Source organism: Girardinichthys multiradiatus, chromosome Y, assembly GCF_021462225.1.
Source record: "Girardinichthys multiradiatus isolate DD_20200921_A chromosome Y, DD_fGirMul_XY1, whole genome shotgun sequence".
In the NCBI taxonomy this organism is placed as follows: domain Eukaryota; kingdom Metazoa; phylum Chordata; class Actinopteri; order Cyprinodontiformes; family Goodeidae; genus Girardinichthys; species Girardinichthys multiradiatus.
The window spans coordinates 17,618,457-17,679,183 of NC_061818.1; the positions used below are offsets into that span (position 1 = coordinate 17,618,457).

Below are 60,727 nucleotides of genomic sequence, written 5' to 3' on the forward strand. Positions count from 1 at the left end.
GAATATTGTAGGGGTCAAGACATTGTGAACAGGTACAATATTTTCTGTGATTTTTACAAAATTTATGCTGCATTAAATATAAAATTATGTATCATTGTATCATTTTTACATTATAAAGATCTCTACATAATTGTGTAAACTGTTATATACACCATATGGTAAAATATACCAAGATAAATGAGATTCATAACTATAAGAATATTGTACACAACAAAATCAGCGATAAATCCGTTCAAAGAATAGAAAATAACAATCTAACATGAACACTGTAAATTCAGAATTACTGTTGTTGCATGCTGGTTAAAAAAAGATAAAACTTCCTGCAATATGTGGTCAAAAATACTGAGAGGTGGGGAGCTGTCATTATGCAAACAAGGCATTTCCAGATTAAAGACTTGAGCTGATGCTGTCAGCTGCAGAAGAAGAGAAACTCCCATCAGATCATCTTCAACTCCAACATGTTCTCTGTAGCTCTGTTGCTGCTGCTGGCTGCTGGATCCTGTGAGTCTCACTGAGGATGAAGTTACACCATGATCACTCTAAATTGTTTATGTAGTTATCCTAAACTTAACATTTTCCTCCACAGGTGTAAAGTGTGAACAGCTGACACAGCCAGCTGCTGTGAATGTTCAGCCAGGTCAACGTCTGACCATCAGATGTCAGGTCTCTTATTCTGTAAGTGCCTGGACAGCTTGGATTAGACAGGCTGCTGGGAAAGGACTGGAGTGGATTGGGATGAATGATAGTGGTGGAAACCCACGCTACAAAGATTCACTGAAGAATAAATTCAGTATTGATGTAGACTCTTCCAGTAAAACAGTGACTCTGAACAGACAGAACATGCAGCCTGAAGACTCTGCTGTTTATCACTGTGCAAGATACCCTACAGTGACACAAACAATCGACAGAGCTGTACAAAAACCTCTCAGAACCTGAATATGTCTGTTATCACTAAACGACCAGAAGAGGCGCTCTTAGACCACAAATGAATTTCCACTATTCTATAAAGGAAACTCCTACACTTTTCCATCTGTATTAATATTTTGCTAAATTCTGAAAAGCAAATAAACAATATCGACAAAAAACAAAGTAAAACTAACAAGAAGCTAGACTTTGCATTTATTTTATTGCAAATGATTTAACTGCCCACTTACAGCTCTTTATGTAACATTAGAGATTCATCTTGCCACCTACCACGATTATTGTTTGGCTAATAAGACAAAATATTTTTGCCCCTCTTCGTCAAAGTTGTACCAGGATTTACTTTCTTACATGTTAGTTGTAATATATTGTAGTCTTTTGAGAAGAAATGTAAACATTTTATTTAATGTGACATGATTCTACTGTTGATTTGAAGTGGATGCAATAAAACAAAGAATGTAAAAGAAAATCTTTGTTATTGGTAAGATTAAACAACCGTCTGATGAGTCTCGATTTCTGCTGTGACATTCGGATGGTAGGGTCAGAATTTGGCGTCAACAACACGAAAGCATAGATCCATCCTACCTTGTATCAAAAGTTCAGGCTGGTGGTGTAATGATGTGGGGGATATTTTCTTGGCACACTTTGGGCCCCTTAGTACCAATTTAGCATCGTGTTGCACACTGTTGGAATAATTGAATATAGATTTGTCTTATATTTTCTCCTATTCTTTAACTTAACTATTTGATTATATAACCTTTCATGATGTATGTGTGAGAAAGGATGTGTGAGTTTGTCTGCAGGCAAAGATCATAAATGGAGCTGAACTAGCAGAGAAGGAAGCAGTCCAGTTGAGGAGGTCATAAAGATGAAGGAGGTCATAAAGATGAAGGAGGTCATAAAGATGAAGGCTGATTACACTCGACAAAAGTCACAACTGACCCTACCAGTTGTAGGAGACTGTGGGAAATGTGTTGTTAATGTATAAAGCTGTTTATGACCTGTTTACGATGCAGTTGTTGTTTTCCCCCATCCTTTAGAGAACAATGTTTTTGTAACCTAGGGACCCCCGAAAGACAATAAAAAGAGGAAGCGGTCGGATAGGCTTCAGAGCGGTGCGAGATCTGTAACTGAGCAAATCTTGACTGTCTCTCCTCGCAAAGCGAGTAAAAGGAACTAATACTTTGTCTCTCTTTTCTTTTTGTGTTGTTATAAATATTGTTAGGTTGGTTAAACCTGACATTAATTTGGTCCTTCGAGAGCCGGATTCCAACTACGCCTGATGGTTCCAGCGGGTCGGTAGACTCCAGGAAAAGACCGTGCGCACGGCTGTTTTCATCAGGAAGACACACAGACCCTTTCCGGGACTGGATTTCAGCCCGCCCGCTGGAGTCTGACGGCTGACGGAACTCTGAGAGAGAGAAGAGAGGACAAAGTGGTGAGTTGAATCTGGATTTAAAACAAAAGTGTGACGAATGACTGGGGGTCATTGCGTGAAGTGAAACCCTGTGAACCTAGGCACTGACAGGTAACAGCAGTGCGCCGGAGTTCTGCTTAAAGTATTAGTAAAACTACTGAAAATTCCGAGGTTATAGGGGACGACAGAGTCCTCTTAAGTATTAAGAAAGTAATACTAAAATTCCGTGTTTCCAGAACGGCGGAGTCTGTGTTTAAGTATTTTAAACAACAAAAAATACTAAGTAAAATCCGCGTTTAAATGTGTGTATGTGAGAAATAAATGGAGGATTTAAACCACTAGGTTTTACCTCATACCAAAACAGTAGGATTGTAAGTGACTAACTTTTGTGGAAGCAAAGGCAAGAATTCTCCACTCGAAAGAGTTGAAGTGAGAATTACCACAAAAGGAGATTTTTCTGTCACCCAACTGAAGAGAAAAATCCAGTATTTAGAATACCCTAGGTATATATATGCTGGACCAAATTTAAATCAAAACATGGGAAAAGGGGCTAGTAAAAATAAATTGGAAAACGAACTACAATGCAAAGATTGGAAGTTCATAGAAGCACAAGATCCGAGTAAATTTAAATATTTAGATAAATGGATAACCACATATCATTATGATGGTCGTTTAAACTCTAAAAAATTTGTTAATCTATAGGATGCAATAATTAAAAGTACATTAAAGTAAACGTGATTTAAGAAAAATGGACAAAGCAGTAATGTAGATGAGGATGTAGATTATTGCTTAAAAATAACTAAAAAGAGAGAAATGTGATGCAGGAGACAAGAATGGACGTTTTTGTGGAAAGCAGAAAAGGTCAGAGGGCTAAGAAGTCATTTTTGATAGACTTGCAAAGTGGAATAGCAGGACAGAAGAAGGGGAGTAAAAGAGCAGGTGGAAAGTTTTTGTTTTGTACCAAAGATCTGATGAGGTTTGACAGGATAAGATGGGCTAAAATGAGTCCCTTTGGTGAATAAATCCATCCCCACCATGGCTGTACCTCATGTATGTTTTATTTGTGTTTATTTTTTATTATTATTGTTTTGAGACGCTGAAGGCTGTTGATACAGTGTGTCACTGAGGTTCATGGCATGACATGGGTTTTTTCTGTGTAACCTTAGAAAATATGTTACTCTTTTTAATAGCCAGAGTGAAACAAAATGAGGAATAACCTTTTGAAGAATATAGGATTAGACTGACAAAAGTGTTTAAAATACATAGTGGTCTACAATAAGCAAGGAGCTTATTGACAGCAGTTAAAAAATGCACTACATGCTGGTTCCAGGGATGCAATTAATACCTGGGTAAGGAGATATTTTATAGGGTTCCCCACAGCAAATCTAGAAGACTATGTTAATCATGCCCTCCATGCAGAAAAAGTTATGAAGGAGATAAAAAAAAAAAAAAAAAAAAGGGAAATAAATAATTAAATAGGCAACACCTTTTTTCAGCAAGAAGAAGAAGAAGAGCAGAATTTATTATTAAAACAACAGAGGAAGAGAAACATTTAGAGGCAGAGGACAAAAAACCGCAGGGGTCAGAGAGGAGTGAGCAGAGGAGATTACAGACAGTACACATCAGGGTGTTGATGTTAAAAAAGGAGTAGGACCACCTTATTACCCTTTGAAATATGATGCTCGTGAAGGAATAAAACCAGTAATAAAGGATTTAATAACTGTAGGGGTGATAATAAAATGCGAGGCTTCATCATGTAACACCCCCATTTTTCCAGTTAAAAAACAAGCTCCGTCAACAGGAAAGATAGGCAGTTCTGGTTTGCATTTACCTTTAAGGGACAAAGATATACTTATACCAGACTACCTCAAGGTTACTGTGAAAGTCCAACTATATACTTTCAGGAAATGAGTGCAAGTATGGCCAAGTTTGACCCTCCAGGAGGTAGTCAGGTTTTACTATATGTTGATGATGTGCTACTAGCCTCTCCTGATGAGGAGAACTGTAAAAATGATACAATAGCATTATTAAAACATTTAGCAGAAGAAGGACAAAGTTAGTAAAAAGAAACTTCAGTTGTGTAAAAATGAGGTTAAATACTTAGGTCATAATTTTAGCGCAGGGGGACGCACAATTGTAGAAGAAAGAAAGACTGCAATATTACAAGTTCTAAAACCAGTAACAAAAAAGCAAATGATGTCCTTCTTTGGACTAACTAATTATTGTAGAAACTGGGTGCCAAATTATGCAGAAATAGTAACTCCATTAAACAAATTAATGTATGAGGAAGAGCTGAAAATGATGTCTAAATTGAAATGGAGTGTAGAAGTTGAAGAAGCATTTACCAACATAAAACAAGTTCTAGTTTCCAGTACTGCTTTAGCATTACCAGATTATAGTAAACTGTTTGTTCAGATGGTAGATTGCAAGGGACATTTTATGACTTCAGTTCTGGTTCAACAACATGGAGATAAAATGAAAATAATAGCCTATTTCTTTTCAAAACTAGATAGTGTTGCGTGTGTGCAACCATATTATGTGAGAGCTGTAATTGCAGCCTAAAATGACAGTTGCATTGCTGCAATAGTGTTGTTTCACCTTTTAACCTTAAGAGTTTCCCATGCAGTTTCAGCATTAATACTGCAGAATTAGGAAAAAAAAAATTAGAAGTGATTTGCAGGATCACAAAATAGTTTATGTGAATGATTTCTCTAAAAAGATGAGAGGGAGAAGACACAAACAGGATATGTATTGGTGACAAAGGATATAGTGTTAGAAAAGATGCAACAACAAAGCTCACTACAGGAGATAGAAATGTGGAAAAAACATGGAGCTGAATTAAAAGATGAAAACTATATTTGACCAGATAATAAACCTGTCCTACCAAAGAACCTATAAATGGAAGCAATGTTTGAGCCATCGTGTTTCATAATGTCTCAACAGGGGGGAATAGTAGGACAGATATATTAATATTATATAACATATTGATTAAATTCTAAAATTCTTATTAAAAAAATTTTTTGTAAAACATGTTTAGCATGTGTAAAACATTATCCACAAGGGAATTTAAGACAACAAAGGGGACAATTTGCAAAACTAAGATACCCTTTTCAAACAATTCATATGGATTTTATTGAGTTAAATCACAGTGAAGGGAAAAAGTTTTGTTTAGTCATTATAGATGCATTTTCTAAACAGATAGAACTATTTCCAACTAAACATTACAACTACCTCAGGGTTAACACCCTATGAAATGTTATGTGGAAGACCATACAGATTACCACAGTTCAAAAATAAGTGGGAGTTAGATGAAGAAGCTAACCTAGTTGATTATATGAGGAGTATGTTAGAAACCAACAGAAATAAATTTAAACTATGAGAAATGTTCTATTTCCCAGCAGGAAAACTAACTAGTGAAACCAGGAGACTGGGTGTTAATAAGAAGTGTAAAGAAGAAGCATTGTTATTCACCTAAGTGGGAGGATCCATATTAGGTATTATTAACCACTGCAAGGGCAGTAAAATAACTGAGAGATCAACCTGGATTCACCTTATACATTGTAAAAAGATCATTTCGGTTGAAAGCTCCGTCAGGGGAAGTGATTTATAGACTGATAATAGGGTGGACCCAGACATTTAGAGTCTGGAGAGATCCGAAAGTCAGTGAAGACAATTAAGACACTGGAACCATTTAGAGGAGTGAAAATTTCAGCCAAAATGATTTCTAGATGGATGAGCAATGTTTTCCGATGCTGTGCGTTTATATATATTTTTTTATATTGATTTTTTTGTTTTTCTGGTATTTCTGGGAACCAGTCAAAATGAATTAGAATGTAACATCTGTTATGAGTCATATGAAACAAGTAGCGCTAAATCAAGGAAGGCAAGATAACCTAACTATGTGCACTAAACAAACTTTTTATACTTATGGTATTCAAGTGTGTGTGAAATCTAAAACAATAGCTGTGGTGCTGATCCCACTCATTAGCTTGACTAAACGAGGAAGGAAAGGACAGGATTATAGAAGTTATAAATGGTACTTAACTAATGATAGAAGAAACACCTCATGGTCTATGATGGTAGCTGATGAAGGAAATAATTGGACACCAGAGCGGTGCACCACTGCTTATGCTAGTTATTAAAAGAAGTTGTTTAAGTTCCATAAAGCTGATAATGTAATCCAGGTAACAGAGCGAAGAGAGTGAAAATTATGTTAGGAAACTTAACCACAGATGACTAAGTTCCAGGTTATTACAGGAGTATCGGGAACAAATAATAACTGATTATTGATGGTAGAGCAAGCGGCTAACATGACTAAAAGAGATTGTGTTGTGTGTTTGGGTTCAAGGCTTTTATTATAAATAATTCCAGCTTTGATACCACAACTCTGTGGAATGGAAGTAATGAATCAAACTAATCCTAATGAAATGTGTCAGCACAAGGATTCTGTTTTTTCTGTAATTAGAGCAGATAAGGATAAATCAGTTTTCCATAAGTGAGTCACCACTGGACACTATACCTGTATAAATATGACAGAGAGAGGCAATAAATTTGGAAATCTCATTGCAGTATGGTGTATTACAATTGTAAAAGTAAATAAGTGTTTTAAACTAGTCTCTAGAGGAGACATTTGGTGGTGGTTGTTTGATTGATCACCTTCAAAAGTAACAGGACTCTGTGCTTAATTACATTATGGTTATATCCTATGTTAGTAGATGAAGTAACACGTGGACTATCTAGTGTAACCCCACATGATTGGAATAATAGAAAGCGCAGAGCTGCAGCTTGGCAGACTGAGGGGACTCTACTTACATTGATGCTATAGGTGTACCCCGTGGGGTACCAGATGCGTATAAATTGGTTGATCAAGTAGCTGCAAGATTTGAATCAAGTATCTGTTGGTAGTGTACGTTGAACAACAATGTAGACAGGATCAACTATATTCATTACAATGTACAAAAACTAGGAAATTGGACAAAGCGGGTTTGAACTGTCCATGACTAATTGGCTTCAACTTCCCTGATAGCATTCCAGAATAGAATTGCTTTGGACATGTTGTTTGCTGAAAAAGGAGAAGTTTGTGCTATTTTCGGAGAAAAATGTTGCATATTCACACCTAACAACACTGCTGCTGGCTGATGGCAGCCAAATGAAAGCCATAGAAGGTTTGAGATCTCTAAATGGCAAAATGAAAGAGCATTCTGGAGTAGACGCCTCGATGTGGGACTCCTGGCTGGATATGTTTGGGAAGTATAAAATTTAGTATCATCAGTAATAATTTCCTTTGCAGTGTTTGCTGCAATTTTGACATTGTGTGGATGTTGCTGTATACCCTGTCTCCGTTCTCTGTTTAATCGTCTCATTACCACAGCTATTTTCTCCTATGGAAAGCAGAGTTACACAACTCTATCCGTTATTTAAACATCAGGATGATGAAGATGATGAGGATGAGACTGACCAATTTTCTGACCTGTATGCAGATCCATTTCTATATGATTATGTGATTTAAATGTCAGTACCTCTTGTCTTTGTACTCATGAAGATAAACTTACAGTTACAAAATTTGACAGAAGTGGCTGTTAAGTGATATGAGAATATGAGCACATATAAGACAAACAGGGGGGAAATGTTGGAATAATTGAATATAGATTTGTCTTATATTTTCTCCTATTCTTTAACTTAACTATTTGATTATATAACCTTTCATGATGTATGTGTGAGAAAGGATGTGTGAGTTTGTCTGCAGGCAAAGATCATAAATGGAGCTGAACTAGCAGAGAAGGAAGCAGTCCAGTTGAGGAGGTCATAAAGATGAAGGAGGTCATAAAGATGAAGGAGGTCATAAAGATGAAGGAGGTCATAAAGATGAAGGCTGATTACACTCAACAAAAGTCACAACTGACCCTACAAGTTGGAGGAGACTGTGGGAAATGTGTTGCCAATGTATAAAGCTGTTTATGACCTGTTTACGATGCAGTTGTTGTTTTCCCCCATCCTTTAGAGAACAATGTTTTTGTAACCTAGGGACCCCCGAAAGACAATAAAAAGAGGAAGCGGTCGGATAGGGTTCAGAGCGGTGCGAGATCTGTAACTGAGCAAATCTTGACTGTCTCTCCTCGCAAAGCGAGTAAAAGGAACTAATACTTTGTCTCTCTTTTCTTTTTGTGTTGTTATAAATATTGTTAGGTTGGTTAAACCTGACACACACCATGTCCATCCCTTTATGACCACAGTGTACCCATCTTCTGATGGTTACTTCCAGCAGGATAACGTGCCATGTCATAAAGCATGAATCATCTCAGACTGGTTTCTTGAACATGAGTTGACTGTACTCAAATAGTGTCAGAGTTAGACATAATGATAAACTCAGAGAAGGTATGCAATGAAGACACAAGTGAGTTAAAGTTATATTTGGCTGGCCAGGGAGAGACAGTCTATTCTCTCAGAGGAGCTGCCCTGTGTCACAGCCTTTTATTAAAAAAAGAAAAAATAACACTCATGTTACAGCATCGTGGGTGTGGCTACACACAGTTTCACAAATACAGGTCCTACTGAATAAAACTGGAACTGGTTCTGTCCAGATACTGATACAGCACACACATCCACATCTGGCATCCAAGGCCAAGGGTGCGAACAGCCTGCTTCCCAAACTCCTCCACACACACACACACAAATACACACACACACACACACACAAATTCCTGCTCAGTCTGCATAGCAACCACCCAAATGCAACTCTAAGACAAGATGACAATTTTGTTAATAGTTCATAAAAGTACTTCAAAGATAAATGTAAAAAGTATTCAAAGTTCACCAAGCTAAAGAAATAAAAATGTGTTTTAATAGTAAATCATAAGGATAAAGAATCTATTTAAACTAAGCAATGATAATTTATGTACAAATCTTCCAACAAAAGGCCTCCACAGTCATCAGATCTCAATCCAATAGAGCACCTTTGGGATGTGGTGGAACGGGAGATTCGCATCATGGATGTGGAGCCGACAAATCTGCAGCATCTGTGTGATGCTATCATGTCAATATGGATCAAACTCTCTGAGCAACGTTTCCAGTACCTTGTTGAATCGATAACACGAAGGATTTTAAGGCAGTTCTGAAAGCAAAAGGGGGTCCAACCCGGTACTAGCAAGGTGTACCTAATAAAGTGTCCGGTGAGTGTATCTTCTAAGAGTGGCATATAAACTGAACACACATGGTTTGGGATTTCCTGTTTTTCAGAGCTTCTGTCAACATCTTTGTGTATAAGAAAGTTTTCCTTGTTAGCTCTTTTACAAATAGCTTTAGAATGTATATCATTACATATCCTCCACATCGAGAAGAGCCAGTTGAGGTGGCACGGGCATCTATACCGGATGCCTCCTGGATGCCTTCCTCGGGAGGTGTTCCAGGCACGTCCCACCGGGAGGAGGCCCAGGGGACGGCCCAGGACACGCTGGAGGGACTATGTCTCTCGGCTGGCCTGGGAACGCCTTGGGCTCCCCTCGGAGGAGCTGGAAGAGGTGTCTGGGGAGAGGGACGTCTGGGCGTCTCTGCTGAGTCTGCTGCCCCCGTGACCCGGTCCCAGATAAAGCGGAAGACGACAAGTACGAGTACGAGTGTATATAGTTAATAGAATGCAGCCTTTTCCTTCACATTCTCTATAATGTATGTTTTAAAGTGACATATTCACCTTTATTTTTTTCCTAAAATGGCCTGTTTTGATGCAATTAACATAGAAATACCTGTTCATCATCCCTTCATATTTTATGTTTTTTAATGTTGAATCAGACTGTCAGTACATTAAGTCCCTCCTTCTCCATTATCATGCAAATCAACAATCTCTGCTGTGCATTTCTGTCCTGCTGACTGGTTTGTAATTTGTGTCTCCAGCTTCAGGAAGATGAACCCACTCACTGCTCCTCTTCTTGCTGTCTTTCTACAATGTAAGTTCGTTCGTTCGTCGTCTTCCGCTTTATCCGGGACCGGGTCGCGGGGGCAGCAGACTCAACAGAGACGCCCAGACGTCCCTCTCTCCAGACACCTCCTCCAGTTCCTCCAGGGGGAGCCCAAGGCGTTCCCAGGCCAGCCGAGAGACATAGTCCCTCCAGCGTGTCCTGGGCCGTCCCCTGGGCCTCCTCCCGGTGGGACGTGCCTGGAACACCTCCCAAGGAAGGCGTCCAGGAGGCATCCGGTATAGATGCCCGAGCCACCTCAACTGGCTCCTCTCGATGTGGAGGAGCAGCGGCTCTACTCCGAGCCCCTCCCGGATGGCCGAGCTCCTCACCCTATCTCTAAGGGAGTGCCCGGCCACCCTACGGAGGAAGCTCATTTCAGCCGCTTGTATCCGGGATCTCGTTCTTTCTGTCATGACCCAAAGTTCATGGCCATAAGTGAGGGTAGGAACGTACACCGACCAGTAAATTGAGAGCTTTGCTTTTCGGCTCAGCTCTCTCTTCACCACAACGGACCGGCACAGCGCCCCCATTACTGTGGCAGCCGCACCGATCCGTCTGTCGATCTCCCGCTCCATTCTTCCCTCACTCGTGAACAAGACCCCGAGATACTTAAACTCCTCCACTTCAGGCAGGAACTCCCCTCCAACCTGAAGAGGACAAGCCACCCTTTTCCGGTCGAGTACCATGGCCTCGGACTTGGAGGAGCTGATCCTCATCCCAGCCGCTTCACACTCGGCTGCGAACCGCCACAGCGCATGCTGTAGGTCTTGGCTAGAGGGGGCCAGCAGGACCACGTCATCTGCAAAAAGAAGAGACGAAATCCACTGGTCCCCAAACCCGACCCCCTCCGGCCCTTGGCTGCGTCTAGAAATCCTGTCCATAAAAGTTATGAACAGGACCGGTGACAAAGGGCAGCCCTGCCGGAGTCCAACATGCACCGGGAACAGGTCCGACTTAGTGCCGGCAATGCGGACCAAACTCCTGCTCCGCTCGTACAGGGACTGGATGGCCCCTAGTAAAGGGCCCCCGATTCCATACTCCTGGAGCACCCCCCACAGGGCATCACGAGGGACACAGTCGAATGCCTTCTCCAGGTCCACAAAACACATGTGAACCGGTTGGGCAAACTCCCATGAACCCTCGAGCACCCTGTAGAGGGTATAGAGCTGGTCCAGTGTTCCACGGCCGGGACGAAAACCACACTGCTCCTCCTGAAGCCGAGGTTCGACTATCGGTCGGACTCTCCTCTCCAATACCCTGGCGTAGGCCTTACCAGGGAGGCTGAGGAGTGTGATCCCCCTGTAGTTGGAACACACCCTCCGGGGGACCACCACCCCAGTCTGCCAGTCCAGAGGCACTGTCCCCGACCGCCACGCAATGTTGAAGAGATGTGTCAACCATGACAGCCCTACAACATCCAGAGACTTGAGGTACTCAGGGCGGATCTCATCCACTCCCGAAGCCTTGCCACCGCGGAGCTTTTTAACCACCTCGGTGACTTCAGCCTGGGTGATGAAAGAGTCCGACCCCGAGTCCCCAGCCTCTGTTTCCACCACGGAATGCGTGATGGCAGGATTGAGGAGATCCTCGAAGTACTCCTTCCACCGCCCGATAATGTCCTCAGTCGAGGTCAGCAGCCTCCCACCCCCACTATAAACAGTGTTGGCGAAGCACTGCTTTCCCCTCCTGAGGCGACGGACGGTTTGCCAGAATCGCTTCGAGGCCAACCGGTAGTCCTTCTCCATGGCCTCACCGAACTCCTCCCAGGCCCGTGTTTTTGCCTCTGCCACAGCCCGGGCCGCAGCACGCTTGGCCTCACGGTACCCGTCAGACGCCTCAGGAGTCCCACAAGCCAACCACAGCCGATAGGACTCCTTCTTCAGCTTAACAGCATCCCTTACTGCCGGTGTCCACCACCGGGTTCTGGGATTGCCGCCGCGACAGGCACCGCAGACCTTACGGCCACAGCTACGGGCAGCAGCATCGACAATAGATGCGGAGAACATGGTCCACTCGGACTCTATGTCTCCAACATCCCCCAGGATCTGGTCGAAGCTCTCCCGGAGGTGGGAGTTGAATACATCCCTGGCCGAGGGCTCCGCCAGACGTTCCCAGCAGACCCTCACTATGCGCTTGGGCCTGCTAAGTCTGACTGGCTTTCTCCTCCTCCAGCGGATCCAACTCACCACCAGGTGATGATCAGTGGACAGCTCAGCCCCTCTCTTCACCCGAGTGTCCAAAACATGCGGCCGAAGATCTGATGATACGACAGCAAAGTCGATCATCGACCTCCTGCCTAGGGTGTCCTGGTGCCAAGTCCACTGATGGACACCCTTATGTTTGAACATGGTGTTCGTTATGGACAAACCGTGACTAGCACAGAAGTCCAATAACAAAACACCACTCGGATTCAAATCGGGGAGGCCATTCCTCCCGATCACGCCTCTCCAGGTGTCACTGTCGTTCCCCACGTGGGCGTTGAAGTCCCCCAGCAGAATAATGGAGTCCCCGGGAGGGGCACTATCCAGCACCCCCGACAGAGACGCCAAGAAGGCCGGGTACTCCGCACTGCCACTAGGCTGAAATGATAGTCAGAGACCTCTCCCCAACCCGAAGGCGCAGGGATACGACCCTCTCATCCACTGGGGTAAACCCCAACACGAGACGGCGGAGCTGGGGGGCAACAAGCAAACCCACACCAGCCCGCCGCCTCTCCCCGTGGGCCACTCCAGAGTAGAACAGAGTCCAACCCCTCTCAAGGAGATGGGTTCCAGAGCCCACGCTGTGCGTGGAGGCAAGCCCGACTATTTCTAGTCGATATCTCTCGACCTCCCGCACAAGCTCAGGCTCCTTCCCCCCCAGTGAGGTGACATTCCACGTCCCTAGAGGCAGCCTAAGCATCCGGGGATCGGACCGCTGAGGTCTCCACCTTCGTCCGCCACCCAATCCTCTGTGCACCGGTCCCTCACGGTTCCCCCTGCAGGTGGTGGGCCCACTGGGGGATGGCCTCGCGTCTCTCATTCGGGCTTGGCCCGGCCGGGTCCCGCAAGGAGCAACCCGGCCACCAGGCGCTCTCCGACGAGTCCCGACCCCAGGCCTGGCTCCAGGGTGGGACCCCGGCTCCGCCGTACCGGGCGACGTCACGTGCCTCAATATTTTTTTCTTCATGAGGGATTCTTGAACCACTCTTTGTCTGACCCATCACCTAGAGCCTGTTTGCCATGGGAGACCCTACCAGGGGCATTTAGGCCCCAGACAACATAGCCTCTAGGATCATTTGAGCACTCAAACCCCTCCACCACGTTAAGGTGATGGTTCAAGGAGGGGACAATGTACGTTCTATTGCTTATATTACAGGGTTAAATAAATGTCAGTCCTTTTGCCATTTTCCTTGTCGTTTTCATGTGGCTCCTCACTTTTTATCTCATCAGGTTGTACGGGACAGACTATGGAGTCTATTCAGTCTAGTTCAGTGATAAAAAATCCTGGAGAGACTCTCAGTCTGTCCTGTAGAGGATCTGGCTTCACATTTACCTGCTGTACTATGAGCTGGATCAGACAACCTGAAGGAAAACAACTTGACTGGATAGGAATAGGATTGTCTATTCCCAGCAGTAACACATATGCCAGCAGTGTGAGAGGACGCATTAAAATTAGCAGAGATGACGGTAACAGCATGGTGCATCTGACAATATCCAGCCTAAAACCAGAAGACTCTGCTGTACTGGTCCTTCTCAAAATATTAGCATATTGTGATAAAGTTCATTATTTTCCATAATGTCATGATGAAAATTTAACACTCATATATTTTAGATTCATTGCACACTAACTGAAATATTTCAGGTCTTTTATTGTCTTAATACGGATGATTTTGGCATACAGTTCATGAAAACCCAAAATTCCTATCTCACAAAATTAGCATATCATTAAAAGGGTCTCTAAACGAGCTATGAACCTAATCATCTGAATCAACGAGTTAACTCTAAACACCTGCAAAAGATTCCTGAGGCCTTTAAAACTCCCAGCCTGGTTCATCACTCAAAACCCCAATCATGGGTAAGACTGCCGACCTGACTGCTGTCCAGAAGGCCACTATTGACACCCTCAAGCAAGAGGGTAAGACACAGAAAGAAATTTCTGAACGAATAGGCTGTTCCCAGAGTGCTGTATCAAGGCACCTCAGTGGGAAGTCTGTGGGAAGGAAAAAGTGTGGCAGAAAACGGTGCACAACGAGAAGAGGTGACCGGACCCTGAGGAAGATTGTGGAGAAGGGCCGATTCCAGACCTTGGGGGACCTGCGGAAGCACTGGACTGAGTCTGGAGTAGAAACATCCAGAGCCACCGTGCACAGACGTGTGCAGGAAATGGGCTACAGGTGCCGCATTCCCCAGACCTGGGCTACAGAGAAGCAGCACTGGACTGTTGCTCAGTGGTCCAAAGTACTTTTTTCGGATGAAAGCAAATTCTGCATGTCATTCGGAAATCAAGGTGCCAGAGTCTGGAGGAAGACTGGGGAGAAGGAAATGCCAAAATGCCAGATGTCCAGTGTCAAGTACCCACAGTCAGTGATGGTCTGGTTGCCATGTTAGCTGCTGGTGTTGGTCCACTGTGTTTTATCAAGGGCAGGGTCAATGCAGCTAGCTATCAGGAGATTTTGGAGCACTTCATGCTTCCATCTGCTGAAAAGCTTTATGGAGATGAAGATTTCATTTTTCAGCACGACCTGGCACCTGCTCACAGTGCCAAAACCACTGGTAAATGGTTTACTGACCATGGTATCACTGTGCTCAATTGGCCTGCCAACTCTCCTGACCTGAACCCCATAGAGAATCTGTGGGATATTGTGAAGAGAACGTTGAGAGACTCAAGACCCAACACTCTGGATGAGCTAAAGGCCGCTATCGAAGCATCCTGGGCCTCCATAAGACCTCAGCAGTGCCACAGGCTGATTGCCTCCATGCCAGGCCGCATTGAAGCAGTCATTTCTGCCAAAGGATTCCCGACCAAGTATTGAGTGCATAACTGTACATGATTATTTGAAGGTTGACGTTTTTTGTATTAAAAACACTTTTCTTTTATTGGTCGGATGAAATATGCTAATTGTGTGAGATAGGAATTTTGGGTTTTCATGAGCTGTATGCCAAAATCATCCGTATTAAGACAATAAAAGACCTGAAATATTTCAGTTAGTGTGCAATGAATCTAAAATATATGAATGTTAAATTTTCATCATGACATTATGGAAAATAATGAACTTTATCACAATATGCTAATATTTTGAGAAGGACCTGTATATTACTGTGCCAGAGAAACACAGTGGTTAATGTGAGCAGAGAGGTTGTACAAAAACCACACAAAATACATCCCAAAGAGGTCCTGTGGGGGGCAGCAGTAGATGTGAAGTTTGCCAACACTGTGGTATACACAGTGAAAAACTGTGAATTAAATTATAATCTTTATTGGAATTTTTAGAAAGTAATTTTAGAAAAGTCTGAAAATAGGTGTTTGTGTATGTTATTTTCTACTCAGTCACAAAGTATTCAGAATGTCACTATCTGTGAGACACTCACTGAATGTTTGAGTGCTAACTTTTTTTCCTAACAGCTGAGATAAAGAAATGAATTTCCAAATGACAATACTTCATGCCTGATGAGTTTCAAGATATTGTTAAACATATTCTGTAAATCAGATATCAAACAAACAGACTAACTTATAAAGAATATTAAAACTCAGTTTAAAAAATATTTGGAATATGTGTATATTAGGGTGATTTTACTATTTTTACATGAATACATACAGGTCCTTCTAAAAATATTTGCATATTGTGATAAAGTTCATTATTTTCCATAATGTCATGATGAAAATTTAACATTCATATATTTTAGATTCATTGCACACTAACTGAAATATTTCAGGTCTTTTATTGTCTTAATATGGATGATTTTGGAATACAGCTCATGAAAACCCAAAATTCCTATCTCACAAAATTAGCATATCCTTAAAAGGGTCTCTAAACGAGCTATGAACCTAATCATCTGAATCAACGAGTTAACTCTAAACACCTGCAAAAGATTCCTGAGGCCTTTAAAACTCCCAGCCTGGTTCATCACTCAAAACCCCAATCATGGGTAAGACTGCCGACCTGACTGCTGTCCAGAAGGCCACTATTGACACCCTCAAGAGGATAAGACACAGAAAGAAATTTCTGAACGAATAGGCTGTTCCCAGAGTGCTGTATCAAGGCACCTCAGTGGGAAGTCTGTGGGAAGGAAAAAGTGTGGCAGAAAACGCTGCACAACGAGAAGAGGTGACCGGACCCTGAGGAAGATTGTGGAGAAGGGCCGATTGTGCAATGAATTGTGCAATGAATCTAAAATATATGAATTTTAAATTTTCATCATTACATTATGGAAAATAATGAACTTTATCACAATATGCTAATATTTTGAGAAGGACCTGTATGTGTTATGCAACTTAGAAGGAAGATAAGGATGAAATTAATCGGGTTCCCAATTAATCAAATCAATGAAATAAAATATTGACCCTTTTTCCCACAAAGATAAATTTAACACAAACATTTGTTCGTTCATGCTGGCTATTACCCTGCACTAGGTGGCCAAAATGCTCACTGGCTGTTTATCATTATGCAAATACAATGCTGTGGTTTAAAGACTTGATCTGATGCTGTGAGCTGCAGAAGAAGAGAAACTCCCATCAGATCATCTTCAACTCCAACATGTTCTCTGTAGCTCTGCTGCTGCTGGCTGCTGGATCCTGTGAGTCTCACTGAGACGTTTACACCATGATCACACTAAAGTTACTGTTCATTGTTGTGATAATTGTTTTGATGTTTTCTTCCACAGATGTGAAGTGTGAACAGCTGACACAGCCAGCCTCTGTAACTCTGCAGCCAGGTCAACGTCTCATCATCAGATGTCAGGTCTCTTATTTTCTGGGCAGCTACTACACAGCTTGGATCAGACAACCTGCAGGGAAAGGACTGGAGTGGATTGGGATGAAACATGGTGGTGGAACTTCATACTACAAAGATTCACTGAAGAATAAATTCAGCATAGATGTAGACTCTTCCAGTAAAACAGTGACTCTGAATGGACAGAATCTGCAGCCTGAAGACTCTGCTGTTTATTACTGTGCCAGAGAGCCACAATGACACAAACAAGCAGCAGCGCTGTACAGAAACCCCTCAGAGCCTGAACAGATTATATAAAACCACCAGAGGAGGTGCTCTAAGACCACTAAAGATTTATAAAAGGTTCCCTGAAAAAAGTATTTTTTACAATATGTTTTAACATTAACTGAATTATTCAAAGATTAACAAAACCTTTGATGAACATTCATAAAACTGTATGTGTAGATTGTGTAATTATTTATTTGTCCTCAATAAGCTGATAAGATGAACCATATTTTTTTTTTCTTTTTAACTGCCATTAAATGTCAGGAAAATATTTCCTCATAAAATGTTTTGGACCGCTGTTTTTGAAATGATAGAAGTTAAACTATTTCTAACACTTTTCATGTCACTTCTAGAAAAATGTGTATTCCAAGGTGTTACCTAAAAGTACAAAAAGTGTTTATTCAAAATGCCATTACATAAAATAATGGTACATGGTTGTATAATGATAACTGAAAACTAGTGGTGGGATGGGATACAAAATGATCAGAAAAGAGGTTTAATTAATCTTTATTATTCTTTATTATTCATATTTTAATTAAATTTTGGACACAACAAGCCTAGTTTTTTTTAATTTAAACTAATTTTATTCCATCAATTACCATTAGAGGAAGAACTATGTTTTTAACCACCATAGTGAAGAATTGTAAGACATGTTTTGCAGTAATTTTGTGTTATAATGATGAACAGTTTCTCCAGTGGCTTTGCTTTCATGGATTCATTTAAAAATATAGATCCATATGCAGCTACATTCAAAATGTCTTAAAGTTAACCAGCAGCTTTTTACACCTATTCCTTTAAATCACATAACTATGTTGGGAAAAATGTGATACTTCCATATTTTTCACAACAGTTTATCTATCACAACTCTCGATAGTCCTGAACCTCTCTTTGGCAAAGACCCATCACAAAAAATATGTCAATATATTCTCCCAGGATCGGACAGCAGTATAAACGGTACGTTTTTTATGACATGATTAAAACAAGACAAGGATTAATTTTCTTAGTAACAGGTAACTTCTAATTCTCAGTCGCTATGATAAAGAATGCGCTTTTATTATTTTTCATTTCTGTAGAAAGAGTGAAAGTGAGGCAGAAAGACAGACTTTGAAGTCATTTAATGACCTTAAAATTTATATGTGGTTACAAAATATGATCAAAATCAATGGTGTACACAGAAAAGAGGTCAATAGAATGTATTTTTTCTGTCGTTCAAAAGCACAGAATCGTTTTAATGTTAGCACTATACATTCAGAAATACTGGCTATTATGGCTGTTTGTTTCAACACAGAAAAATATATTATCAGGCTGCTTTGTCATTATGCAATTGGAACATTCAGGTTTAAAGACTTGATTTCATGCATTCAGCAGCAGAAGAAGAGAAACTCCCACCATCACCTTCAACACCAACATGATATCTGTAGCTCTGCTGCTGCTGCTGGATCCTGTGAGTCTCACTGAGAGAGAAATATGTACAGTATTATCACATTAGTCTGTTTACTGTTTTTACTCTTTTTACATTCTCTGTCTCTACAGATGTAAAGTGTGAAGAGCTGAAACAACCAACCTCTGTAACTCTGCAGCCAGGTCAACATCTGACCATCAGCTGTCAAGTCTCTTATTCTCTCTACCCAAGAGCTTGGATCAGACAGCCTGCTGGAAAAGGACTGGGGTGGATTGGTTGGGTGGGCGAAGGATGGAACATATACAGGATAAATGGCAAACTAAAAAGGTATGCAAAGTTTATCCCTGACATAAATGTATTAAACGGAAATGTCAAAAAGAGACAAAAAAATTGCGATAGACACTTCATATTGTGTCATATCATTAAATATACCTGGAAATTTTTAAAATCTCTTCACAATTACATTGAATAAACATATAATAAATAAGAATAAAACCTCAGAGTTCTTCAAAACAAATCACCAGCTCATATCAATCAGATTTTCAGACTTCAAACCAAGATGGGTTTCCCACTTCTAAGAGCTTGATAAATGTTTTCAAATAATGTTGTTAAAAGTTTAAAGTGATTTTGAATAGAAAGATAGAACATTAAAATAAACCAACATTTCTAAATATGATTACAAACATTAATTCAGAGGGCTCCTAACACAAAGAAACAGCTCATATTAATATTTGTCATTTCCTGTTCTTCAGGCTTCTGTTCAACTTGTGGTTTGGCAAAAAAAAAAAAAAAAAAGAAATCTCTAAATTAAATCAAGCTGAGTTCAGTTTCTTTTCCAGGGGGAGGAGTTGATGTAAAACTTGTTCTGCTTCCACCTTTACATGTCTGTGATAGAGTTAAAGACCTGCAGTAAATCAGAGACAAACACACTGCAGACTGAGCAGAGACAAATGGCTGCTACAATGATCAGACCTCATCAGGTTATGATTGCTTTTCTCATCCTGACAGTTAACTGGACAGGTAAGAACAACTGGTCCTTAAAGGAACCTCTTTAGTCATAAATACACAATTATTATAGTTCAGAACCTGATGATCTGTATGTCTGCAGGTACTGATGGTCAAACACTGACTGAGTCTGAACCAGTGGTTAAAAGGTCTGGAGAATCCCACAGACTGACCTGTACATATTCTGGGTTTAGTAGCACTCCTTACATAGCTTGGATCAGACAAGCAACTGGAAAAGGACTGGAGTGGATCTCAACTATAAGCTGGGATAGTAAAAACATCTACTACGCTCAGTCAGTGAGAAACCGGTTCACCATCTCCAGAGACAACAGCAGAAGTCAGGTGTATCTGCAGATGAACAGTCTGACAGCTGAAGATTCTGCTGTTTATTATTGTGCTCGAGAGCCACAGTGACACAGAAAGTAGAAACAATGAACAAAAACTCCCCAGTGCATGAAGAGTTGTGACAGAAAGCCACCACAGGGGGAGCACTAACACCATTTATCTTTGACACAGCAAATATTGACGTAGACACATCTCTGATGATCAAGAAGGTTCACCCTGGAGAAATTACTTTGAGACGTTTTAGACCCAAAATCTTTAATAGACCTTTCAGAAGATTTTAAAATATTTTCTTTTATAAGCAGTTTTTTCATCAGTATTGTAGTGACTAGATTAAATCAGGATTCAAGAAATAATACATGCATCAGATGAAAGTATAAAATCTTTAATGTCTCTGAAGGTTGTCTTTTTAAAAATACACAGATTCTTCTTTTATTGTTTTTCTAGCTAAATAAAATATGCAAGAACAAAATTTTAGTGCTACAAAAGTAGTGAAGAAGACTATTCACTTACACATTCTTTATTTCTCCAGAAAGTTTCTCTGCATATGGACCAAAGATGTACCTAAGATCATGATTTTGATATAAAAACTCAAACTCATATTCCTTTGTGGCCTGGGAAAGCACATTTGTTTGAAATAGTAATGTAATAATATTGTTGTTATAATCAGAAGAAAAAAAGCTCTTCATTATTTAATAAGAAAGAAACATAATGACTACATATTCTGAATGAACAGAATTATGTTATTATTATATTATATATATAATATTATATTATACATCATATTTTATAAAATTATTATTATTATAACTCTGTTATTATTAACAGAGTTATAATAACAGAACCATTTAATTAAGTTTCATGAAATTTTAGAAAAGCCAAATTAAGGGACCAGATGGGGAGACATGAAACGACTGAAATATTCTTAGGTTTTTCTGACAGGTGTAAAATTAAAACTAAATACAATGTCTTGCATGTATTTCATGTAGGTAATATCAAAGTAGTTAAAGAAAGAAATAGACAAAATTTACCTTAAAAAAATTAATATATATATATATATATATATATATATATTCTTTTTTTTTTTTTTACCAAACATAAAATGTCTGTCATTTCTTCTGTCCATCTGTAATGATCCTCTCTTTAAGGTTTCTGGTCTTTATTTTGTGGGTCAAACTGGATTCAGATCATTCTGCTTGTGTGTGTAGATCATTAAACAACACTGCATTCAATTTAAGGAACATATAAGTCACTTATTCTAAGGTTAAGCTTAACTTTGCTTTGTCTCAGAATGCATTTTAGGCAGAGCAGAGAGATCAGATGCTCTGTTCATCCATCGTCTTTACCGCCTTATCTATCTTCTGCAGTCATTGTGCAAAATGACACCCTGGACAGGTCGCCATCCATCACAGGGCTACACAGAGACACACAGGACAAACAACCATAAACACACACACACTCTCACAGCTAAAGGCACCTTTTTAGAGTGACAAATTTACCTGAAAGTGTGAGGGAAAAATATTAAAAGCTCTTGCATACAGATCCCTGGCTGGGATTTGAACCCATCAGGGTGTACCGCTCAGGGTGTTTCTGCCTCTCGCCGAGTGACAACTGGAGATAATCATCATCCCTCCTCGACCCTGCATGGATGAGCTGGTACAAACAATAGATGGATAGTTACAGTTAATGTTCTATATTGGATTTTGTGGATATAATAAAAAAATAGTAAAGTTTTCACATTTGTTGTATATCAGGAAATACAGTTTTTGATGACAGCAGGAAGGGACAAATTAGTATCAAACCCAAATCCAGCTTTTCTTTTACATTTAATGTAATTCAGAGACTAATCACAAAAATTTAACTTGAACCTGTAGTTAACAGGATTCTAGAAACTCACATTTTATGGAGCCCTTAGCTACAGCTGGCAATAGTGTTGGAAGAAAAAACACTGAGTAAATTTACTATGATTCTTTAAAATTATGACTTCAGTATTCACGATGATTGATATTAACAGAAAAACCTGTTTCTGTGCTTCTGATTGGCCAGAGTATTAATCTTTGTCCCTCCCTATGTTCAAAGTGAACCTCCAGGCAGTCAACTATAAATGGTTCAGTGGCTGCAGAAGAAGAGAAACTCCCACCAGATCACCTTCAGCACCACCATGTTCTCTGTAGCTCTGCTGCTGCTGTTGGCTGCTGGATCCTGTGAGTCTCATAGAAATATTTACAGTATCATCACACAAAACTGTTTGTTTACTATTCTCATTCTGCTATACATTTTCTCTTTCTACAGATGTAAAGTGTGAACAGCTTGGATCAGACAGCCTGCTGGGAAAGGACTGGAGTGGATTGGTCAAGGATGGAACACATCATACACCTGCTTCAACAAACCCACTGTCATCTGGACAAAGCCAGTAGCACTGTGAGGATCATGTTCTTTGATTTCTCCAGTGCGTTTAACACAATCCAACCTGATTTGCTCTGTCAGAAACTCCAAAAGACTCAGGTGGAGGCCTCAACAATCTCCTGGATCAAAGATTACCTGACAAACAGACCACAGTTTGTGAGACTGAAGGGTTATGAGTCTAACCAGGTGGTCAGCAGCACAGGAGCACCACAGGGGACTGTACTCTCACCATTCCTTTTCACTCTGTACACCTCAGACTTCCAGTACAAGACAGACTCCTGTCATCTGCAGAAATACTCGGATGATTCTGCAGTCGTGGGGTGGATCAGAGATGGACAAGAAGCTGAGTACAGGAAGGTGGTGGACCACTTTGTGGCATGGTGTGGAAACAATCATCTCATTTTGAACGTGACTAAAACAAAGGAGATGATTGTAGATTTTAAGAGAAACAGGAATAAGTCAAAAACTATTTCTATCATGGGAGAAGAAGTGGAGGTGGTGGAGGAGTATAAATACCTCGGTGTTCACCTGGACAACAGACTAGAGTGGAGATGCAACTGTGAAGCCATCTACAAGAAGGGACAGAGCAGATTGTACTTCTTGAGGAAGCTTAGGTCCTTTGGTGTTTGCAGCAAGATGCTGCATATCTTCTATAAGTCTGTTGTGGAGAGTGTGATCTCTTCTACCATCATCTGCTGGGGAAGCAGCATCAGAGCCAGGGACTTAAAAAAGCTCAACAAGCTGAAAGCTGTCTCTGTTCTGGGGACTCCTGTGGAACCTCTGGAAATCATTGTGGAAAGAAGGATTCTTCATAAAATGAAGAACATTATGGAGAACCCTGAGCATCCTCTTCATGAGACTGTCCTACAACAACAGAGTGTCTTCAGTCAGAGGCTTCTTCAGATCTGCTGTAAGACGAAGCGCTACAGGAGATCCTTCCTGCCCACAGCCATCAGCATCTACAACGGCTCTTTGAGGAAACCTTCATAATATGAGCTATAACAACATCTATTTTCCCTTTGGGGTTAATAAAGTATTTTTGAATTGAATTGAATTGAATACTATAAAGATTCGGGCTGCACGGTGGCGCAGTTGCCTTGCAGCAAGAAGGTCCTGGGTTCAATTCCCGGCCAGGGATCTTTCTGCATGGAGTTTGCATGTTCTCCCTGTGCATGCGTGGGTTCTCACCAGTTACTCTGGCTTCCTCCCACAGTCCAAAGACATGCCTGTTAGGTTAACTGGTCTCTCTAAATTGCCCTTAGGTGTATGAATGAGTGTGTTCATGGTTGTTTGTGTGTTGCCCTGTGATGGACTGGCGACCTGTCCAGGGTGTACCCTGCCTCTCGCCCATAGACTGCTGGAGATAGGCACCAGCTTCCCTGCGACCCACTATGGAATAAGCGGTAGAAAATGACTGACTGACTATAAAGATTCACTAAAGAACAAGTTCAGCATCAGCTTTGTTTCTTCCAGTAAAACAGTGACTCTGAATGGACAGAATCTGCAGCCTGAAGACTCTGCTCTGTATTACTGCGCGAGACGCCACAGTGACAAAAACAGCTGCAGAGATGAAAAAAACCCTCTCAGAGCCTGAAAACATGCATTATTACTCATCAACCGGAGGAGGGGCTTTTAGACCACAAATGAATTGAGACTATTTTGAAAGGGACAGCACTGCAATGTTCATATTCTCAAAAGAAACATTGCAAACATGACATAAAGCTCATTGTTTAATCCAGAATGAATGGATTGTTTAATATGGGCATTTTCTTTGGTACTGTTATTGTCACCTAATGACACTCCAATATATTGACACTAACATAGAAACAACTTATGGTTCAATGAATCTGAACTGCTTATTTATTACCAGAATTTCTGTATTTTCACAGCAAATTTTCATCATCATCTCAAAGATACAAATTTGGAGCACTGTATTTTTAGAAAGGACTGATGTTCAAACCGGGTTTAAAACTTTTTGATGCTCATTGTTGAATAGATAAGCACTACCACATGGTGAACAATTATGTATTTGCTTTAGAGCTTAAAAAAATAACTAATCAGCACCAAAAACAAGAACAACAACACAGAGATAGTCAAAAGCTTCTGTTTCTATTCCACCTTTCCAAATAATGACATCAGAACAGCCTATATACTTGATGAGGAGATACTTCAATAATTACCATTGGACGTTGTTTCCCGCGGTGACAAAAATATAGTTAAATTTTATTTTATAAAACAACGTTTGTTTGGTTTTTTTTTTAGAAATGTGTACTTTCTTAAAAAAAAAAGTACTGTAAATTTATGTCATCCCATTTTTTCATATGACCCTAACCCTAACCTTATCTCTGAAATATGTTATAACTTTAAAGTAAATTAAGTACATAAGTTCTTCCTTTTACAGTTTCATTGCAAATACACTTTCAGCATCAGGCCTGGTGGATCTACAGGTCCTTCTAAAAAAATTAGCATATTGTGATAAAGTTAATTATTTTCCATAATGTCATGATGAAAATTTAACATTCATATATTTTAGATTCATTGCACACTAACTGAAATATTTCAGGTCTTTTATTGTCTTAATACGGATGATTTTGGCATACAGCTCATGAAAACCCAAAATTCCTATCTCACAAAATTAGCATATCATTAAAAGGGTCTCTAAACGAGCTATGAACCTAATCATCTGAATCAACGAGTTAACTCTAAACACCTGCAAAAGATTCCTGGGGCCTTTAAAACTCCCAGCCTGGTTCATCACTCAAAACCCCAATCATGGCCGACCTGACTGCTGTCCAGAAGGCCACTATTGACACCCTCAAGCAAGAGGGTAAGAAACAGAAAGAAATTTCTGAACGAATAGGCTGTTCCCAGAGTGCTGTATCAAGGCACCTCAGTGGGAAGTCTGTGGGAAGGAAAAAGTGTGGCAGAAAACGCTGCACAACGAGAAGAGGTGACCGGACCCTGAGGAAGATTGTGGAGAAGGGCTGATTCCAGACCTTTGGGGACCTGCAGAAGCAGTGGACTGAGTCTGGAGTAAAAACATCCAGAGCCACCGTGCACAGGCGTGTGCAGGAAATGGGCTACAGGTGCCGCATTCCCCAGACCTGGGCTACAGAGAAGCAGCACTGGACTGTTGCTCAGTGGTCCAAAGTACTTAATTCAGAGGGCTCCTAACACAAAGAAACAGCTCATATTAATATTTGTCATTTCCTGTTCTTCAGGCTTCTGTTCAACTTGTGGTTTGGCAAAAAAAAAAAATGTTTACCCACTTCTACAAAGAGCGTGTCAACTGTTTTATTTATTAGATCTAAACAAGTTTCTGACTTTTTTATGTAACAAAATAATAATGAATAATAAAAAGATTACAATAAAGTTTGTAGCCACATCTGCTTCAATTCAATTCAGTTTTATTTATATAGCGCCAATTCACAACACATGTTGTCTCAAGGCACTTCACAAAAGTCAGGTCCATACATTCCAATTAATCCTAATCATTGAACAGTGCAGTCAGATTCAGTCATTTATTCAAATTGGATAAAACGTTTTTCTGTCTAAGGAAACCCAGTAGATTGCATCCAGTCAGTGTCTTGCAGCATTCCCTCCTCCCGGATGAGCATGTAGAGACACATTGACATTATTTCTAAAATGGTCTCCTCTAACATGATTAGTGCAGACACTCATAAGATTTGTCATTATTTGGTTTTAAATGTTTAGAACTTTAAACAAAAGTAATGATAAATTAACTGAAACAGAACATTTTCTTAAACCATCAATATGTCCAAAAATAGACAATTATGATAGACAAATCTCTAAATTAAATCAAGCTGAGTTCAGTTTCTTTTCCAGGGGGAGGAGTTGATGCAAAACTTGTTCTGCTTCCACCTTTACATGTCTGTGATAGAGTTAAAGACCTGCAGTAAATCAGAGACAAACACACTGCAGACTGAGCAGAGACAAATGGCTGCTACAATGATCAGACCTCATCAGGTTATGATTGCTTTTCTCATCCTGACAGTTAACTGGACAGGTAAGAACAAAGGGTCCTTAAAGGAACCTCTTTAGTCATAAATACACAATGATTATAGTTCAGAACCTGATGATCTGTATGTCTGCAGGTACTGATGGTCAAACACTGACTGAGTCTGAACCAGTGGTTAAAAGACCTGGAGAATCCCACAGACTGACCTGCACATATTCTGGGCTTGGTACTCCTGACATAGCTTGGATCAGACAGGCAGCTGGAAAAGGACTGGAGTGGATTGCTTATATCAGCAGTGGCAGTGGCAGCATCTACTACTCTGACTCAGTGAGAAACAGGTTCATCATCTCCAGAGAGAACAGCAGAAATCAGGTGTATCTGCAAATGAACAGTCTGACAGCTCAGGATTCTGCTGTTTATTATTGTGCTCGAGATCCACAGTGACACAGAAAGCAGAAACACTGAACAAAAACTCTGCAGTGCATGAATAGTTTAAAAATGAACCCTCCACAGGGGGCGCACTAACACCATTTATGTTTGTCACAGCAAATATTGAGATACACACATTTCTGATGATATGAGGAGTCGAGAAGGTTCACACTGGAGAAATGACTTTGAGAAGTTTTAGACCTAAACATTTTCTGTGCCTTATAAACCATTCTGAAGTTTGGGCAGAAAAACAGGGAGTAAAACAGAAAAATCACAGGCATGGCAACAACTGAATACAGAGCAGAAACTATGGAAGGATCCAGCGGGGAACAATGATAACATAAGGGAAACATGAGAAAATAAACTAATATAAAAACACCTTACAAACAATAATGAACACAGAGAAATGAACTGAATAAAGCAGGACCCAAAGCATATATCAACAAGGAAATTATCAAAAGGCAAACACAAGTCCAAACATCTGTTGATTTTGACATGTTCAGTGTTAATGTTACAGGTTTAGGCTTACAAGAACACCTTAAAATCCTTCTTCACTAAACACAACAAAAATCAACATGGTGGTCTACTCAGAACACAACTGATTGAAAGGCTACTGACCCTCTTCATAAGGATGACCTTTCACCTCCTATACTTCAGATTATAGTTTTTTAATGACAGAGGTCATATGGATTAATAGAGAAAAAATTATTAATCAGCAGGTAGTACAAAACTGTGTAAGAGAATAATCTTAAAAATAACTCAGTAATCACAGTAATCTTATGATAATTATGTGATAATAATCCTATAAGATGTGGCTTTCTTTCTTTTTTTAAATATAGAGTTTGTTAATTTCGTTTAAATAAGAAAACATAATACAAATAAATTCAGTGTTAACTTTTTAAATTAAGACATATCACTGGATGTTCTCAAAAAATACCAGGAGGCTTGTCTGTCTTTATGCAAATCAAATAGAGGGTTTAAAGGCTTGCATTCATGCTGTCAGTTGAAGAAGAAGAGTTCAGATCATCTTCAACACCAACATGTTCGCTGTAGCTCTGCTGCTGTTGGTTGCTGGTTTCTGTAAGTCTCACCGAGGCAGATCCACTGACAGTATGATCACTTCACACTGACTGTTTTCTTTTCTGATAATAAGATCCATCATGTTTATTCCTCTTCCACAGGTGTGAAGTGTGAACAGCTGACACAGCCAGCCTCTGTGACTGTTCAGCCAGGTCAACATCTGACCATCAGCTGTCAGGTCTCTTATTCTATCAGCACCTACTGGACAGTTTGGATCAGACAGACTGTTGGGAAAGGACTGGAGTTGATTGGTGGATCTGGAATTGGACATATCACACTGTACAAAGATTCACTAAATAACAAGTTCAGCATCACTTTAGATGGCTCCAGTAAAACGGTGACCTTAAATGGACAGAATATGCAACCTGAAGACTCTGCTGTGTATTACTGCGCCAGAAAGGACCACAGCTGCACAAACAGGCAGCAGAACTGTACAAAGACCCCTCAGAGCCTGAGCATATGTACTAATAATTGAGAGCCAAAGGAGGTGCTCCTATCCCACTTAGACCAGGTTCAAAAAGAAAATCTTAAATTGTTTAGGATCTCTGTCAATAACATTGGAATAAAAAAAGGAAAGTTATGTAAAACGTTGATGAATATTGCCCTGCAATGGACTGGCGACCTCTCCAGGGTGAACCCTGCCTCTTGTCCATAGACTGCTGGAGATAGGCACCAGCTTTCCCATGACCCACTATGGAAGAAGTGGAATAGAAAATGACTGACTGACTGACTGACTGTATGACTGACTTTGATGAATATCAACAAAATCAGAACCTGGTAGTTTTTTAAAATATTTTCTACTGTAATTAATGAACTGGTATACAGTCCATACATATTTAAACTGATTGTTTCTGACATTTCATATTTTAGTGCCATTAGGTTTTTACCTTACATTCAAAGTGTACGATTACTACATGCAGCAGATTATGTATTCAGAAGTTAATTTACAGTTTAGGCTTCTTAATACACCACATTCAACTGATTATTGCATGTAGATCTGTCAGTTTTCTTGTTTTTCTTTCATTTATTCAAATAACATCTGGCCGTACAGCATAAATACTGTCATTAAGAAGTTGAGTCTAGATGTTAAAAAAATAAACAAACAACAACAAAAAACTAAATGTTGCTGCTGGCCTTCTGCTGCCTTCTTGACCAGTTTCCATCTAATGTTTTCAGCAATGGAGGAACATCATTTCTCAGTAATGCCTCAACAACTTCATAATTGTTTTCACTGCGTCATAGAACCCGAGTTGCTACAGATATTTACATTTTTCCCCTAACAGATACCTTTGGCCTGTAACTGTGCATCATTATAAAAACTTTCCAACCAGCAGATTTTCTTTAAACTCATTTAGTAAGTTAGCAGTGATCAGCAAAATATTTTTTCTTCATTTTGAAGAATAAATAATGAAAGTAACTTTTAAAGAGTTTAGTTTTACTATTTCATGCTTTATAAACTCCTCAATGTTCATTAAATTGTAAACTTGCACCAGTTCCACTTGCAAAATTTAAATGTAATAACAGAGAGGTAGCTCAGCTGCACAGAGAATATTGTAGCTACAGGTCAAGACATTGCGAAAAGGTACAATATTCCCTGTAAGGATTTATACAAAATTGATGTTGCATTAAAAGTAAAAAATTTATAAATCATAATTTTTCATTGTCTTATTTTTACATTATAAAAATCTGTTTGTAATTGTGTAAATTGTTATATCCACCATATGGTAATATTTAATATACCAAGATGAATGTCATTCATGACTATATGAATATTGAACACAATAAAATAAACAATAAATCAGTTCAAAGAATGGAAAATAATGATCTAACATTAACATTGTAAATTCAGTATAAGTGTTGTTGCATGCTGGTTAAAAAAAAAAAAAAACTTCCTACAATATCTGGTCAAAAATACTGACAGGTGGGGGGCTGTCATTATGCAAACAAGGCATTTCCAGATTAAATACTTGATCTGATGCTGTCAGCTGCAGAAGAAGAGAAACTCCCATCAGATCATCTTCAACTCCAACATGTTCTCTGTAGCTCTGTTGCTGCTGCTGGCGGCTGGATCCTGTGAGTCTCACTGGAAAACTGAGGTTAAACCATTCAAACTGTTAACAGTGTTTTAAATTAATACACTCTATTTTATCTTTTAAGATGTGAAGTGTGAACAGCTGACACAGCCAGCCTCTATGACTGTGCAACCAGGTCAACGTCTAACTATCAGATGTCAGGTTTCTTATGATCTGAGCTACTGGACAGCTTGGATTAGACAGGCTGCTGGGAAAGGACTGGAATGGATTGGGGTGAATGATAGTGATGGAAACTCACTGTACAAAGATTCACTGAAGAACAAGTTCAGTATCGACGTAGACTCTTCCAGTAACACAGTGACTCTGAACGGACAGAACGTGCAGCCTGAAGACTCTGCTGTGTATTACTGTGCCAGAGCGCCCACAGTGACAAAAACAAACAGCAGAGCTGTACAAAAACCCCTCAGAACCTGAACACTTGCATTAGCAGTAAAACACCAGAGGAGGCACTTTGAGACCACTAATGAATTTAGACCATTTTATAAATGAACCACTTTTTAGTCTTTCGTTTTACAAAGATAACATAGACATTACAGTCAGTTAGATGTTGCTTTTACTATTAAAAATCAAACTGTCCAAATATAGGCTTTGGTTTTCCTGATGTTGGAAGCGGCTTGCTACGTAAAGATGCTTTAATATAATATAACACTATACAATTTTTTAAAATCACCAGGTCAACGTCTGACCATCAGATGTCAGGTCTCTTATGATATGAGCAGCTACTGGACAGCTTGGATCAGACAGGCTGCTGGGAAAGGACTGGAGTGGATTGGGATGAAATATACTGGAAACTCATACTACAAAGACTCCCTGAAGAACAAGTTCAGTATTGACTTAGACACCTCCAGCAAAACAGTGACTCTGAATGGACAGAATATGCAGCCTGAAGACTCTGCTGTTTATTACTGTGCCAGAGAGCCACAGTGACACAAACAAGCAGCAGAGCTATACAAAAACCCCTCAGAACAGATGTAATATAAAATCACCAGAGGAGGCGCTCTTGAACCAGTTTTATGTTTGGCTAAATTGAAAAATAAAAGGTATACAAAGTTTATCCCTGATATGTTGATATATACCTGAAATAACAAAAACAAACAAAACCTTTCAAATAAAAAAAAAATCATATTCTGAAATATACCTGACAAATTTTAAAATCTTTTCACAGTTTTATTAAACAAACATGTAATTAACCAGAATAAAAACCCAGAGGGCTCCAAAACAATGCAACAGCTCATATCAATCAGGTTTTTATTCATGATGTGGTTTTCTCACTTCTACAATGAGCTTTCAAAAGTTTATTATTTAGATCACAAGTTTCATTAACACCGTTAAAAATTGGAAGTTGTTTTATGCGTGAAAAAATAGCATTAAAATAAATGAAATTCAGACATCTTTCAAAACAAAGAAACTGCTGAAATTAATATTTGTCATCTCCTGTTTTTCAGGCTTCTGTTCATTTTGTGGTTTAACAGAAAGAAATGTTGTTTAGCCACTTCCACAAAGACTTTGGCAACTGGATTATTTTGATCAAAGCAAGTTTCGGAGTTGCTTTAAGTAACAAAATAAACCTGAATTTAAAAACAATCTGCATTTTTTAGCCACCTCTGCTTCGTGTTCACAGTATTTCTAATATGGTCTCCTGTGACATAATAATTGCAGACACTCATAAGATTTGTCATTATCTATCACAACTCTCTATAGTCCTGAACCTCTCTTTGGCAAAGACCCATCACAAAAAATATGTCAATATATTCTCCCAGGATCGGACAGCAGTATAAACGGTACGTTTTTTATGACATGATTAAAACAAGACAAGGATTCATTTTCTTATTAACAGGTAACTTCTAATTCTCAGTCGCTATGATACCGAATGCGCTTTTATTATTTTTCATTTCTGTAGAAAGAGTGAAAGTGAGGCAGAAAGACAGACGTTGAAGTCATTTAATGACCTTAAATTTATATGTGGTTACAAAATATGATCAAAATCAGTGGTGTACACAGAAAAGAGGTCAATAGAATGTATTTTTTCTGTCCTTCAAAAGCACAGAATCGTTTTAATGTTAGCACTATACATTCAGAAATACTGGCTATTATGGCTGTTTGTTTCAACACAGAAAAATATATTATCAGGCTGCTTTGTCATTATGCAATTGGAACATTCAGGTTTAAAGACTTGATTTCATGCATTCAGCAGCAGAAGAAGAGAAACTCCCACCATCACCTTCAACACCAACATGATATCTGTAGCTCTGCTGCTGCTGCTGGATCCTGTGAGTCTCACTGAGAGAGAAATATGTACAGTATTATCACATTAGTCTGTTTACTGTTTTTACTCTTTTTACATTCTCTGTCTCTACAGATGTAAAGTGTGAACAGCTGAAACAACCAACCTCTGTAACTCTGCAGCCAGGTCAACATCTGACCATCAGCTGTCAAGTCTCTTATTCTCTCTACCCAAGAGCTTGGATCAGACAGCCTGCTGGAAAAGGACTGGGGTGGATTGGTTGGGTGGGCGAAGGATGGAACATATACAGGATAAATGGCAAACTAAAAAGGTATGCAAAGTTTATCCCTGACATAAATGTATTAAACGAAAATGTCAAAAAGAGACAAAAAAATTGCGATAGACACTTCATATTGTGTCATATCATTAAATATACCTGGAAAATTTTAAAATCTTTTCACAATTTCATTGAATAAACATATAATAAATAAGAATAAAACCTCAGAGATCTTCAAAACAAATCACCAGCTCATATCAATTAGATTTTCAGACTGAAACCAAGATGGGTTTCCCACTTCTAAGAGCTTGATAAATGTTTTCAAATAATGTTGTTAAAAGTTTAAAGTGATTTTGAATAGAAAGATAGAACATTAAAATAAACCAACATTTCTAAATATGATTACAAACATTAATTCAGAGGGCTCCTAACACAAAGAAACAGCTCATATTAATATTTGTCATTTCCTGTTCTTCAGGCTTCTGTTCAACTTGTGGTTTGGCAAAAAAAAAAAATGTTTACCCACTTCTACAAAGAGCGTGTCAACTGTTTTATTTATTAGATCTAAACAAGTTTCTGACTTTTTTATGTAACAAATAATAATGAATAATAAAAAGATTACAATAAAGTTTGTAGCCACATCTGCTTCAATTCAATTCAGTTTTATTTATATAGCGCCAATTCACAACACATGTTGTCTCAAGGCACTTCACAAAAGTCAGGTACATACATTCCAATTAATCCTAATCATTGAACAGTGCAGTCAGATTCAGTCATTTATTCAAATTGGATAAAACGTTTTTCTGTCTAAGGAAACCCAGTAGATTGCATCCAGTCAGTGTCTTGCAGCATCCCTCCTCCCGGATGAGCATGTAGAGACACATTGACATTATTTCTAAAATGGTCTCCTCTAACATGATTAGTGCAGACACTCATAAGATTTGTCATTATTTGGTTTTAAATGTTTAGAACTTTAAACAAAAGTAATGATAAATTAACTGAAACAGAACATTTTCTTAAACCATCAATATGTCCAAAAATAGACAATTATGATAGACAAATCTCTAAATTAAATCAAGCTGAGTTCAGTTTCTTTTCCAGGGGGAGGAGTTGATGCAAAACTTGTTCTGCTTCCACCTTTACATGTCTGTGATAGAGTTAAAGACCTGCAGTAAATCAGAGACAAACACACTGCAGACTGAGCAGAGACAAATGGCTGCTACAATGATCAGACCTCATCAGGTTATGATTGCTTTTCTCATCCTGACAGTTAACTGGACAGGTAAGAACAAAGGGTCCTTAAAGGAACCTCTTTAGTCATAAATACACAATGATTATAGTTCAGAACCTGATGATCTGTATGTCTGCAGGTACTGATGGTCAAACATTGACTGAGTCTGAACCAGTGGTTAAAAGGCCTGGAGAATCCCACAGACTGACCTGCACATATTCTGGGTTTAGTAGCACTCCTCACATAGCTTGGATCAGACAAGCAACTGGAAAAGGACTGGAGTGGATTGCTGTAATCTGGTCAGACAGTAGTGGCACCTACTACTCTGACTCAGTGAGAAACCGGTTCACCATCTCCAGAGACAACAGCAGAAGTCAGGTGTATCTGCAGATGAACAGTCTGACAGCTCAGGATTCTGCTGTTTATTATTGTGCTCGAGAGCCACAGTGACACAGAAAGCAGAAACACTGAACAAAAACTCTGCAGTGTATGAAAAGTTTAAAAATGAACCCTCCACAGGGGGCGCACTAACACCATTTATGTTTGTCACAGCAAATATTGAGATACACACATTTCTGATGATATGAGGAGTCGAGAAGGTTCACACTGGAGAAATGACTTTGAGAAGTTTTAGACCTAAACATTTTCTGTGCCTTATAAACCATTCTGAAGTTTGGGCAGAAAAACAGGGAGTAAAACAGAAAAATCACAGGCATGGCAACAACTGAATACAGAGCAGAAACTATGGAAGGATCCAGCGGGGAACAATGATAACATAAGGGAAACATGAGAAAATAAACTAATATAAAAACACCTTACAAACAATAATGAACACAGAGAAATGAACTGAATAAAGCAGGACCCAAAGCATATATCAACAAGGAAATTATCAAAAGGCAAACACAAGTCCAAACATCTGTTGATTTTGACATGTTCAGTGTTAATGTTACAGGTTTAGGCTTACAAGAACACCTTAAAATCCTTCTTCACTAAACACAACAAAAATCAACATGGTGGTCTACTCAGAACACAACTCTTATTGAAAGGCTACTGACCCTCTTCATAAGGATGACCTTTCACCTCCTATACTTCAGATTATAGTTTTTTAATGACAGAGGTCATATGGATTAATAGAGAAAAAATTATTAATCAGCAGGTAGTACAAAACTGTGTAAGAGAATAATCTTAAAAATAACTCAGTAATCACAGTAATCTTATGATAATTATGTGATAATAATCCTATAAGATGTGGCTTTCTTTCTTTTTTTAAATATAGAGTTTGTTAATTTCGTTTAAATAAGAAAACATAATACAAATAAATTCAGTGTTAACTTTTTAAATTAAGACATATCACTGGATGTTCTCAAAAAATACCAGGAGGCTTGTCTGTCTTTATGCAAATCAAATAGAGGGTTTAAAGGCTTGCATTCATGCTGTCAGTTGAAGAAGAAGAGATCAGATCATCTTCAACACCAACATGTTCGCTGTAGCTCTGCTGCTGTTGGTTGCTGGTTTCTGTAAGTCTCACCGAGGCAGATCCACTGACAGTATGATCACTTCACACTGACTGTTTTCTTTTCTGATAATAAGATCCATCATGTTTATTCCTCTTCCACAGGTGTGAAGTGTGAACAGCTGACACAGCCAGCCTCTGTGACTGTTCAGCCAGGTCAACATCTGACCATCAGCTGTCAGGTCTCTTATTCTATCAGCACCTACTGGACAGTTTGGATCAGACAGACTGTTGGGAAAGGACTGGAGTGGATTGGTGGATCTGGAATTGGACATATCACACTGTACAAAGATTCACTAAATAACAAGTTCAGCATCACTTTAGATGGCTCCAGTAAAACGGTGACCTTAAATGGACAGAATATGCAGCCTGAAGACTCTGCTGTGTATTACTGCGCCAGAAAGGACCACAGCTGCACAAACAGGCAGCAGAGCTGTACAAAGACCCCTCAGAGCCTGAGCATATGTACTAATAATTGAGAGCCAAAGGAGGTGCTCCTATCCCACTTAGACCAGGTTCAAAAAGAAAATCTTAAATTGTTTAGGATCTCTGTCAATAACATTGGAATAAAAAAAGGAAAGTTATGTAAAACGTTGATGAATATTGCCCTGCAATGGACTGGCGACCTCTCCAGGGTGAACCCTGCCTCTTGTCCATAGACTGCTGGAAATAGGCACCAGCTTTCCCATGACCCACTATGGAAGAAGTGGAATAGAAAATGACTGACTGACTGACTGACTGTATGACTGACTTTGATGAATATCAACAAAATCAGAACCTGGTAGTTTTTTAAAATATTTTCTACTGTAATTAATGAACTGGTATACAGTCCATACATATTTAAACTGATTGTTTCTGACATTTCATATTTTAGTGCCATTAGGTTTTTACCTTACATTCAAAGTGTACGATTACTACATACAGCAGATTATGTATTCAGAAGTTAATTTACAGTTTAGGCTTCTTAATACACCACATTCAACTGATTATTGCATGTAGATCTGTCAGTTTTCTTGTTTTTCTTTCATTTATTCAAATAACATCTGGCCGTACAGCATAAATACTGTCATTAAGAAGTTGAGTCTAGATGTTAAAAAAATAAACAAACAACAACAAAAAACTAAATGTTGCTGCTGGCCTTCTGTAGCCTTCTTGACCAGTTTCCATCTAATGTTTTCAGCAATGGAGGAACATCATTTCTCAGTAATGCCTCAACAACTTCATAATTGTTTTCACTGCGTCATAGAACCCGAGTTGCTACAGATATTTACATTTTTCCCCTAACAGATACCTTTGGCCTGTAACTGTGCATCATTATAAAAACTTTCCAACCAGCAGATTTTCTTTAAACTCATTTAGTAAGTTAGCAGTGATCAGCAAAATATTTTTTCTTCATTTTGAAGAATAAATAATGAAAGTAACTTTTAAAGAGTTTAGTTTTACTATTTCATGCTTTATAAACTCCTCAATGTTCATTAAATTGTAAACTTGCACCAGTTCCACTTGCAAAATTTAAATGTAATAACAGAGAGGTAGCTCAGCTGCACAGAGAATATTGTAGCTAGAGGTCAAGACATTGCGAAAAGGTACAATATTCCCTGTAAGGATTTATACAAAATTGATGTTGCATTAAAAGTAAAAAATTTATAAATCATAATTTTTCATTGTCTTATTTTTACATTATAAAAATCTGTTTGTAATTGTGTAAATTGTTATATCCACCATATGGTAATATTTAATATACCAAGATGAATGTCATTCATGACTATATGAATATTGAACACAATAAAATAAACAATAAATCAGTTCAAAGAATGGAAAATAATGATCTAACATTAACATTGTAAATTCAGTATAAGTGTTGTTGCATGCTGGTTAAAAAAAAAAAAAAAACTTCCTACAATATCTGGTCAAAAATACTGACAGGTGGGGGGCTGTCATTATGCAAACAAGGCATTTCCAGATTAAATACTTGATCTGATGCTGTCAGCTGCAGAAGAAGAGAAACTCCCATCAGATCATCTTCAACTCCAACATGTTCTCTGTAGCTCTGTTGCTGCTGCTGGCTGCTGGATCCTGTGAGTCTCACTGGAAAACTGAGGTTAAACCATTCAAACTGTTAACAGTGTTTTAAATTAATACACTCTATTTTATCTTTTAAGATGTGAAGTGTGAACAGCTGACACAGCCAGCCTCTATGACTGTGCAACCAGGTCAACGTCTAACTATCAGATGTCAGGTTTCTTATGATCTGAGCTACTGGACAGCTTGGATTAGACAGGCTGCTGGGAAAGGACTGGAATGGATTGGGGTGAATGATAGTGATGGAAACTCACTGTACAAAGATTCACTGAAGAACAAGTTCAGTATTGACTTAGACACCTCCAGCAAAACAGTGACTCTGAATGGACAGAATATGCAGCCTGAAGACTCTGCTGTTTATTACTGTGCCAGAGAGCCACAGTGACACAAACAAGCAGCAGAGCTGTACAAAAACCCCTCAGAACAGATGTAATATAAAATCACCAGAGGAGGCGCTCTTGAACCAGTTTTATGTTTGGCTAAATTGAAAAATAAAAGGTATACAAAGTTTATCCCTGATATGTTGATATATACCTGAAATAACAAAAACAAACAAAACCTTTCAAATAAAAAAAAATCATATTCTGAAATATACCTGACAAATTTTAAAATCTTTTCACAGTTTTATTAAACAAACATGTAATTAACCAGAATAAAAACCCAGAGGGCTCCAAAACAATGCAACAGCTCATATCAATCAGGTTTTTATTCATGATGTGGTTTTCTCACTTCTACAATGAGCTTTCAAAAGTTTATTATTTAGATCACAAGTTTCATTAACACCGTTAAAAATTGGAAGTTGTTTTATGCGTGAAAAAATAGCATTAAAATAAATGAAATTCAGACATCTTTCAAAACAAAGAAACTGCTGAAATTAATATTTGTCATCTCCTGTTTTTCAGGCTTCTGTTCATTTTGTGGTTTAACAGAAAGAAATGTTGTTTAGCCACTTCCACAAAGACTTTGGCAACTGGATTATTTTGATCAAAGCAAGTTTCGGAGTTGCTTTAAGTAACAAATAAACCTGAATTTAAAAACAATCTGCATTTTTTAGCCACCTCTGCTTCGTGTTCACAGTATTTCTAATATGGTCTCCTGTGACATAATAATTGCAGACACTCATAAGATTTGTCATTATCTATCACAACTCTCTATAGTCCTGAACCTCTCTTTGGCAAAGACCCATCACAAAAAATATGTCAATATATTCTCCCAGGATCGGACAGCAGTATAAACGGTACGTTTTTTATGACATGATTAAAACAAGACAAGGATTCATTTTCTTATTAACAGGTAACTTCTAATTCTCAGTCGCTATGATAACGAATGCAATTTTATTATTTTTCATTTCTGTAGAAAGAGTGAAAGTGAGGCAGAAAGACAGACGTTGAAGTCATTTAATGACCTTAAAATTTATATGTGGTTACAAAATATGATCAAAATCAGTGGTGTACACAGAAAAGAGGTCAATAGAATGTATTTTTTCTGTCCTTCAAAAGCACAGAATCGTTTTAATGTTAGCACTATACATTCAGAAATACTGGCTATTATGGCTGTTTGTTTCAACACAGAAAAATATATTATCAGGCTGCTTTGTCATTATGCAATTGGAACATTCAGGTTTAAAGACTTGATTTCATGCATTCAGCAGCAGAAGAAGAGAAACTCCCACCATCACCTTCAACACCAACATGATATCTGTAGCTCTGCTGCTGCTGCTGGATCCTGTGAGTCTCACTGAGAGAGAAATATGTACAGTATTATCACATTAGTCTGTTTACTGTTTTTACTCTTTTTACATTCTCTGTCTCTACAGATATAAAGTGTGAACAGCTGAAACAACCAACCTCTGTAACTCTGCAGCCAGGTCAACATCTGACCATCAGCTGTCAAGTCTCTTATTCTCTCTACCCAAGAGCTTGGATCAGACAGCCTGCTGGAAAAGGACTGGGGTGGATTGGTTGGGTGGGCGAAGGATGGAACATATACAGGATAAATGGCAAACTAAAAAGGTATGCAAAGTTTATCCCTGACATAAATGTATTAAACGGAAATGTCAAAAAGAGACAAAAAAATTGCGATAGACACTTCATATTGTGTCATATCATTAAATATACCTGGAAAATTTTAAAATCTTTTCACAATTTCATTGAATAAACATATAATAAATAAGAATAAAACCTCAGAGATCTTCAAAACAAATCACCAGCTCATATCAATTAGATTTTCAGACTGAAACCAAGATGGGTTTCCCACTTCTAAGAGCTTGATAAATGTTTTCAAATAATGTTGTTAAAAGTTTAAAGTGATTTTGAATAGAAAGATAGAACATTAAAATAAACCAACATTTCTAAATATGATTACAAACATTAATTCAGAGGGCTCCTAACACAAAGAAACAGCTCATATTAATATTTGTCATTTCCTGTTCTTCAGGCTTCTGTTCAACTTGTGGTTTGGCAAAAAAAAAAATGTTTACCCACTTCTACAAAGAGCGTGTCAACTGTTTTATTTATTAGATCTAAACAAGTTTCTGACTTTTTTATGTAACAAAATAATAATGAATAATAAAAAGATTACAATAAAGTTTGTAGCCACATCTGCTTCAATTCAATTCAGTTTTATTTATATAGCGCCAATTCACAACACATGTTGTCTCAAGGCACTTCACAAAAGTCAGGTCCATACATTCCAATTAATCCTAATCATTGAACAGTGCAGTCAGATTCAGTCATTTATTCAAATTGGATAAAACGTTTTTCTGTCTAAGGAAACCCAGTAGATTGCATCCAGTCAGTGTCTTGCAGCATTCCCTCCTCCCGGATGAGCATGTAGAGACACATTGACATTATTTCTAAAATGGTCTCCTCTAACATGATTAGTGCAGACACTCATAAGATTTGTCATTATTTGGTTTTAAATGTTTAGAACTTTAAACAAAAGTAATGATAAATTAACTGAAACAGAACATTTTCTTAAACCATCAATATGTCCAAAAATAGACAATTATGATAGACAAATCTCTAAATTAAATCAAGCTGAGTTCAGTTTCTTTTCCAGGGGGAGGAGTTGATGCAAAACTTGTTCTGCTTCCACCTTTACATGTCTGTGACAGAGTTAAAGACCTGCAGTAAATCAGAGACAAACACACTGCAGACTGAGCAGAGACAAATGGCTGCTACAATGATCAGACCTCATCAGGTTATGATTGCTTTTCTCATCCTGACAGTTAACTGGACAGGTAAGAACAAAGGGTCCTTAAAGGAACCTCTTTAGTCATAAATACACAATTATTATAGTTCAGAACCTGATGATCTGTATGTCTGCAGGTACTGATGGTCAAACACTGACTAAGTCTGAACCAGTGGTTAAAAGACCTAGAGAATCCCACAGACTGACCTGCACATATTCTGGGCTTGGTACTCCTGACATAGCTTGGATCAGACAGGCTGCTGGAAAAGGACTGGAGTGGATCTCAACTATAAGCTGGGATAGTAAAAACATCTACTACTCTGACTCAGTGAGAAACCGGTTCACCATCTCCAGAGACAACAGCAGAACTCAGGTGTATCTGCAGATGAACAGTCTGACAGCTCAGGATTCTGCTGTTTATTATTGTGCTCGAGAGCCACAGTGACACAGAAAGTAGAAACACTGAACAAAAACTCTGCAGTGCATGAATAGTTTAAAAATGAACCCTCCACAGGGGGCGCACTAACACCATTTATGTTTGTCACAGCAAATATTGAGATACACACATTTCTGATGATATGAGGAGTCGAGAAGGTTCACACTGGAGAAATGACTTTGAGAAGTTTTAGACCTAAACATTTTCTGTGCCTTATAAACCATTCTGAAGTTTGGGCAGAAAAACAGGGAGTAAAACAGAAAGATCACAGGCATGGCAACAACTGAATACAGAGCAGAAACTATGGAAGGATCCAGCGGGGAACAATGATAACATAAGGGAAACATGAGAAAATAAACTAATATAATAACACCTTACAAACAATAATGAACACAGAGAAATGAACTGAATAAAGCAGGACCCAAAGCATATATCAACAAGGAAATTATCAAAAGGCAAACACAAGTCCAAACATCTGTTGATTTTGACATGTTCAGTGTTAATGTTACAGGTTTAGGCTTACAAGAACACCTTAAAATCCTTCTTCACTAAACACAACAAAAATCAACATGGTGGTCTACTCAGAACACAACTGATTGAAAGGCTACTGACCCTCTTCATAAGGATGACCTTTCACCTCCTATACTTCAGATTACAGTTTTTTAATGACAGAGGTCATATGGATTAATAGAGAAAAAATTATTAATCAGCAGGTAGTACAAAACTGTGTAAGAGAATAATCTTAAAAATAACTCAGTAATCACAGTAATCTTATGATAATTATGTGATAATAATCCTATAAGATGTGGCTTTCTTTCTTTTTTTAAATATAGAGTTTGTTAATTTCGTTTAAATAAGAAAAAATAATACAAATAAATTCAGTGTTAACTTTTTAAATTAAGACATATCACTGGATGTTCTCAAAAAATACCAGGAGGCTTGTCTGTCTTTATGCAAATCAAATAGAGGGTTTAAAGGCTTGCATTCATGCTGTCAGTTGAAGAAGAAGAGATCAGATCATCTTCAACACCAACATGTTCGCTGTAGCTCTGCTGCTGTTGGTTGCTGGTTTCTGTAAGTCTCACCGAGGCAGATCCACTGACAGTATGATCACTTCACACTGACTGTTTTCTTTTCTGATAATAAGATCCATCATGTTTATTCCTCTTCCACAGGTGTGAAGTGTGAACAGCTGACACAGCCAGCCTCTGTGACTGTTCAGCCAGGTCAACATCTGACCATCAGCTGTCAGGTCTCTTATTCTATCAGCACCTACTGGACAGTTTGGATCAGACAGACTGTTGGGAAAGGACTGGAGTGGATTGGTGGATCTGGAATTGGACATATCACACTGTACAAAGATTCACTAAATAACAAGTTCAGCATCACTTTAGATGGCTCCAGTAAAACGGTGACCTTAAATGGACAGAATATGCAGCCTGAAGACTCTGCTGTGTGTTACTGCGCCAGAAAGTCAGGGCTTCAAAACAAAGCAATAGCTCGTATCAATTGGTTTTTATTCAATATGTAGTTTCCCAATTTCTATAAAGAGCGTGGTAACTGGTTTATTATTTAGATTAAAAAATGTTTCTGATTTTATAGCTTTAAACAAAAGTAATGATAAACGAACTGAAAACCTTAACTTTAACCATCAATGTGTCTAAAAATAAATGAAAACAATTATTAAAATCAAATGTCTGCAGAAAATCAAGATGAGTTCAGTTCATTTCCAGGGGGAGGAGTTGATGTAAAACTTGTTCTGCTTCCACCTTTACATGTCTGTGACAGAATTAAAGACCTGCAGTAAATCAGAGACAAACACACTGCAGACTGAGCAGAGACAAATGGCTGCTACAATGATTAATCCTAATCATTGAACAGTGCAGTCAGATTCAGTCATTTATTCAAATTGGATAACACGTTTTTCTGTCTAAGGAAACCCAGTAGATTGCATCCAGTCAGTGTCTTGCAGCATTCCCTCCTCCCGGATGAGCATGTAGAGACACATTGACATTATTTCTAAAATGGTCTCCTCTAACATGATTAGTGCAGACACTCATAAGATTTGTCATTATTTGGTTTTAAATGTTTATAGCTTTGAACATAAGTAATGATAAATTTGAAAGGAATGTTTAACTTAAACCATCAATTTGTCCAAAAATAAACCAAAGTAATTATTAAAATCAAATGTCTGCAGAAAGTCAAGATGAGTTCAGTTCATTTCCAGGGGGAGGAGTTGATGTAAAACTTGTTCTGCTTCCACCTTTACATGTCTGTGACAGAGTTAAAGACCTGCAGTAAATCAGAGACAAACACACTTTAGAGTGAGCAGAGACAAATGGCTGTTACAATGATCGGACCTGAGGTAGTTATTGCTTTTCTCATTCTGACAGTTAACTGGACAGGTAAGAACAAAGGGTCCTTAAAGGAACCTCTTTAGTCATAAATACACAATTATTATAGTTCAGAACATAATGATCTGTATGTCTGCAGGTACTGATGGTCAAACACTGACTGAGTGTCAGTGTTTGACACTCAGTCAAACACTGATGTAAATGACACACATTTACTCAGAAAATGGCACAATTTAGAAATATGCTCCATAGTGTGATGGTTTGAAAACATCTCGGTCTCTGTTGTGATGTAGAAGGGAAAATTTTAATCTTTCTTATAGGGAAGGCCTGGCTCATGAAAATAGTAGAAGTAAATGTGCCTGAGCTAAATAATGCATGCAATAACATAATTGTACTACTGCTAATGTAGTAAAGGAGACTATTCATTGAAATATTCTAAACAGTTTTTAAGAGTTTCCCTGCATGTTTGTCAAAAGTCAGCATAAATCCGTGATACTGATATAGAAATTCAAAATCTTATTCCCTTTTAAGTTGGGACTCCACGCTTGTTAGAAATACAAAATGTATTATATTATTGTCTTGGGGGTTGTCTGGTGCCGGGGCTCTTTGGCCCTCTCGGGATTGTTTGGATTGCCTTGGATACCGATTCCCGGTTTCGGTGCCCGGTCTGTTGGTTGGGGAGGCGTCGGGCTCCGGCGAGGGGGTCTTGGCCAGGGTGGTGTGCAGTGTTGATTGAGATGTGGCTGGCCAGCTTGCTTGGTGCGGTGGGGTGTGCCGTGCGCGAGGGTGAGTGGCCGGCATCCTGGAGCTCCTCTGGGGTTTGGGTGTGGGGTTGGCGGGGTGCCCGGTCCTTGGCGTGCTGTTGTGGCCTTCCTCCAATGCTTCCTTCTGTGGCTCTTACCCCAGGCAGGGCGCAGGGCTACGGTTGGCGGTCAGGTGGGTGGGGTGGTGGAGCATGTCTTGTGCCCGCACTGAGGCGGCTGATGGGATGTGCTTGGCCTGGGGCGGTTGGCTTGCCCGGCCTGGTTACTCAGCTTGTGCATGTTTCCCTCTCAAGGACTGATGGGCTGGGGCTGCTGACGGTGGCTGAACGGTTGGGTAGGCTTGGCGGTGTGCTGCTCTGCTGGCTGTTGTGTCTGGGGGGGGGGACTGTTGCGTGTGGGGTGAGGGGGTTGTGTCATCTTCTTGGATGCGGGGTCACCAGCATCTGGATTGGCTGAGCGGCGATGGTAGACCTTAGCTGGATAATGTTTCTACCTGGGCTATCGTTTCAGTGGCAGTGATGTGGTGTGTCTGTGTGGTTGCGGGGGCGGGGTGGGGGATGCCGGTCCCGAGCACCTGCCGCTGGCCGGGGACCTCTTGCAGGGTGAGGTTGTCCCGTCTTGGTGTTGGGTCGGGGGCTCCGTTGTGAGCTCGGTGCTCGATGGTGTCTGCCCAGTTGTGCCAAGTGGGCGTGGCTGGGGTGGCGTTAAGCGGGGGCCTTGCCTTGTTGTCGCGGTGCGCTGTGTGGTGAGGGTGGGACGTGGCGGGGGTGCTTGGAGCGGGGCTGTGTGTGGAGCTTGCGCTGTGTGGGTGTTGCTTCATCGGCTTTTCGGGGATGAAGCTCTCCTGTGGGAGTGTGCCCATGTGCTGTGGGGGGTGATTCATGGCATTTGGGTTCAGGGACATGTGTTTGATATCTTGCTGAATCTGTCACATACACAAAGACAGACACAGAGGCATACACAGTGAAAAGCAGTGAAATAAATATTAATCTTTATTGTAATTAATGCAAAGAAAAATTAGAAACGTTCTTGAAAATAGGCATTTGTGTATGTAATTTACTACATAGTGAAGAAAGCATTCAGACAGCAACTACCTGTGAGACACTAAAGAAATACTCTTCCAAATGATAATACTTTATGCTTGTTGATTTTCAAGATATTGACAAACATATACTGTAAATCAGCTAACAAAAAGGCTAGCTCATAAAGAAAATCATAACTCAGCTTCAAAAACATATGAAATATGAGCAGATGATTTTACTATTTTACTATTTTTAACTGCCTTTAACATGTTATATTAATGATTACTCATATATATGAATTATGAAACATGTTGCTGATTTAAAACATACCTTGAAACTATTTGTAAATGTGTTAAATGTATGTGATGCTATTAGAAAAATAGCTGTAAAACCACTGATGAACACATTAAGTCAAAATAAAGCAAGAAAATTTGTTTCCTCTTTCCCATTCAGTCACATTATTACCTGAACAGCAGCATTATAATAGAAAATGTATAATATATTTTGCTGTTAGAGATACTGACTGGTCAATTTGCTTTAATTAAAAGTATCTCATATGTCATGCAACCCAGAAGGAAAACAAAGAACAAAATAAAATGAGTTAACAATAAGTCAAATGAAGGAAATAAAAGTTAATCTCTGTTTCCCACAATCACTAGATGACTTGAACACAAACATTGTAAATTAAGGCAATTAGTTCATTTATGCTTGCTGAAAGAACAGAAATATTATCCTGCACTAGGTGGCCAAGACTCTCACTGGCTGTTTATCATTATGCAAATAAAGTGTTGTGGTTTAAAGACTTGATCTGATGCTGTCAGCTGCAGAAGAAGAGAAACTCCCAACAGATCACCATCAGCACCAACATGATCTCTGCTGCTGCTGCTGCTGCTGGATCCTGTGAGCAACATTTACAGCATGATCACACTTTACTGACTGATTATGGTTTATATAGTAATCCTAAATATAATATTTTCCTCCACAGATGTGAACTGTGAACAGCTGACACAGCCAGCCTCTGTGACTCTGCAGTCAGGTCAACGTCTCACCATCAGATGTCAGGCCTTCTTATGAACTAAGCAGCTACTGGACAGACTGGATAAGACAGCCTGTTGGGAAAGGACTGGAGTGGATCCGGATGAAACATGGTGGTGGAGGTTAATACTACAAAGATTCACTGAAGAATAAATTCAGTATAGATGGAGACTCTTCCAGTAAAACTGTGACTGAATGGACAGAATCTGCATCCTGAAGATTCTGCTGTTCATTACTTTGTCAGACTGGACAATAGTGACACAAACAAGCAGCAGAGCTGTACAAAAACCCAGCAGAACCTGGACAGGTGCTCCACAGGAGGCGCTCTAACAGACCAATAAGTATTTCAGACCAATTTATGCAAATGTTACAATCTTTGTTAATTACTGATCTTTAAAACAATATGTATTGAAACTGCATTTTATTTCCAACACCACTGTGTTAAGAGATACAAACAGGGATCATTGTGTATAACCAAGACAGCAGATTGTCTGTTTAGAACATTTTTATGTAAGTTTTTTGCATCAGAAACTTATGATCAAAACATGTGCATCGTTTATTTTGTCCTCGCCTTCAGTAAAACTGATGCTTCTCTTATGTCTGGTTTCTCCAGAGCAACAAGTCACTGCAGAAAATGTGTTGCATTTTATGATCTCAAAAACAAATAAATACAAACAAATACAAACAAACTGCAAACAGACAAAATAAAAATGATGTGCTGTCATATTAGGATATTTAACAACATAAACACAGTCAAACACCCTGCAGTTGTTTCACATTCTCAGGGTCATGAGAATAAAGATGATGTATTTAAGAATTAGAAACTCATGACCCTGTACCCAAGTCTGAACTTTAACTGTCTTGAGACCAACCCATGAACACTCATCACATGGAACATAAAAACTAAAAGAAGAATACGTTTCTACCGAATGAAGTTAAAACCTTAAATTTAAAACTCTTTAAGCCTTTATGCTTCCTGGCATGTTATATATGTATGTGATGTTTGTCTGCTTAAAAACCTCAAAAAATGTTTTTTTTTATGATACAAATAACATACTGTGTATGTTACAGAGGTTGGACAATGAAACTGAAGGTTTCAAGGCTAAATTGGACCAGCCTGGTAGCCAGTCTTCATTGATTGCACATTGCACCAGTAAGAGCAGAGTGTGAAGGTACAATTAGCAGGGTAAGAACACAGTTTTGCTCAAAATATTGAAATGCACACAACATTATGGGTGACATACCAGAGTTCAAAAGAGGACAAATTGTTGGTGCACGTCTTGCTGGCGCATCTGTGACCAAGACAGCAAGTCTTTGTGATGTATCAAGAGCCACGGTATCCAGGGTAATGTCAGCATACCACCAAGAAGGATGAACCACATCCAACAGGATTAACTGTGGACGCAAGAGGAAGCTGTCTGAAAGGGATGTTCGGGTGCTAACCCGGATTGTATCCAAAAAACATAAAACCACGGCTGCCCAAATCACGGCAGAATTAAATGTGCACCTCAACTCTCCTGTTTCCACCAGAACTGTCCGTCGGGAGCTCCACAGGGTCAATATACACGGCCGGGCTGCTATAGCCAAACCTTTGGTCACTCATGCCAATGCCAAACGTTGGTTTCAATGGTGCAAGGAGCGCAAATCTTGGGCTGTGGACAATGTGAAACATTGTATCCTGAAGGCGGTGCCGTGTATCAGGATTGCAATGCACCAATACACACAGCAAGACTGGTGAAAGATTGGTTTGATGAACATGAAAGTGAAGTTGTACATCTCCCATGGCCTGCACAGTTACCAGATCTAAATATTATTGAGCCACTTTGGGGTGTTTTGGAGGAGCGAGTCAGGAAACGTTTTCCTCCACCAGTATCATGTAGTGACCTGGTCACTATCCTGCAAGAAGAATGGCTTAAAATTCCTCTGACCACTGTGCAGGACTTGTATATGTGATTCCCAAGACGAATTGACGCTGTATTGGCCGCAAAAGGAGGCCCTACACCATAATAATAAATTATTGTGGTCTAAAACCAGGTGTTTCAGTTTCATTGTCCAACCCCTGTATATGAACCAAATGCTTTTCATGAAACCATTATTTATTTGGTTTCTAACTCTAACTTGCCTCATTAATGTGTAAAACAAAGAAAAAAGAGACAAACATATTCTCTAAGGTATCAGAGTGTTTAGTGTAAACACAGAGACTTTATAATAAGCCCTTTACACTCTTGTATTGGGGGGTATAAAAGAGTGATACACACGCTGTTGAAGAAACAGCTCATATTGTGGTTCATGATTTCCTGTTTTCAGGATTTCTATCAACACGTGGTTCAACTGAAATATTCAGATCCACCTTCAAAAACTAAAGTCCACATTGCACAAAGGGTCAGATATAATACATTTTAAGAATTTTTGCTGAAGTTTCATCTGTGGATTTTATTTTGAGAAATAATGGACAACTAGTGTAGAAATAATTAAATCCTGTCAGCATTAAGTCTTATAAATTTAGATAAAACTGGCTTCAAGCTGACTTTAAAATAGTTGAAGATGACTTTTTGACTAGAAATAACAGCATCTCTGGAAATGATCTATAACAATGATTAAGATTAAATGTTTGCATCAGTTTAGATCAGTTGAGTCTTGTGTTTTTCTCATGGTAGAGGAGTCAGTGCTAATACTAATTACTCCACTTTTACATTTCTGTTAGTTCAGGATCTGTACTGACTCAATAGCAAACACTGAATAAAAATAGACAAACGATTAGATTAGAGGCTGTACTTGCCTCTTGTACTTGTACATGATTGATGAATGCATTACTTCCCTGTCTAATGAAATAATGATCTAGCTTTTGACCAAGAAAATAAAATGGATTCGAACAAAAAAAGATCATCAATTAATTTTTGGTAATTAAAATGGTGGAGAAGCAATAAATATTTTAAGTACAACCATATGAAAAAATATGTACCAAACCAAATATAGTTTTTATTAGACATTTACATTACAATAAGCACTTGGCTAAAGCTGCTATAAGTGTTTAGAGAACATGAAGCAAAAACTTACCATCTAACTTTATAATTGTAAAGCTTTATTTATGATAATTGATGTGACCATCATAACCTGATGCTGCACTTCTGATTGGGCAGTTTATCTTTGGCCTTCCATGTGTGCAAAGTAAACCTCCAGGCTGACAACTAGAAATGGTTCAGTGGCAGCAGAAGAAAGGAAACTCCAATCAGATCAACTTCAGCACCAACATGTTTTCTGTAGCTCTTCTACTGGTGGCTACTGGATCCAGCGAGTCTCACTGATGCAGAAGCAGTAGATCACACCTACTGTCTGCAGGTGTAAAACATGAAGAGGTGACACAACCAGCCACTCAGATTGTGCAGCCAGGTCTAGATCGGTGCTGCACAATGCGGATATACCTCAGTCCACAATTATGATCATATTTCACCATTTTAATCTAAACTGTATAAAATTCTCTCTTTCTCTAAACTGTTTATGCAAAGAACAAAAATTTTGCATTCACAATTAAAGAAATGCATTTTTGACTTTCCAATCTTTTGAAAGAATATTACATTTTAGTAGAACCTAGTTGTTTTCTGTCTGACCCAATTCTTGGAAAAACCCTGGAGATTCAATAGAGCTGACCTACAGTTTAAAATCTTATTGATTATTGATAGGACACTTGAAAATAAATGAATATAACTGAACATGATGGAAAAGTACACAAAATATTTTACTGTTAACCAGATTCTTTTCATATAGTTAATGTTAATTTAATTTAATTCACCTCATTAAAGTAAAAATCTAAGCAAAAAGAGACAAACATGCTTCTTGACTTTTGACTTCAAATATTAAAACGTCAGCTAATAATCTAAAATAATCATCCAAATGTTTGCATAGATGAGATAAGTCCCATTTTTTCACCAAGAGGAGGAGTCAATGCAAATGCTAATTAATCTACTTTTACATGTCTGTTAAAGAGTTTAACACCAGGGTGAATCAGTGGGAAACACTGTTTGAATAGAGACAAATGGCTTCTACAATGATTAGATTTGAGGCAGTGCTTGCTTTTATTATCTTGTTTGTAAACTGGAGTGGTAAGAAAAATGATATTTTAATCAACATCCCGACTGATGAATACAGACTGTGGCAAGAAAATGAATAATGATCTCTTTTTGTGCAGGTACTGATGGTCAAACACTGACTGATTCTTAACCAGTGGTTAAAAGACAGGGAGAATCTCACAGACTGACCTGCACATATTCTGGGTTTAGTAGCACTCCTGGCATGAACTGGATCAGACAGACAGCTGGAAATGGACTGGAGTGGATTGGTTATATCAGTGATAGCAGCACCTACATCTACTACTCTGACTCAGTGAGAAACCGGTTCACCATCTCCAGAGACAACAGCAGAAGTCAGGTGTATCTGCAGATGAACAGTCTGACAGCTGAGGATTCTTCTGAACAAAAACTCTGCAGTGCAAGAATAGTTTTAACATGAAACCACCACAGGGGGAGCACTAACACCATTTATAAGTCACAGCAAACACATTTAGAGCTGTACAAAAAACCCCTCACAACACATTTAATACAAAATCACCAGAGGAGGCGCTCTTGAACCAGTTTAATGTTTGACTTGATAAACTGAAAGAGTAAAAGTTACAGTATGCAAAGTTTATCCTTTACCTGTTGATATATACCTGAAATAACAAAAACAAACAAAACGTACAAATTAAAAACATCATATTTTGTTATATCTTTAAAAATAGCTGACAAATTTTAAAATATCTTTTATTGAACAAACATAAACTAGAATAAAATATCAGAGGGCTTCAAAACAAAGCAATAGCTCGTATCAATTGGTTTTTATTCAATATGTAGTTTCCCAATTTCTATAAAGAGCGTGGTAACTGGTTTATTATTTAGATTAAAAAATGTTTCTGATTTTATAGCTTTAAACAAAAGTAGTGATAAACGAACTGAAAACCTTAACTTTAACCATCAATGTGTCTAAAAATAAATGAAAACAATTATTAAAATCAAATGTCTGCAGAAAATCAAGATGAGTTCAGTTCATTTCCAGGGGGAGGAGTTGATGTAAAACTTGTTCTGCTTCCACCTTTACATGTCTGTGACAGAATTAAAGACCTGCAGTAAATCAGAGACAAACACACTGCAGACTGAGCAGAGACAAATGGCTGCTACAATGATCAGACCTCATCAGGTTATGATTGCTTTTCTCATCCTGACAGTTAACTGGACAGGTAAGAACAAAGGGTCCTTAAAGGAACCTCTTTAGTCATAAATACACAATGATTATAGTTCAGAACCTGATGATCTGTATGTCTGCAGGTACTGATGGTCAAACACTGACTGAGTCTGAACCAGTGGTTAAAAGGCCTGGAGAATCCCACAGACTGACCTGTACATATTCTGGGTTTAGTAGCACTCCTTACATAGCTTGGATCAGACAAGCAACTGGAAAAGGACTGGAGTGGATTGCTTGGATCTGGTCAGACAGTGGAGGCATCTACTACTCTGACTCAGTGAGAAACCGGTTCACCATCTCCAGAGACAACAGCAGAAGTCAGGTGTATCTGCAGATGAACAGTCTGAAAGCTGAGGACTCTGCTATTTATTATTGTGCTCGAGAGCCACAGTGACACAGAAAGTAGAAACACTGAACAAAAACTCCTCTGTGCATGAAGAGTTTTAACATGGAATCACCACAGGGGGCGCACTAACACCATTTATCTGTCACAACAAGCACATTTAGATAGAGACATCTCTGATGATCTGAGGGGTCAAGAAAATTTTAAAATCTATTCTTTTAAAAACAGGTATTGGATCAGTATTCTAATGACCAGATTAAATCAGGATTTAAGAGAAAATACATGCATTAGATGAAAGTATTCTTATATATTAAGGTCCTATTGACACAACGTTTTCTGGTGAAATGGAAATAGTTTAGTTGAGTTTCTACTGTTTTTTTACACGACAACATTGCATGTTTTCCCTGAAAATGGCACAATTTGAGAAAGGGTTCCACATGGTAATGGTTTGAAAACATCCCGGTATTTGCTGATGGGAAAAACTGAATTGTTCTTAAGGGCAGAACATAGTCAGGTGTACCTGTAGCAAGATTCTCAAAAGTATTAGGGATGTTGTTTGTCTGCGGGTGGCATCAGCAATGAATTGAGATTCTTAGTGGCTTTGTGTTTTATGATTTTATTTTAACAAAATCTAAAAACCTTTCTAAGATATTTGTTAGTTTCATAAAAAATGCTTATGACTGTTACTTTAAACAGAAACAAAGTGACCAATGGACCTAAATGACACTACCTTAAATCATTTGAAATAACTCAATGCACTCTTTATGCTTTCCTTTCATAAGACAAACTGTTCAGCAATCTTTTTTACTGTTCACCATGTCCAGCTTGTCTTTATGGACACGGCACACAGCATCACTGTTTAGGCAGGTTTGGGTCATAGCGCTGCACAGCAATGTTTTCAGCCTTTGGAGGCTGCTGAAAGCCCTTTCAGGCTCTGCTGATGATACAGACACAAATAGGAGAAGTCAGTCAACCATTTCAACCTGTACAACAGCAACAATATCAGGACCTGTCTGGAAACTGAACTTTTTTTGAAACAATGCAAGCTGAACTTTAAATATGTCTGGGCTGATTTCTGGGTACTGGTGGACAACAGCGTGTATATGTCCAGTTAAAATAACTTGTGCCAGATGGCTTAACATTTGCATTCCTTCCTGCTCAAATCTCTCCCCAAATATCATGTCAGCAACATGCAATTTGACTGTAAAGAATTCAGTCCTGTAGTAGTAGGCAGAGGACACATTCATATGTGCAGGATCGTTGCCTGTGAAGTGCTGGGGTAGGATACGGACAGAAGGAGAGGCAACAGGTGGTTTTTTTGTACTGCTGAATACAAAGACTTCTTGAAGAACAAGTTCAGTATCAATGTGGACACCTTCAGTAAAACAATGACTGACTGCACAGAATATGCAGCCTGAAGACTCTGCTGTGTTTTATTGTTCGGAACAAAAATCCAGTGTCAAAAACAAGCTGCAGATCTGTACAAAACTGTCTCAGAACCCATGTAATACAAAATCACCAGAGAGGGCACTCCTGAACTTATCTCCATTTGCCTACCAGTTCCCCTGGTGCTGGGTACACTCTGGGCAGGTCAGCAGTCCATCATAGGGGAATATCGAGACACACAGACAACTATACACACACTCATAGCTAATGTCACTTTTTAAAGTGACCAATTAAGCCAGAGTACCTGGGGAGAACCCGTGCATGCATGGGGAGAACATGCAAACTTCATGCAGAAAGACCCCTGGCCAGATTTAGACCCCAAGACCTTCTTGCTGCAAGGCAACAGTGATACCAACTGTGCCCTCATGAAGTCCCTTGTTCTGTTCATGTGACTGTAAATGTGGATATACTTGTTGTTTTCCTACAAGATTCCTGCAAATTCCACTTCTAACAGCCTCATAAACTTAAATGATTCAAAGGAAGTGGAAAAAACTGAAATCCTCTCTGTGTACGATGTCCTGTGTGTCTCTGTGTTGCCCTGTGATGGACCAGTGACCCACTGGTGACAGCTGGAGATAGGCACCAGCACTACAGGAAATTTGACATCTTTAAAACAAAACACAACAAAACAAAACAAAAATGACCATTCGTTAGAATTGTTACACTTTCATTATTCATGATAATTGATGTTAACAGCAAATCCTGATGCTGTACTTCTTATGATTTATCTTTGGCCCTCCCTTTATTCAAAGTGAACCTCAAGGCAGTCAACTATAAATGATGTAATGGCAGCAGAAGAAGAGAAACTCCCATCAGATCAACTTCAACACCAACATGTTCTCTGTAGCTCTGCTGCTGCTGGCTGCTGGATCCTGTGAGTCTTACTGAGACAGAAACTTTTACAGCATGATCAAACTAAACTGAATATTAATTGTTGGTAAAACAAATTTTTAATGTATTTCTCCACAGGTGTGAAGTGTGAACAGCTGACACAGCCAGCCTCTGTGACTGTGCAGCCAGGTCATCGTCTGTCCATCAGCTGTCAGGTCTCTTATGATCTAGGCAGCTACTACACAGCTTGGATCAGACAGGCTGCTGGGAAAGGACTGGAGTGGATTGGGATGAAATATACTGGAAACTCATACTACAAAGACTCCCTGAAGAACAAGTTCAGTATTGACTTAGACACTTCCAGCAAAACAGTGACTCTGAATGGACAGAATATGCAGCCTGAAGACTCTGCTGTTTATTATTGTGCCAGACTAGACCACAGTGACACAAACAAGCAGCAGAGCTGTACAAAAACCCCTCAGAACAGATGTAATATAAAATCACCAGAGGAGGCGCTCTTGAACCAGTTTTATGTTTGGCTAAATTGAAAAATAAAAGGTATACAAAGTTTATCCCTGATATGTTGATATATACCTGAAATAACAAAAACAAACAAAACCTTTCAAATAAAAAAAAATCATATTCTGAAATATACCTGACAAATTTTAAAATCTTTTCACAGTTTTATTAAACAAACATGTAATTAACCAGAATAAAAACCCAGAGGGCTCCAAAACAATGCAACAGCTCATATCAATCAGGTTTTTATTCATGATGTGGTTTTCTCACTTCTACAATGAGCTTTCAAAAGTTTATTATTTAGATCACAAGTTTCATTAACACCGTTAAAAATTGGAAGTTGTTTTATGCGTGAAAAAATAGCATTAAAATAAATGAAATTCAGACATCTTTCAAAACAAAGAAACTGCTGAAATTAATATTTGTCATCTCCTGTTTTTCAGGCTTCTGTTCATTTTGTGGTTTAACAGAAAGAAATGTTGTTTAGCCACTTCCACAAAGACTTTGGCAACTGGATTATTTTGATCAAAGCAAGTTTCGGAGTTGCTTTAAGTAACAAAATAAACCTGAATTTAAAAACAATCTGCATTTTTTAGCCACCTCTGCTTCGTGTTCACAGTATTTCTAATATGGTCTCCTGTGACATAATAATTGCAGACACTCATAAGATTTGTCATTATCTATCACAACTCTCTATAGTCCTGAACCTCTCTTTGGCAAAGACCCATCACAAAAAATATGTCAATATATTCTCCCAGGATCGGACAGCAGTATAAACGGTACGTTTTTTATGACATGATTAACACAAGACAAGGATTCATTTTCTTATTAACAGGTAACTTCTAATTCTCAGTCGCTATGATAACGAATGCGCTTTTATTATTTTTCATTTCTGTAGAAAGAGTGAAAGTGAGGCAGAAAGACAGACGTTGAAGTCATTTAATGACCTTAAAATTTATATGTGGTTACAAAATATGATCAAAATCAGTGGTGTACACAGAAAAGAGGTCAATAGAATGTATTTTTTCTGTCCTTCAAAAGCACAGAATCGTTTTAATGTTAGCACTATACATTCAGAAATACTGGCTATTATGGCTGTTTGTTTCAACACAGAAAAATATATTATCAGGCTGCTTTGTCATTATGCAATTGGAACATTCAGGTTTAAAGACTTGATTTCATGCATTCAGCAGCAGAAGAAGAGAAACTCCCACCATCACCTTCAACACCAACATGATATCTGTAGCTCTGCTGCTGCTGCTGGATCCTGTGAGTCTCACTGAGAGAGAAATATGTACAGTATTATCACATTAGTCTGTTTACTGTTTTTACTCTTTTTACATTCTCTGTCTCTACAGATATAAAGTGTGAACAGCTGAAACAACCAACCTCTGTAACTCTGCAGCCAGGTCAACATCTGACCATCAGCTGTCAAGTCTCTTATTCTCTCTACCCAAGAGCTTGGATCAGACAGCCTGCTGGAAAAGGACTGGGGTGGATTGGTTGGGTGGGCGAAGGATGGAACATATACAGGATAAATGGCAAACTAAAAAGGTATGCAAAGTTTATCCCTGACATAAATGTATTAAACGGAAATGTCAAAAAGAGACAAAAAAATTGCGATAGACACTTCATATTGTGTCATATCATTAAATATACCTGGAAAATTTTAAAATCTTTTCACAATTTCATTGAATAAACATATAATAAATAAGAATAAAACCTCAGAGATCTTCAAAACAAATCACCAGCTCATATCAATTAGATTTTCAGACTGAAACCAAGATGGGGTTCCCACTTCTAAGAGCTTGATAAATGTTTTCAAATAATGTTGTTAAAAGTTTAAAGTGATTTTGAATAGAAAGATAGAACATTAAAATAAACCAACATTTCTAAATATGATTACAAACATTAATTCAGAGGGCTCCTAACACAAAGAAACAGCTCATATTAATATTTGTCATTTCCTGTTCTTCAGGCTTCTGTTCAACTTGTGGTTTGGCAAAAAAAAAAAAATGTTTACCCACTTCTACAAAGAGCGTGTCAACTGTTTTATTTATTAGATCTAAACAAGTTTCTGACTTTTTTATGTAACAAAATAATAATGAATAATAAAAAGATTACAATAAAGTTTGTAGCCACATCTGCTTCAATTCAATTCAGTTTTATTTATATAGCGCCAATTCACAACACATGTTGTCTCAAGGCACTTCACAAAAGTCAGGTCCATACATTCCAATTAATCCTAATCATTGAACAGTGCAGTCAGATTCAGTCATTTATTCAAATTGGATAAAACGTTTTTCTGTCTAAGGAAACCCAGTAGATTGCATCCAGTCAGTGTCTTGCAGCATTCCCTCCTCCCGGATGAGCATGTAGAGACACATTGACATTATTTCTAAAATGGTCTCCTCTAACATGATTAGTGCAGACACTCATAAGATTTGTCATTATTTGGTTTTAAATGTTTAGAACTTTAAACAAAAGTAATGATAAATTAACTGAAACAGAACATTTTCTTAAACCATCAATATGTCCAAAAATAGACAATTATGATAGACAAATCTCTAAATTAAATCAAGCTGAGTTCAGTTTCTTTTCCAGGGGGAGGAGTTGATGCAAAACTTGTTCTGCTTCCACCTTTACATGTCTGTGACAGAGTTAAAGACCTGCAGTAAATCAGAGACAAACACACTGCAGACTGAGCAGAGACAAATGGCTGCTACAATGATCAGACCTCATCAGGTTATGATTGCTTTTCTCATCCTGACAGTTAACTGGACAGGTAAGAACAAAGGGTCCTTAAAGGAACCTCTTTAGTCATAAATACACAATGATTATAGTTCAGGTACCTGATGATCTGTATGTCTGCAGGTACTGATGGTCAAACATTGACTGAGTCTGAACCAGTGGTCAAAAGGCCTGGAGAATCCCACAGACTGACCTGCACATATTCTGGACTTGGTACTCCTGACATAGCTTGGATCAGACAGGCAGCTGGAAAAGGACTGGAGTGGATTGCTTGGATCTGGTCAGACAGTAGTGGCAGTGGCAGCATCTACTACTCTGACTCAGTGAGAAACCGGTTCACCATCTCCAGAGACAACAGCAGAAGTCAGGTGTATCTGCAGATGAACAGTCTGACAGCTCAGGATTCTGCTGTTTATTATTGTGCTCGAGAGCCACAGTGACACAGAAAGCAGAAACACTGAACAAAAACTCTGCAGTGCATGAAAAGTTTAAAAATGAACCCTCCACAGGGGGCGCACTAACACCATTTATGTTTGTCACAGCAAATATTGAGATACACACATTTCTGATGATATGAGGAGTCGAGAAGGTTCACACTGGAGAAATGACTTTGAGAAGTTTTAGACCTAAACATTTTCTGTGCCTTATAAACCATTCTGAAGTTTGGGCAGAAAAACAGGGAGTAAAACAGAAAAATCACAGGCATGGCAACAACTGAATACAGAGCAGAAACTATGGAAGGATCCAGCGGGGAACAATGATAACATAAGGGAAACATGAGAAAATTAACTAATATAAAAACACCTTACAAACAATAATGAACACAGAGAAATGAACTGAATAAAGCAGGACCCAAAGCATATATCAACAAGGAAATTATCAAAAGGCAAACACAAGTCCAAACATCTGTTGATTTTGACATGTTCAGTGTTAATGTTACAGGTTTAGGCTTACAAGAACACCTTAAAATCCTTCTTCACTAAACACAACAAAAATCAACATGGTGGTCTACTCAGAACACAACTCTTATTGAAAGGCTACTGACCCTCTTCATAAGGATGACCTTTCACCTCCTATACTTCAGATTATAGTTTTTTAATGACAGAGGTCATATGGATTAATAGAGAAAAAATTATTAATCAGCAGGTAGTACAAAACTGTGTAAGAGAATAATCTTAAAAATAACTCAGTAATCACAGTAATCTTATGATAATTATGTGATAATAATCCTATAAGATGTGGCTTTCTTTCTTTTTTTAAATATAGAGTTTGTTAATTTCGTTTAAATAAGAAAACATAATACAAATAAATTCAGTGTTAACTTTTTAAATTAAGACATATCACTGGATGTTCTCAAAAAATACCAGGAGGCTTGTCTGTCTTTATGCAAATCAAACAGAGGGTTTAAAGGCTTGCATTCATGCTGTCAGTTGAAGAAGAAGAGATCAGATCATCTTCAACACCAACATGTTCGCTGTAGCTCTGCTGCTGTTGGTTGCTGGTTTCTGTAAGTCTCACCGAGGCAGATCCACTGACAGTATGATCACTTCACACTGACTGTTTTCTTTTCTGATAATAAGACCCATCATGTTTATTCCTCTTCCACAGGTGTGAAGTGTGAACAGCTGACACAGCCAGCCTCTGTGACTGTTCAGCCAGGTCAACATCTGACCATCAGCTGTCAGGTCTCTTATTCTATCAGCACCTACTGGACAGTTTGGATCAGACAGACTGTTGGGAAAGGACTGGAGTTGATTGGTGGATCTGGAATTGGACATATCACACTGTACAAAGATTCACTAAATAACAAGTTCAGCATCACTTTAGATGGCTCCAGTAAAACGGTGACCTTAAATGGACAGAATATGCAGCCTGAAGACTCTGCTGTGTATTACTGCGCCAGAAAGGACCACAGCTGCACAAACAGGCAGCAGAGCTGTACAAAGACCCCTCAGAGCCTGAGCATATGTACTAATAATTGAGAGCCAAAGGAGGTGCTCCTATCCCACTTAGACCAGGTTCAAAAAGAAAATCTTAAATTGTTTAGGATCTCTGTCAATAACATTGGAATAAAAAAAGGAAAGTTATGTAAAACGTTGATGAATATTGCCCTGCAATGGACTGGCGACCTCTCCAGGGTGAACCCTGCCTCTTGTCCATAGACTGCTGGAGATAGGCACCAGCTTTCCCATGACCCACTATGGAAGAAGTGGAATAGAAAATGACTGACTGACTGACTGACTGTATGACTGACTTTGATGAATATCAACAAAATCAGAACCTGGTAGTTTTTTAAAATATTTTCTACTGTAATTAATGAACTGGTATACAGTCCATACATATTTAAACTGATTGTTTCTGACATTTCATATTTTAGTGCCATTAGGTTTTTACCTTACATTCAAAGTGTACGATTACTACATACAGCAGATTATGTATTCAGAAGTTAATTTACAGTTTAGGCTTCTTAATACACCACATTCAACTGATTATTGCATGTAGATCTGTCAGTTTTCTTGTTTTTCTTTCATTTATTCAAATAACATCTGGCCGTACAGCATAAATACTGTCATTAAGAAGTTGAGTCTAGATGTTAAAAAAATAAACAAACAACAACAAAAAACTAAATGTTGCTGCTGGCCTTCTGCTGCCTTCTTGACCAGTTTCCATCTAATGTTTTCAGCAATGGAGGAACATCATTTCTCAGTAATGCCTCAACAACTTCATAATTGTTTTCACTGCGTCATAGAACCCGAGTTGCTACAGATATTTACATTTTTCCCCTAACAGATACCTTTGGCCTGTAACTGTGCATCATTATAAAAACTTTCCAACCAGCAGATTTTCTTAAAACTCATTTAGTAAGTTAGCAGTGATCAGCAAAATATTTTTTCTTCATTTTGAAGAATAAATAATGAAAGTAACTTTTAAAGAGTTTAGTTTTACTATTTCATGCTTTATAAACTCCTCAATGTTCATTAAATTGTAAACTTGCACCAGTTCCACTTGCAAAATTTAAATGTAATAACAGAGAGGTAGCTCAGCTGCACAGAGAATATTGTAGCTACAGGTCAAGACATTGCGAAAAGGTACAATATTCCCTGTAAGGATTTATACAAAATTGATGTTGCATTAAAAGTAAAAAATTTATAAATCATAATTTTTCATTGTCTTATTTTTACATTATAAAAATCTGTTTGTAATTGTGTAAA

The 60,727-nt window shown here is 38.6% G+C and overlaps 8 gene segments (V, D, J or C); all 8 read left to right on the forward strand.

Annotated features, from left to right (window-relative positions):
* The first annotated feature begins 28,074 nt into the window (after nucleotides 1–28,074).
* On the forward strand, nucleotides 28,075–28,603 carry LOC124864904. The segment is given in 2 exon segments: nucleotides 28,075–28,128; nucleotides 28,230–28,603. Coding segments are annotated over 2 exon segments (414 nt in total).
* A 1,555-nt stretch (nucleotides 28,604–30,158) lies between these two features.
* On the forward strand, nucleotides 30,159–32,586 carry LOC124864905. The segment is given in 5 exon segments: nucleotides 30,159–30,201; nucleotides 30,286–30,336; nucleotides 30,895–31,144; nucleotides 32,413–32,491; nucleotides 32,581–32,586. Coding segments are annotated over 5 exon segments (429 nt in total).
* Nucleotides 32,587–35,412: 2,826 nt separating this feature from the next.
* LOC124864906 lies at nucleotides 35,413–35,945 on the forward strand. The segment is given in 2 exon segments: nucleotides 35,413–35,470; nucleotides 35,572–35,945. Coding segments are annotated over 2 exon segments (414 nt in total).
* Nucleotides 35,946–37,425: 1,480 nt separating this feature from the next.
* LOC124864739 lies at nucleotides 37,426–37,957 on the forward strand. The segment is given in 2 exon segments: nucleotides 37,426–37,544; nucleotides 37,629–37,957. Coding segments are annotated over 2 exon segments (348 nt in total).
* A 4,235-nt stretch (nucleotides 37,958–42,192) lies between these two features.
* On the forward strand, nucleotides 42,193–46,390 carry LOC124864907. The segment is given in 5 exon segments: nucleotides 42,193–42,250; nucleotides 42,352–42,649; nucleotides 44,588–44,693; nucleotides 46,138–46,216; nucleotides 46,302–46,390. Coding segments are annotated over 5 exon segments (612 nt in total).
* A 4,251-nt stretch (nucleotides 46,391–50,641) lies between these two features.
* On the forward strand, nucleotides 50,642–52,019 carry LOC124864908. The segment is given in 3 exon segments: nucleotides 50,642–50,771; nucleotides 51,495–51,620; nucleotides 51,709–52,019. Coding segments are annotated over 3 exon segments (567 nt in total).
* A 2,229-nt stretch (nucleotides 52,020–54,248) lies between these two features.
* LOC124864909 lies at nucleotides 54,249–54,793 on the forward strand. The segment is given in 2 exon segments: nucleotides 54,249–54,288; nucleotides 54,384–54,793. Coding segments are annotated over 2 exon segments (450 nt in total).
* A 2,601-nt stretch (nucleotides 54,794–57,394) lies between these two features.
* Nucleotides 57,395–57,955, forward strand: LOC124864910. The segment is given in 2 exon segments: nucleotides 57,395–57,549; nucleotides 57,639–57,955. Coding segments are annotated over 2 exon segments (456 nt in total).
* Nucleotides 57,956–60,727: the final 2,772 nt, after the last annotated feature.